Source organism: Cyclopterus lumpus, chromosome 4, assembly GCF_009769545.1.
Source record: "Cyclopterus lumpus isolate fCycLum1 chromosome 4, fCycLum1.pri, whole genome shotgun sequence".
NCBI lineage: Eukaryota > Metazoa > Chordata > Actinopteri > Perciformes > Cyclopteridae > Cyclopterus > Cyclopterus lumpus.
Window position 1 is genome coordinate 22,833,097 of NC_046969.1, and position 66,576 is coordinate 22,899,672.

A 66,576-nucleotide genomic window follows, 5' to 3' on the forward strand; every position below is an offset into this window, starting at 1 on the left:
CCTAACTCTAACCCTACCCTACCCCCCCTATAAACCTAGCCCGAAATCTAACCCTAACCCTAAACTAGCCCTAACCCTACCCTAACTCTAACCCTACCCTACCCCCCCTATAAACCTAGCCCGAAATCTAACCCTAACCCTAAACTAGCCCTAACTCTACCCCTACCCCTAACTCTAACCCTAACCCTACCCTAACCCTAACCTGCCCCTAACCCGCCTCTACCCTAACCCTAACCTGCCCCTAACCCGCCCCTACCCTAACCCTAACCTGCCCCTAACCCGCTCCTACCCTAACCCTAACCTGCCCCTAACCCGCCTCTACCCTAACCCTAACCTGCCCCTAACCCGCCCCTACCCTAACCCTAACCTGCCCCTAACCCGCCTCTACCCTAACCCTAACCTGCCCCTAACCCGCCCCTACCCTAACCCACCCCTAACTCTAACCCTACCCTAATCCTACCCCTACCCCTAATCCTACCCTAACCCGCCCCTACCCCCTGAAGTGTCTGCTGAACTCTCCGTGGAAGAACGCACAGTAAGTGTTTATGAGCGCTGGACTCCGACGTCACGTGTTCATTTCTCTTGCGAGGGGAAATTAAAGCTGAGATTAGATCAGAGATTTAATTATGTCAGGTCCAGGTCAGGATGTTTTCTATTAGCCCGTCAATTGGCCAGACGACACACACACACACACACACGCAGACACACACACAGGAAGTTTGAGAATAGGCTGGTGGCGAAAGGCAGACTTACTGTGGAGTTTTCTGGTATGTTCCAGACGGTAGACTCATTGCTCATGGTCCAGGCCAACTAGAGAGTCCCCCTGAGAGATAACACACACACACACACACACACACACACACACATACACACACAGAGGAAATGACTGTTACCAGAGTCAGAGCTGGTCATCAAAACACAAAGTCAGCCAGCAGAGATACTGCTTTGTAACTGTGCTAATAACAAACACGATGCACATGGAGCCGTAAAACAGCCCTTCTCTGAATCCACGGGAACAACGCACGGCAGATATTGACGTCTGATGTCTCATAACACGCCGTTTGATGCGATAGAAGATGCTTTAGAGAAAGAAAGAAAAAACATCTCACGGACGTGAAAACACTGGAGCAGAAACCAAATGTGTGTGTGGCGTGTGCTTCTGCGCATGTGTCGAAATCCCACGGAAGATGCAAATGCCAGCATCTCGGCTGCAAATCATCACCCGGAATTCCATATCAGCCTGAAGATTCTTTACCTACCTACCTCCCACACACACACACACACACACACACACACACAGAACAGAGAACAGAGAGAAACACCACTAAACGCTGGCTACAGCCACCGCTGTGTTTGCTACACATCATAGCCATTAATACAGCTACTGCTGCACCAAACACACATACCTCCCTCCCCACCACCCCTCTCCACACACACACACCCACACACACACACACCCTGGATATTGCTACTCACCCAGCAGGGTAGGAGCAACATGCCAGCAGCACTCAGTGCTCCTTGCTCTCCTGCTAGTCGCTGCTGCTCTGTCAACTTCAGCACCACAACCTGTAAGCTACTGCCGAGCCTCTAACTCCCTGCGTCTACCGTCCAAGCATGAACAAAAACAAAAACAATAATAATAATAATAATAAAAAAATACAGTTACTGGAAACACATCAGGCTGTGTGTGACCAGCATGCTTCCCTTTGCATCGCTGAACCACATCCTGCTTTCTACCAGCCCCGCGTCTTACCCTGATGGAGGGCAGTGCGCAGCAGCAGCTCTGGGTATGTGTGTGTGTGTGTGTGTGTGTGTGTGTGTGTGTCAGGCTGTGGCTCAGGAGTCTCCTCCTCAGCTCCCTTGCTGCATCCTCATCTATACCTCAGCCCACCCAGCCGACTGAGCCCCTTCAGCTCGGGGCTGGCCCACCGGGCCTCAGTGCTGCGCGGCAGAACTATTTGTGTTAATGATTCAGCCGGGGTGAATAAGTTTGTTGTTACATAAGTGCATAACTGCATTCAACACGTGCACCTTTAAAAAAAACCTTGACAGGCTTCCCCATACAGTCTTGTGTAGTCCATCACAAGGCATGACATCAAACACCAGAGCCTGTTCTTTTCTGCCTCAATATGTATGCATTAAATGCAATAACACTGTTTAATATTTATATATATATATATATATATATATATATATATATATATATATATATATATATATATATATATCATCTGTTGCTAGGCTTTAAGACTCACAAGGAGAAATAATCATATTAGGAGAAAAATAAAGAAGAAGTAAAGCAATGGAAGTCGATGCAGCCTGGTATTTTGTGGAGAACTGCTTACGACCATCGGGGGGTTTCGAACCCCGGAGGATTGCTCTCTTGCCGGCTCGCCGGAGCAGATGGTGAGACGCGGGGGTCCCAAAAGGCACATCCCGTCATGCTTAACACCATTTCCGTCTATCAATGCCAGCTGCATTACTGGTGTATAGGGTACCGGGGTATCGGTTTCGCTTCCGAGTATCGGAACACAATGTGGACGTGATGGTTCATGTCGGACTTCGTAATAACCGGTTATTAAAGTAAACAACTGTTGCACAAAAGAAAAAGAAAAACATTTCGTTTTTTATTGCTTGGCACAGCAATATATCCCCGCCCCCCCTCCTTCCCGAAACAAAAATAATGAGCTTCGTCTCTGGCAGCTGTTTCCTCATGGAGGTTTTTGGCTGATAGATAAAAAAAAAAATCACATTTACGCGGTGAACTTAAAATAATAATAATAATAAAAGCAAAAAAGAAATGGATGAAAAAGCAGCGCGCGCGGCGAGGTTTCATACAATTCGCCCGTCTTGATATGTCACACAGGCGCTCGTGATTTCCATCAGTCCGGTGACACCGACGGAGAAGGTAGAGCTCGCGACTTGAATCGGGCTGCGCGAGGAGCAGGCATGCGGCAAAAAAAGAAGAAGAAAAAATAGAAAATAATGGAAAGAAAGAAGAAGAAAAAAAGGGAGCACTCACCTACTCAACTGGCCGGGTCCATGCAGGTTGGGAGACGGGCAAAGCCAATAAACACGAAACTCCTCTGTGGACACTTTAATGTGGATTTTTGAAAGCCAAAACTATTTATGAATGAAACCCCACTGTTTAAGACACGCCCACCACCCAGTCAGAGGCGCACCACGTGACGCGAGGAGCGAGGTAAAAGCTATGGCGATTGAAGGGTTTCTCCAAATGACGCTCAGGTCCGGTGTTTCGGGTACAGGGGAGGGGGTCGGGGGTGTCGAGGGGGGTGTTTTAGTGAATTCAAACTATGTTTCTTGGTTATTTAAAACGCATTCTAGCACTCTTTTTTGTGGGTGTTGTATTCTTTTATTATAGTTATATGAAGTCACTCGCTCGCACTTGCGGGCGACATGGTGAAGCATTGAGTTCACAAGTCTCTGTATTTGTGTGTGCGTGCGTGTGCGCGTGTGCGTGGGGTATTCAGTGCCATTCGAGCGGCATACAAAAGAGCAAAAAAAACTCCCAAACCAAACGAAGTTGCCTATGCAGCGTTTAACACATCACTTTGTCGCCATCTGCTGGTGAACCACCATAAAAACCGTGTTAACTTTTTTTTTTTTAAAGACTACACTCCCCTGCATGCTTTGCGCCACCGCAAAGCTTTATGGGTAGGATACCAACGTCCTTGTCCTTCCGAGCGCACACCGACTGACTGCCTTCACGCTTTCAGGATCCCTGTCATTCCCTTCAACTTTAAATTTTTTTAAAAAGACAGATTTTCGGACAAGATGGCTGCCAGGTTCCTCCGCCGCTCCCTCCCCGTGCTGAGGCAGGCTCGCTCCTACGCCGAGGCCGTCTCCGGCGCCCCGCAGATGTCCTTCACTTTCGCCTCCCCGACGCAGGTAGCTCGCTAACTTCAACCCGAGGCTTGTCGGGCCTACAGCTAGCTAGACGGCTAACTGTGCTTCTTGTTTAAAAATGTACTCTCTAAAAAAAAAAGTGTGTTTGAGGTGTTGCACTAATACGTGGGGTTCGGAGTCACTGCCACGCGGACGAGTACATTTCGTGCACGCAAGACCGTTCGTGTCCTGGAGGTGTACGATGTAGCTTAGCTTGTTTTTTAAGCTAGCTGTCATTCACTGCCTTTGACCAGAGTTTACTTTTGCGAAACGACATTACTCTTTCCCAGTTCAATAACTGTGTGAATGTGTTTTAAAATGTAAATTGTTGGTTTAATATTAACTCTATTGGGAAGCGGTCAACCTGGCAACCGGGCGGTTAATGCTCTCTAACCTTGAGGTTTCGTGTCTCTTGACTAAATTCAGCTCCACTAGGGCTCCACTTTCACACAGAGCTGCAGGTTCACTTCGCATTCAGGCCTGATGTATTCAAAGTATTATGGTATTCCAGTTAAAAAAAACAAAAAAAAACATTTAAAACGCAAAAAATAATTGCTTTTATTTATTTTTGCATTAAAAAGTCAAGTGACAGGTGACAGTGAGTGGTTCGTATCGTTGATGGCACTCTGTTGTAAACTACAATTTGGTGTCTGTGATCAGTCGCTATTTCTTAAATGTCCACGAGTCAGTGAATGCATCTCTCCATCTCCTGTCTCCACTCCTCCAGGTGTTTTTCAACGCGGCCAGCGTGAAACAGGTAGACGTGCCCACGCTCACTGGCGCGTTCGGTATCCTCCCGGCCCACGTGCCCACCCTGCAGGTGCTCAGGCCCGGTGTCGTGACGGTCTTCGGCGACGACGGCTCCGCTGCCAAATTCTTTGGTGAGATTTTACTCTCCTAAAGAGATTATAGCCCATACTACATTATTACACATTATCAAAGAAAACAAAATGTCAGATCACCACTTATTACATAGTCTTACACTAGTTACTATGTTCAGGTCTTTTCAAGTTTTACATCTGCTCTGACTGGTAATAAAAGATCTTCAGTGATGTCAGTCACATATTTTGCCCCACTTTCTGGCTGGCCCCAACATTTTTTTTATTTGAGTTGTTTATTATTGATCTTTCTGAAAAGCTGAAACATGATGTACTTTTTCATTCCGTTATTCACAGCGTATTTTGCTAAATTAAATAGCTGCGACATCCACGTGATTCGACAATGTGTCTGTGTCTCGGAGTCAAAGAAGCTGATGATGTTATGTAATGCAAACAAAACAAAATCCTAATTTAAATCCTCAATATCTCCCAAAACAAATACACAGTGGAGATGACTGTATATTGGCATGTGTAGTTACTGTGTGTGTGTGTGTGTGTGTACGCAGTGAGCAGTGGGTCAGTAACAGTCAACGCTGATTCTTCGGTGCAACTGCTAGTTGAGGAGGCTGCATCTTTGGACCAGCTGGACATTGCTGTGAGTATAATGTCAACATCACGCCACTCGCATACAAACTAGAGCGGCATCTGCGCTAATGTTGGACAGACTGACCATGAATACCACCAGATAATTAGGATTTGTCTCATCTTTTTTTTTTTGTGTGTGTGTAAACCAACACAGTCAATGTATTTTGTTTTAATGCATATACAGTTTTGCTCTATCAAAATGAAATTAATTTATACAAACATGATATTGTAGAATTCTGCATACTGTTTCGACATTATCCATATCTTTCAACATCATCTGTGTGTTAGCCTATTGTGTGGCCTCCTTTTGCAAACACCCACAAGGAGCTTATAGAGACTGTCATGATAAAAAGTATAAACCTTATTTCCATGAAGTTATATTAAACATGGTGCATTGTTTAAACATGAGGTTAAAGACCTTTCAGCTGGGTTATCCTTTAAGTCTCCACAGTAATGGTTGCCAATGGCACTACTTGTATTTTCTATAGCAGGAGTTGAGGGTGGACACGTTAGATTGAAAACATGACATATAAATAAGATTTTAGTCCTGGAAAGTATCAAATATAACACAAGCTAAAAATGTTTGGGAACCGGAATAAAACTTGTATTCTTAATGTAACATTTTATTATTTAAGCTTGACGCATCTCAACTCTCCAAAATATAAGGGGATTGAAAACGGCAACCGTGTTTTTAGTTGCCGGTGGTCGTCGTCCCCGGCAACCGTGAGCGTTGAGCCTGGAGTCGTCATCGAAGTGGAGCAGCTAAATATAAGTCATGTACGAGAACATCACAATGGAAAAAAAAAAATCAATACAGAAAAGTAGGCGAGAGCACAGAAAAATGAATCAGTTTAAAAAAAATAAAAATAAAATACGCACTTCTCGACAGCATCGACACGAGTTTCACAGAAGCGGTCGTTAATGTTGAGTTAAGTGACTGGATTATGTTGTACAGGTGATATTTACCTTTTAATATGATTTGAACTAATGGTGGTAGCATTGAGGGAGGCCTTCTTTAAAAACCAAGAAAGGTGTCTTGTGCATTTATTTCTACTATTAAAGCAAGTTCACTCTTCATGTCACTTTTAATCCTGCTCTGGGAAACCCAATTTGAACTTCTGATTTCTTTTTTTTTGTTCTATTGCATTTTTCACTGCAAACAAAAAGATGAATTTCTCCTTTTTGATATTCTTATTCTTATTATGATGCTGTGTGTTAAGTTTAAACCTGCACTGTGTGGTCAGTATCTTCCCTTCAAAGAACAAACTTTACCAGGAGAAGATGGTGTTGCCACCCTTGTGTTCCTGGTCAGATTGTTGCGCGTTGTTTTGTAAAAAAAAAAGACTTCTCTGTCACATGTGGAATATATAATTGAAGCCGTCTTTGTGCTTTCACTCGCATATCGCGGGGTTAGAGTCTCGCGTGCGGGTTGGTCAATTCTTTATGGATCTTTTAGTTGAATGACATTTGTGTGATTGGTGTCCATATCCAGTGTGTGGAGCCCCGCAGTAATTGCTCTCATTTTGAATCCTCTCTGCCGATGAGCACCTCCCAGCCGATGATTATCCATCCGATCGGCGTTGCAGTCGGACCTCGACGTCGAGCCCTCGTTTAAATGTCAGTCTTGTTCATGCTCGGCTGCGTTATCGCGCCCTCGCCGCCGAGCTGTCTTGCCTTTTGACCTCGGGGCAGTGACGGCGTCACTGTCAAGTGGACTCTGTGTCAATAAATTAGTTTTTTTTTTTTTTTTACCCCTCCATTGTCCTCCCGCGCCGCGGTGAAAATGCACACGGGGGCCCACGCTGTTAATAAGGAGGGAAAGGTCAGTCACTGTTGAGTTATAGCAGATGTGTCAAATCCCCACTGGGAGACCTTTAACTCCCAGCTATGTTTGGCATTTCTCGTTTTCTAATCACTGCCGTGACAAATGGAGCTTTTCTCTCTGCTCGTCTTAGTCTCCGCTTTTTGACTCGACGTTGCGCCGCTTCGCTTTTCTGTCTTTTCTAAAATCGCAGTTGAAAGAAGTTTTTTTTATTTATTTTTTTTAGGTTGAGCTTTTAAGCGGGCTACGTCTAGACTGCAGGCAAATCCGATTTTTGTTTCTCAAATCGGATCTTTTAAGGCGGACTGTCCGCATTGTTATCTGCAAGTCATCGTATTTGTTTGTTTGTCTCTCTCTCTCTCTCTCTCTCTCTCTCTCTCTCTGCGTGCGGTCGCGATGACGGCGTCGGTTTTCGCAGCTTTTCCAACGAGGAACATTCGCCCCTCGGCGCAATTGCACCGGCGAGTTGCAGAACTCGGCAACGGGACGACATTACACATTGCAGTCAAAAAGCCATTTATTAGTATTTTTTCTCTAAACCTTGACATCCAATATGCACCAAAAAAAAATGCACGTCTTTTTGTTGTTTCTACACTTTCAAAAAAAACGGACGCTGCCAGTCGGAACAAGGGCAACACAACTTAATCCAAATTGTGGGCGTTTATCGTTTTGCTTTCCCGTTCTCATTGTCGCACCTTTTCTGTTTTTTTAGGCTGCCAAGGCCAACCTGGAGAAGGCCCAGTCCGAAATGGCCGGCGCGTCTGACGAGGCGGCGAGGGCGGCAATTCAGATCAGCATAGAGGCCAACGAGGCCCTCGTCAAGGCCCTGGAGTAGTAAACCCGCGGTACGACGACTCGGCTCGCTGAGACCCAACGGCATCATGACGCATGCGCTCACGGTTGTTAATGGAGTTGAAAATGGAAATATTGACAATAAATTATACTTCGTTTTCGTTGTGTTAAGTAGCTCAAACTGAGTCGCTGTGTTTCTTTCCTCCCCCTCCTCCCCCGAACCCCTCCTCTAGGTTATCTTTATTGTTTCTTTGATGGGAAATTAATGGTCCATCTGTGTTTCCAGCTCAGTCACATCAGTGTCCAGAAGATTCCATTCTTGCTTTGTACAGTGGATGAATTACAAAATAAATTTATTTGGAAATACCTGCTGGTTGTTTTTCTTTCAACCTGTCCTCCTTGCTACTTATTGATGTAGTAGTATTATTGATGCACGAAGACAACTGCGTCTAATTGACAATCAGCATGACTGCAGCAGACACACACACACACACACACACACACTCTTCAGGAAGCGCTTCTCATTAAGCAGACTTGGCCACGGAAAGTAAACCCATTATAAGCAACTTCGGTGCCACTTTGTTTGCCGTGCAGTGACTGTTTCTGCCACTTGGGGGCAGCAGATATCCGCTGTATTCTGCTGCCTGAGCGTTTCTATTGTTTCTCGTAAAACAAAAACGGTTTCGGGGAAGGAACTCGCCCTGAATTTGTCATTAAAAACCACAGATTTCCTTACGGGGCAACTCTTTTTTTAATTTTTTTTCAAGAGAGGGATCCTCTTTTTGAGCGCTCTGCTCTGCTTAGTCACTTTTAATGTGGGCCCGCTTGTGGGTCAGTTATTTATGAACTCTCGGTCCTTTCCTTAATTTTAAATGAGCGATGAGTGATGACCTCGGGCTACCAAGCCAGGAAAAGTCCTCCGGTGGAAAAGCAGGGCCTTTTTTCTTCTTCTTCTCTCGTTTCATAACCACAGGTTTCAGCTCAGACTCCAGGAGGCGCTGACCTCATTCACGTGCCGCCTCGAGGCTCTCAGACCTCGGTTGAGTCTGCATGTCAACACTCCTCGACAGGGGGGAGGGGGGGCCTTCAACAAGTGCAGCATCGGTGTTTACACAGGAAAAAGGAGGTCTGACTTTCCCAGTGCAGGAAGCTCATGCGCCTGTACCTGTATAATATCATTTCCCATTGATGGCACGTGCTGTGTAGACTTGCAGGCCGCGACTTGGCTCGGCATCCATTAATAAAGAAAAGAAGAAAAAAAAGAGCTACTTCTCAACACCTCTCGCACATCCTGCTCTCTGTTCTCCTTTCCAGTCTGTCTGTCTCTTTCATCAAACCCTTTCTGGCTCCAGCTGCTCACACACAGACACACACACACACTCATCAGTCAGCCTTCGAGGGGCCCGGAGACGTGAATAACACTTCAGACGTACGAGATGAAACGGGGAGGGGGGGGGCCCCCCCATCAAAAAAACCACCACTTCTTTAATCCAGAGTTATGATACGTGATGTCTCTCTCGCTCCGCTATACAAACGCCACTCACAAAGCGACCGGGTGCGCTCCATTCGCTCAGCTCAAGAGCGGGCGGCCGAAAACGGAGAAGAGGGCAGTGACCTCCGAGAGGAGGAAGTCTTCCCGAGTGTGTGTGTGTGTGTGTGTGTGTGTGTGTGGCACATCCAGATGGAGCTCCTCGGTGGACGCGTTCTCTCACAAGGAAGTGAATCACTATAAATTCATCTTTTTCCTCCCAGCTGTTTCCATCCAGAAGTGCCGGAGCCGCCTCATCACATCCTATAATGAGCCGAAGTGCCGCGTGGTGGCGATGAGTGTCCTACGAGTGGCCCCTCGCTTCGAGAGCCACTCGTTGGTGTTTCAGCTCGTGATGAGTCGCCGTCTATCCGGCGAGGAAGAAGGCCGCGTAGCGTAATTAGAGGCCTGCGCCGTCTGAATAACACATCTATCTTTAAGTGGTACTCTTAACGCCGGGCTGTGTTTACTGAGTCCGCCGGAGCCCGAGTTCAACGCCCGTTAAGGATGACGTCAGTTTTTAAAATGGCGGCCCGAGGAGAGGAACGCGGCCCGCGAGCGTCTCGGGCGAAGTGTCGCGTGGACACAGTTTGTGGGCGTCACAGAATTATGAGATCCAACGCTTTATTGTTAAACAAAACTACATTTGGTTTGACAGCAACTCACTTCATGTAGCAGCGAATACAAATATGTTAGATATACATACAACATATATTTACATATACATAAATATATATACACATATATATATATATATACATATACATATAAACATGGAATTTATACACATATTCAACAATTATCATATTTTATTTATTATTCAAGCTATTTATCATGTCCATATGAATCTATACAATCTGTAGCTTTGTGATTGGTTGTCATAGAAAACTAGTGCAAAATATTTGATGTGCGATTATGTGGCTAATTAGTTAATGTTAGCTAAGCTAAGCTAAGCTAAGCTGGTGAGTGTGGTACACGTTACTTGTGTTGACGTTGCCATTGTGAGCATGTTAAAAGTGTCAAAGTGCGCGCGGCTGTCGGCTCTGATGGCTCCTCGATAAACGATTTATAATCCATTATTGAAATCGTGGGAATCGGAAGGCCTCACCTTCGGGATGTTCGAATTTCACAATTTTCTGACATTTTATAGACTAAATGTTTTTTTTTAAAAAGACTGAAAATGGCCGACCAAAAGGGGCATAAAAAAAAAAGACAAATAAAAAATGGAGCTTCCCCTTTAATGAAGTTTTTATTTATTTATTATTATTATGAGATTGAAAAATCTCCTTTACAAGAGTGACCTGGCCAAGACAGCAAAAGCACATTTAACAAAGTTTCAGACATACAACATAAGACAGTGACAGACAATAACAACTTCAGTAAAACCAAAACTAAGATTCAAGTCACCACATCCCACTTCACACAGGTCCACATACCTCAGTCATAAAAAAACATCTACAACCAGATGAACCTTCCTCCAACTCTTTCAAATCTCTTTGATCGAGGCACAACCATTTTCTTCACACACACACACACACACACACGCACACACACACACGCACACACGCACTGGCTGGGGGGGGTACGGAGCGACTTTAACCTCATCAGACTTGACAAACACGACGAGGGTCTCTCGGCGGCCTCTTTATCTCTTTCCCATCAATTCTCTTGTTCGCCTCGACACACTCCACACACACACACACACACACACACACACACACACCCCCCAGTTGACATTTCACTCCTCGTTGTTTAATGATAATTCATGCAGCTGACGGCGTTCGGGAGACCTGTTAATTCATCAGGCACGATTACGTAAAAACACAACAACAACAACAACTGTGTAATAGGTGAATGATAGGAAACGGGGGCATGACAAGATGACACATTGTGATAGCGATCCGTTTGTTTAACAGGTGCCTGCGAGTCGTCTAATAGACGCAGGTACCGTCGACTGAAAACAAAAAAGGTATGAGATCGCACATCGGAGATTACTCATGTACGGGAAGTGAAGTCCTGTTCCATCAATCGGCAGGAAAAACGACTTCTTGCAGCGCGGCCTGGTCGGTCCTGTTTTTCTCCATCGTCTGTGCGGTTCACCCCCCTTTGCTTCCTCGTGGCAATTTTAAATAATATTTTAAAATTTGCCGTTTAAAAAAAAAATAATTTGCAGAAAATCATTTGCAGAGGAAATGATTCCCCCCCCCCCCCCCCCCCACCGATGTCACAATCGTAATCCTCTGCCTTGGAACCTCCGATGCACCGTGGACGTCACATGGTACAGGACCCATTTCGAGGCTCTTTTTTCCTCGGTTTCGAAAAAACTAAAATGTTTCCACCCCTGCGAGATATATGGTCAAGCACGGCTAAGTGCGCATTGAGGAGGAAGAGAGGAGGAAGAGAGGAGGAAGAGAGAATTGAAGCGCTGACCTTTTTTGGTGGGACTGTGTAAAGAGGGGGGGGGGGGGGGCTGCAGACTCTCAGTCAGCTGTCAGATACCGCATCCAGCCTGGTAGTAGGAGTAGGGCCCTGACACCAGCCTCCCACCACTCTACTCTGCTTGTGTCATCCATCCCTCCATTCTTACAGCCTTCCATTCCACACAAACACCCACCCACCCACCAAACACACACACACACACACACACACACACACACACACGCCGCCTGCAAAAAACATCCACACAAACACAAACATATTTCAGCTGTGTGCCAGCTAGGTAACATTTCTACAAATAGCCGTGTGGGCATTTTGGGAGAAAATCATCGCAAAGCCGCAAACGGCGCCTGCTGTAGGGGTGAGATAATCAGCTTTGTGCTACCCAGCAAATGGCCCCTGAGTGGCAAGCCAGGTAATCATTGCACCGAGTGTTTTATTTATTTATTTATTTATTTGTGGGAGAGCAGAAGAGTGCTTTTTTTCCGTCCTCGTGCGTGTGTGTCTATGCATATTCACACAGAAATGAGCAGCCGATTTAAAGACATGCTGGTGTAAAAACTACCGCCGTTCTCATTAATTACCATGTGCATACATATGGATGGTGTGGTTTGCCGCGGTGCATATCTAACACACCTACACCGGCTCTGCCCAAAACAGTAAGAGAAAAAACAACAACAACCCAAATGAAATATATTTATGCATTTATGCAGCCATAAAACAAAAAGTGGTGACGGACGCCCTAAGAGGTTGCTGACTGTGTGACTGTTTGGCAGTCCGACCAAGAGGTGTCACATGCCGGAGGGTTCAGAGGAGGCCATCACCAGGGTGGGACCTAACCTGTGTGTACGGTTCACCGTGAGCTGTGTGAGGGTGGAAGATGTGATGGGGGCCGGTAGAAATGAGAGATTGGGAGATATCCAAAGAGGAGCGTCGTGGTATAAGGTAAGACAAGGTCAGGCCACACACACACACACACACACACACACACACACACACACACACACACACACACACACACACGTCATACGGGCACTTCAAGGGAAGTGTGATGAGAGCAGCTTGGCCTTTCCTGCCCCTGCTGACAGTGTGCACAGACCCATGTTTAGTCATGAGGCGGTCACGGAGAGGCTTTACATTTCTCGTGCGTCTCTCAGCGGGAGTTCTCTCCTTAAATTAACCCCCAAAACCCCCCAAAATAGCCTTTAAATCACTGATTTACAACACACACACACACACACACACACACACACACACACACACACACGGGTGTGTTTGTCGGGGTTCTTGGAAAGCAGACGGTGACGTTCCCGCTGCAGGAGTAGCTCAATTCATTTGAAAGGATCCAAAAGTATAATTGTGTTCCTTTGTGGAGTCCGACAACAGCTGATTGCTACTTCAAAGAGTGCATGGAAACGAGTTAGCGGGCCATCCGTGAAGTTAAAAGAGTGAAGAGTGAAGTAACAGTGAAACAGTGAGCTAGAAAGAAGGGATAAACAGTTCAAATAATAGAGTAATAGATAGAGTAATAGATAAATAATGTGCGTGGTTAGCTTAAACTCACGGATACATGGTTAAAAGTGTTAGCTTAAAGTAACGTTAACAAAGAAACCATTACACATTTGAGCTTAAAGTTATCTTGTTGTCTTTACGTAACGTTAACAGATAGCAGTTAAAATTGTCAGTTCAAAGTAACGTATTTAAAATTGTTATCTTAAAAATAACGGAGAAAAAACGTCGAAATTGTGAATCTAAAATAACGGACCGGTTAGCTTAAAGTAACGTCGAACTGGACCCCTTGAAGTCATGAATAAATAGGGACGAGTGACTCGCCGTGTCAATAAAACGATATTTGAGCTGCGGGGATTTCAATCGGACAAGAAAAAAGGTTACGAAACACGCGGCTTTACATAATCTGCCAAAGCTCATCGTCACACAGAGAATGATCACCATGGCAGACAGGTGGTCCACTTGTGCAACAGTTCATGATACACCCTGCAACCCTTGCACATGTAAATGGAGGAGGGGGGGGGGGGGGGGGGCACCTGGGCTGACAGCTGTGAACCAAAGCTAACAGTCGCGCCAGCTGAATGACGCTAATCCTGGCGCAGACTCTCGACTCCAAACAAGGGACCGAAAGCGGATCCCTCGGTTCGCGATGATGATGTCTGATTTCTCCGCTGTCCTTTTGCGGTGGTTTAGTCATCTCAAATAATGACACACACGCACACACACACACACACACACACACACACACACACACACACACACACACAAGCACACCTGCCTGTGGACTGTCTTTAGCTGTGTTGCGCTGCTCTGCCCCTGTTTCCAAAACATCCACTGGATCTGCCCGGGCACGTGAGGACGCATGAGAGCACATCGCACATACACCCCTGGTCGGTTAATTATTGACCTTCTTATTGCACGGTAAGCACAGGTCAAGGCCCTGATATATGCCAGTGTGTGTGTGTGTGTGTGTGTGTGTGTGCGTGCTCAACCACAACATGTCAAAAGAGGAATTGAGAAAGACTGTAAATAACACCAGAGGGGCACCTCTGGTTTCCTTTCCTTCCTCTTGGGCCACACGTCAGTGTCACTGTATCCGTTCTGCCACCTGTGCCGTTTTGAAACTTTCCAAAACGGACGCAGATGTTTTTCTTGAAGCGTCGGCGGCGATGTCGCATTCCCCGAAAGCAGATGTCGTCCCTCCGAGGATGTGCCTCTGGCGTAAAAAAAAAAAGATAACGAACCAGACGACCGGCTTGTGGCCTCGCGTAGAGATCTGTTGTGCATGTTGAGTCATGCACACGTTGGATTGAAGGCACTACAGGAAAATATGCCCCCTATAGTTTCCACCCGGGACACCCGGAGCAGGCAGGAATGACTCCCTTAGTAACTAGCACGGGGGCCAGCTCTGACAGACAGGGTGTAGATTCCAGCACCCATGGGTGGGGTAGGGTTCAACAAAAGTGTCGCAACACGCAGTCCGTGCAACAAATAACTTTTTTCAATTGCGTGAGCAGCGCGTGTTTTTCCAACGAGTTCACCTCGGGTCAGAAATCCCCAGAATGCAACTCCCGAGTGGCTCCATGCGTGGAGCCCCCGGGAGGTGGGGGTTGTTCCAGTTCCATGACTCCAAATAGAAAGCTCCGGAAAAGGTCAGATGGATGGATTCCAGTGTCGAAGAAACCCGAAGTACAGCAACTATTCACTATTCGTGATGTTAAAACCAGAATGCCGCTTTCGAAGATCTAGCAAATTCTCAAATGTGTGACATTTTAGCACGGGGGAAAACTAATAGACTGCATGTGGGAATATTGCCATTTTAGGGTAGATACAGTAAATACTGTATGTCAGCTTAGTCTAGCATACAGACTGCAAGCAGCGAGCCTGGCTCTGTCAGAAGATAAGAAAGATAAGTCCAGCCACTGTTATTTATTTAATCTGTACGAAGGGGTGACATGGGAAGTTGTGGTTTTACAGGTTTCAGTGCGGGACTATGCGTTTTTGTGCGTAAATGATGTGGTATGTCCACTTCCCTATCCATTTCTTAAATACTAATCTTTAACAATACCCTGCTACATGCACACACGTACACCACTAATCTGCATTGTTTAAAAAAAAGTTGTGTAACTACTAAATGATCAGATTTAAGAATGAAGAATTGCTTCACCAAAAGGCCCAGAAATGTAAATAACAAGCCAACAATGGCTGAACGCATGCCTTTCAGGGGCTAACCATCCAGTTAATTATTAGTACGCCAACAATTCAGATGTCAAGAATCACACTGATTGTTGTTAACACGGTGGTGAACATTAACAATGGAAGTCAAGGGGAGTTGGAGGGAAGCAAGGCCACTAACATGTGTTTGTGTAGTCCGATGTTGGGAAATGTGAATGATCATAATCATGATCTAATCAAACAAAAAAGGATCATAAAGGTCTGATTGGCTCCATCCTCTGGATTGAGACCGCCCTCGATTTGTAATGACTCTCCCAACTTTGCAGTGGAAAACACTGGAGACATGAGCCGTAACACACGACAGACGTTTCCCCATCCACAAAGGTCAGAGGGTGAATTAACCTGATCTGCCGACGACACCGCTCTATTTCACGATGACGCACCACGCAGCGGCGAGTTACTGCCTCAAATTACCCTTCAAACTGCCCCGCCAAAAGAAATGCGTCGCCGATTTCTGTCAAACATTCTCGCATTTGATTTCTGTCAAACATTCTCGCATTTTCGTGCGACGGAAAAAACGCGAGCGAGCTGTCGATGAACACGACCTCGACGAGCAGTCGACGCGTCAGCTGGTCCGCGGGTGTGAATAGACTCGATTCTGACTCAATTGTTGAGCTTGAACTCGTAGTTGGCGGACGGGACGGGGGCCCGTATCGAGTAACATCGAGCCGAGAGAGAATAGCCGTTACTAAACATAGACAAGTTAGTTAACATCTGGTTTACACTTCAGAGCTCCGGGGCTTGTTGATGGTGGGTGGGGGTGGGGGGTGGGGGGGGGGGGGATGACAGTTAACTGGAGTCAGTTGGATACGAGCTGGTGACTCTGTCAGGTTCAGGCTTAGTCACCGGCTGTTGTGGTGATTATTCTGATTAAACGCCGCTAGCTCCTGACGCACCATCGATTAAAGCAAATAAAGGAGCGGTGAAGATTAGTTGTGCAGGTATTTGTATATTAAACCTGTATTTGGACATTTAAAAATATATAATTCCGTTTGGTTTTGGTTACTTTATTAGTACCCGTAGATAGACTTGGCGCTAACGGTAAAATTAAAAGGATAAAAAAAAAAAAAAGGTATTACAAGTTACATTGAACATGTGCACGTATGTACCTTTTCTATGGCAATAGTTGCACGGGGGGAAAAAGCCCAGAACAGATCCACTCCTTCTGTTCTTACCTTTCACAATAAAAGCCCTCGACATATGCACTGCATATCTTACTCGCTTAGGCTACGCAACAATTTTTCTTTGGATCATAGGATAGTTATCTTGGTAATCTATCCAAACCTTTTATTGAAACCTTGTTCAACTGTCGCAAGTTTTCACTGCTCGTATAAATAGTTTTAATACGAAATATGTGTGAAGAGAACCAAATATTTCACCGCATGTCGCCATGTGGAATGAAGGGTCCATAATTCCCTATAGCGCTGGTATTATTAGCATCGTAAATAATCCCGAGAGACAAGTGGGTGAAAGGGCATCGTTCAAAAATGCTGAAAACATGAATTTAGATGTCTGAATGAGACTCTGTGGGGTTGTCGTATTTTTGGGATCGCTTCCTGGTTTGATATATTAATCATTGCGACAGCTTCGGATCCGGGTTTCGAGAAGAAGAGGATGCCGCCGGCGCGGGCGGCGGAGCTGTCACACGCAGAATGAATGATGCCTGGCTCGCAGGCACGGTATAAACAACTGAAGCCTCTCCTTTGATCACGAGTTATATAGATACAGAGAGGGTCAGCATTGCCTTCCCATGTGTGAGTCACGGTATTCCGCCCATACACAGTAAATATTTAACCACACGCTATTGGTGGCATTCTGTTTTTTTGTCGGTATCCCAACGGCACCCTCTTCTCCGAAATGACTGCGGAGATTCGGGCGCTCCATATTTTTCTTGTTTTGCATGGTCACTGTTGTCATTTTTTCTTAAGAAACCCGGAGTGGAGGTTTCCCGGTTGTAAAATTAGCCCGCTCGCTACAGCAGAAAGTACAATGAACTCTGCTGTTATCGAGAAACACAAACAGTGAGATGGCAAAAGAGGAAGAGAAATGGGGGGGGGGGGGGGGGGGGGGTGGGGGGGGGGGGGGGGGGGGGGGTGGGGGGGGGGGGGGGGGGGGGTTGGGTCAAAGCCTGGAAAGTTGAAAGGAGGGGGGTGGTGGTGGACAAAAAAGAAAAAAAAGAGAGCAAAAGGGTAGAGAGTGGGGAGGAGACGCAGAGAAAGGGTGAGATAGCAAGAGAGGGAAAAGGAGGGGGGCGGGGGGGGGGGGGCGTCAGAGACGGGAATGGAATGACGTCGTCGGTGGGGAACGGACGGCTATTTTAAGAGCGCGATAGGGAGAAGGCCGCCTGCTCGCTCCTCTGGGGAGCCGACGTCACACATGAGATCGACTCGCCGGCCCCTCGATCACGTGACCCGCGATGACCTTTCGCTATCAGTGAGGCAGGCAGCTGCGCCGCGTCGCCGGAGGAGCAAAGATAGAACAGCACTGGAGAAAAAAAAAAAAACGACGGAGAAAGTAAAAGAAACAAAAAAGAAGAAATTCAAATTTTGAATAGGAAGAGAAAAGAATCGAGAGAGCGTAGACGGATTAAAAAAGAAGTGGAGGGGCTGAAAAGCAGATGGAGAGATAGAGGGAGGGTGAAAAAAAACTAATTAAGCGAGAGTGTAAGGACCAAGGGTGGAGAACAGGAAGACAACAGGAGACATATAGGAAACAGAGGAGCACCAGCCAAGATTGAATTAGCCCGCAGCCTCGGCTACCCCTAAGCCTGGGATGGAGGAGGATTAGTGGGCAGGGATTCTGGAGAGTGTGTGTGTGTGTGTGTGCGTGGGTGTGTGTGTGTGTGTGTGTGTGTGTGTGTGTGTAAGTATTCAACCGTGTGGGAGGAGAGCACGGCGATTTGGCAAGTTTGAAAAAAACAAAAACTTGCTTGCACCAACAAAGGAAATGCCTGCATCTGGTATTCATCACTATGTACTGTACGTGCACGTTCTCGGCTATTAACCCCCCCCCCCATATCTCTGTCTCGTGCTGGGAGGACGGGTGCACATGGCAAAAGAAACATCTTGCTCTGAAAAATTGATTTGGTGGTCCCCTCTACAAATCGCTGACCTCAAAAGAACAAAAGAATATACATATATATATTATACTACTGATGCTACTCAGTGAATGGGTGGTGCCATTGCAACAACACAAAAAACACACATCTTTGTTTTACCAGAAGTAATTCGCAAGAAGTCCATTCTGCATTGCCAAAACCACCTACCCAGCCACCCACACTTCCTGCCCTCCGTCTCTCTCTCTCTCTCTCTCACTCCTATTTTCTCCCACCATCTCCACCCTCTCGCACTTGTTCCGCTACGTTCTATTTCACACAACTTGGCGCTGACGCCTAACCTTCAGTCGGACCACCAGTCCCTCTGGCGCGACGCCGCGGGGGCTGCCAAAAACAGACAAACAAACAAGCAGATAGAGCTAAACACCTCCCCGGCTTGGCCGAGTTTTCACAGCTATAAAGGTTCTTATCGTGCCCGGCTTGTGTCTCGTGGTGGATTTCATTAGCTTATTTAGTGAGTCCTATTGTGGGACCTCTTTTTTTTTAGAGTGAGCAGACGCGGCTCTGTAAAAAAAAAAAAGGCAGCAATTATCAGGTCCACTTTGTGGGGGTGTCGAATTTACACCATTTGGATTAGGTCCGTGCAGTAAGTGGTTAACAGGCCTGGATCTGGGGTGGGGGGGTGGTGGTGTTTGTGCGCCGCCGCTACGAGTCGTGCAGCGTCACGCGAGAGCCTGTGAACGGGACAAAAACGGTTTTCGCGAGGGACCGAGACGACGGAACGGAGTGTGAAGGCTCGCGTTACAAACGTGACGGGCTGAGCTTGCGACATCGTATTCTCACAGGGTCCCATGTGGAGGCTCGACTCACAAGCGAGTCTCTGACTCACTGTGCTACTACAAGCCGGCAAGTTGTGATATATTGCATCAAAAGAGAGATAGAGCAGCGGAATAGAAATCGCTCTCTCGTGTCCGTACGCTAAACGTGCAGTTAGCTTAGCTTAGCTAGAAACTGGAAACAAGGGGGAAAGCGCTAGCACTGCGCTGTCCGGAAGATACAAAGAAATGCATCTATAAATACAGAGTCGAGCTCGCTGTTTCCCTTGGCCTCCGCTCGTTATGCTAAGCTAACTGGCTACAGTCAAATAAGCATATTTTCCCCAAAAATGCTCAAACTTTTCCTTCAACCAAACAAAAACAAGTCGGCGTATAAACTCAGAGTGCAGTAAAAAAAATACACGAGTTATACATTTCTATAACCGGTTGTAAAGTCATCAACACGTTGCATGTATCAAAACATCCACATGCCAGGATGTGATAATTGTCTCATCTACATTGACAATGGGGGAATGTGTTGGCGAAGGACGGAGTGACTAACGTGTGCTACGTTGTATAGAAGCAGAACACAAACAGTACATCATGTTACTCATAACTATGCGCACACACGCACACACACACAGAGACACACATTAAAAATAAGTCAACGGTATGATGAATGTGCCGTCTGCAGAGAATGAATACAGCGATCTCGATTGCGAAACGTTTTGGACGGCGTCCAGTGTGCCTCCGGGCGGCGTTCAATCTACAGCGGTGGTTGTGTTTAGTCATCGCTCACTCAAACATAAACTCTACGGCATCTACCCGAGCTGGTGTTCATTTATCAGTCGTGGACCATCACATGTGGAATTTGAAAGAAGAGCAAAAAAAAGTACGCACACGCTTTTCCCGAGAGTTTCAATACACAAACTTTTCTGGCTTAAAAATGGCGGATGTCGTGACTCGCATTGCTGGAAATGTCTGGCTGAGATGTCCCTGTCTCGGATGTCCAGAAGTCACTGTACACTGTGACTGTGACTACATCAGAGTCCGGTGTGACACTTTTTCTTGCCCTCTTGTCACGGCACATTTTTTGCAAATTTTTTTCTCTCTCTCTCTCTCTCCGGGCCGGGGCTCCGACACTCTCTCTGGCACGCCGTCGGCCTTGGTGTGTAACGCCGTAGCGCATCGGAGATATGTCATCAATCATCTGCGCTGTGAGTGAGCTGTGAGCGAGCAGCTCTTCAAACAGGGGGGGGGGGGGGGGGGGGGGGGGGGGGGGGGGGGGGGGGGGCTCCTTCTGCAGGTGTGGAATCAGAGCCCCCCCCCCCCCCCCTCATCTGCACGTAGCCACTCCCCTGCGACCCCTCGCCCCCTCTGCTCTCTGATGACTCGTTTTCAACTCCCACTCCACAGTAGACACTACCGTGACCGGGTTCCTTTGAGCTACGGAGATATGTTTGTGTCTGTAGCACGACGTAGGTATATGAAAAATATATATACTGACAATTTCTTTATTTCTTTTTTTTTTTGTGCATTTTTAGAGCACCAGTTTTAAGATTGCGGTCATTTCTGACTTGTATTTGTGCTTAAATGTTTTAAATTAAAGTCACTGTATTTTGAATGCTCGTCATCGGTGCCACCGAGGCCGTGGAGAACCGGGGGCCGTATTGCTCGGTCCACCGGAGGCAAGGGAGGCAACGGGAGAACCAGAACCAGGACTGATCCGGGCAGACGCTCAGACCCCTACTGCGGTAAAATTATTAATTCTCCACAGGGACCCCCAAAGTCAACACGTAACGAAGGTTCCTTGTCGTATCTTTAAGTCTGTGATTCTAGTCATTTTTTATTCCTAACATTGCACACGTTCACATCCATTTCATACTTCCTGAAGTGCTCATCACACACACACACACACACACACACACACACACGTGATGCGTCAGCAGGATTGCATCATACGTGTGATGTGTAGCGTCGGAGCTTCTGTGTCATTCGGACCAACCGCCACCGTGAGCCGTCTGAGCCGTCGTTGCTGACTGGCAACGACTTTGTGACATTGGCAAATAAAACTGTCGTTTGGAAATACGAAAGACTGCAATCAAAATTAAAAAGAAAGATCGTCAATAAACAGCTGTTGTGAAATAATGAGTTGAGTCATTTCAATCGAGCGGATTATGGATCCCAACTGGACCACGGTTTCATTGTTATATACTTTGTCTGTATTTATTCACAGTTATGTCTTTTATTTATTTTTATTTATTTACACATGCACACGTATATAAAATAACAAATAATGTCAAGCAGTTCGACACAACAATTAATATATAAATGTACAATTTACATAGAATTTCATGTTTATAGCTTGAGATGCACATTACGACATAAATTGTGAAATAAACAACATATTAATATTGAATACATATTTGTCCATTTCAGATGTCTTGTGAATAACGATAATGTAGACGTTGAAGTAATTGAAGTAGGCTCTCCCCAAAGAGATGGTCTTCTGTATTTTGGTCAATATTGATGAAGGAAAGTCACCAATAAGGACGATCAACGTCCTCAGAGTGTCTTGTGTGATATGAGTGAATGTCAGACTTAATAACAGGTTAGTCATAAGTTCACAAAGCTGATCACAAAAAATAATATTTTGGATTAGGAGAATCTTACAGATTTAATTCATATGGAACACTTTTCTCCAGATGTGCAGATCACCCTGCTACAAAAGTGATACACATTCATACTATTTCAGTGTTTCATTTGGTGTGCATTGACGACTATGTCCTCCGTGACCTCGTGTCCTCCGTGACCTCGTGTCCTCCGCATCGCTCACTACCACCAACACGTTCCCCAGGTTTCTGAATCTAGTTTAAAGTCTTTCAGTTTGAAATGGACTCCACCATCACAATTCAATCTCACTGGCCCCGTCTCGCCCCGCGCAGATCATCCAGAAACTTCATCCACTTACAGTAACGGGGCACTTAGGCTGCAGTCAATACCCTCCACGAAGATAACGCGCCAATCGCATCAGAGGACACGTGAACATCTGGAGCCTTGTTTGGTCCAAAAACCAAGAGCGAGGCCCGGGATATGGAGCGGGTCCGGTCGAATGGAGACTTTAAGTGATGCCGCGTGGGCCGTGACACGCCGACTGAACTTGTGCCCGTATCGGCACCTGGTTTTGTATCGGCACGCGAGGTATGCAGGCCCCCGGTATGCGTCAGCTTCCTGCGTGGTGTTGTGAACCCGGCGAGGTGTGTCCGTCCCACTCACGGGGCCACTCAGCGTGAATCAGGGTAGGAAATGGTGGCTGCAGAACAACAGCAGGGCAGGCTGAGTGCGTCGGGGCATGGTTCATTTTTCTCCCGAGGCAGAGGGCGGCCCACTGGTGACTTTGATGGATCGGAATGCTGCTCACCCACACACACACACACACACACACACGCACACACACACACACGCCCACGCAAGTCCCACTGACTCTGTCTCGCACACAGCAACGGGCTCACGCATATACAACCGCGTGTGCGCACACCCACCCACCTACCCACCCACACACACACACACACACACACACACACACACACACACTGCTCTGTCCCACCAGATCTGATATCCAATGAGAAATGTTTACGACCCGCCCACACGGCCTTCCTCCCTTGTCAATAAACTCTTCCCAGAAGTATGCGTGATGCATTATCGTGCAGCTCCATATGGGGTTGGCTCTCGCATCCTCCATCACAGGCTTACCCATGTGCATCTACACGTAGGGGGGGGGGTGAGTGGGTGGGGTGTGGGGGGTATGGCCTACATTTGGCTTGCTGATGATAAATTTGTGCATTAACGCCAGTGTGTTTTTTTTCTCCCTCAATCCGATTGCGATTGACTGCTGGGGGATGAAAACAAATGGCATGTCGAAATGAGGGCCCCACCCAAAATACAAGGAAACACTCACAGGGGGCCCCGAGCGCTCTCTCTCTCTGCGAGAGAGATCTCTCTCCGCGGAACTTTTCCAGGTTATTTGTAGTGACGATCGAGCCAAATATGTTCCTTTCTGATTCACACACACCTTGATGGAGTTTGCTGCGTTTGTTACCTGCCATTAGTTGGGAACGCCACACCTTAGCCGAGAGGTTCTCAACCTTTTTGTAATTTATGGCCCACTGATTCTGAGGACAAGCAGACCAAATAAAAAACATATAGGACACATAAGAGAATAATAAAAGACTCTGTCAGCTGTAACGACCTCAACTAATATTCTGCTCACCCTCATCCAGCATCGGGTTCATATTTATTGCCGCAGGTTGTGTCCCACATTGTTCTTTTGTTATGAAAAATGCGGCGTCGCTTAATTTAAAAAAGCGGAAGCTCGGTGGCAACACAGGCTAAACATGTTTGTCTCTACTACCTGATGATGCGTCGATGGTTGTCGTGGCGATACTCAAACGAAACCGGGCCATTAAAAATGTATTCATTTATTTTTACCGACGTGTATTCTCGAGCACATTTAGGTATATTGAGCTTCGCTGATCACGAGATAAATATTTCTATACTTTAATCGAACCATTCGACAGTACCTCCGCGGCCCACTAGAGGGCCGAACCGATGGGGGCCGGAGCCCATGTTCGTTGAGAATAGCTGCCGTAGCTTCTTTATTAGTAATATTAAGTCTTTAACAGGGTTAATCGCACCCTCTACGACCTCCCGCTGCTAAAGATAAATATGTTGTGTTTTAGTCCATTTAACCGTAACAATGCAAACCATGAACGCACCGTTAGCTAGCGTTTAGCCAGAGTTTTGTTTTGGGCTTTTCGCTGTTCTCCGACTCTCTCGACACGCGACCTTTAACCTTTTTAACCAAAACAAGCTAAATGTAAGCTAAATGTAAACTTCAGCGGCTGAATCAAACATGCTCACCAATGTAACACCATTGTCCTGTCTGTCGGGGAGCTCTGATTTAGAGAACGAGCAACCGGCAATCTCACGACTGAAGTTGCGCGAAGTGTAGAGCGTGCACCTTTGGGGGCTAAACAACACCCAGCTCATCTGCTCAGTTCGAAGGCCTCAACTCGGTCAAACAAGGTCAGAGTGTTCTGCACGACCCGCCCCGTGTTGACAGTCTCACGGCTGCAAGAGGAACGTTACTCTCTCTATCTCGCACGTGTGAGGCCGGAGTGACAAACATCAATGCGCATTAGCTTCCGCTCTGCACTGAAACCTCAAAAACACACACACGCACACACACACACACACACACACACACACACACGCGCACACACACACACACACACACAATGCGCTCCGTGCGTCAAAACGAGCTACACGGAGCAAGATCATTCAAAAGCGCAGAGTTTTGACTCCTAACAAAGGCTTGTGTTGCAATCACAGGAGGGAGTTTAACCAACTCCTTTCAATTTGTTCATCTGAGTCAGCATCTCCCCCAGAGAGAGGGGGAGAGAGAGAGAGAGAGAGAGAGAGAGAGAGAGAGAGAGAGAGATGGAAGCAGATAAAGCTGTTGGTGCTGGGTAAAGACAGGGACCTTTGTCTGCTCTACTCGTGGAGTCTCTGGGAGATGTTTCTTTTGAACACACTCTGCTTTATATCTCACATGCGCGCGCACGCACGCGCATACACGAGGATGCTTCAGTACTCAGACAATGTGATAACACGCTGCAGGGGCACGTTGTGTGTGTGTGTGTGTGTGTGTGTCTCTCTAATCAAGACAGAGAGTCCGTGCCGGTCCCCGAGGCTTGGAGGAAAAGGGCTCCTTCTCGACGCGGTGCGCGCGCAGCAGCGTCCTGCGTTGCGCAACATCTCTCTCGTCTTTGAGGTGAACGTATGGCGATGATTATCTCACATCTGAGCTACGTGGAGGCGACGGTGACCCTTTCTGTGACGCCCGAGTCAGCGACGCATTCAAAGCACGCGAGTAATGCGACGCTGGATAATTATAGTCATGAGCAGCCACAAAAAATCACAATGAGTTACGCCGATAACCATAATGCATGTTATAATTACGTATAGGTCAAGTACCACAACACTTAATGTTTGGCACTCACTAACAATGTGTTTTTGTTGTTGCTGCAAGGATCTCATACTCCCCACAGTTGAGAAATACATCACAACCTTTATTTATGCATTATAAATCACTTGTTAGAATACATTAGAATGTGATCATAGAGTTAAACTGCTTCAAGCAATGGGAACACAATGTGTCACCTGCAATTGTGAGATAATATGATGAAGTCATTATAAAGTGCTTTACAGTGTATTATTGCAATACATCATTATGCATGCTTTTTAAAAAAATGATATTATTAAGCAGATGGCAACACATACAATGTGTTTATAATAATATTATAATATCAGAGTATCAGTAACAATAACCAATGGCCATAACTAGTGTGTTACTTGTACTTAAAGTACATTGAACTGACAATACTTAGTATTATTGTAATGCATATGCTGTCACTGTCGAGTATATTCAATATTAAGGTCCATCTTTACTTTGACTTGAGTGCATCGTGCGGGAGAAGTTTTTGTTTATCGGTCGGACGTGCCCTCGTCTCCATGGAGCCTGTTTACCTGCTCTGTTGCCCGGTGACGCTCTCTGTGTCTTCAACGACAAGGCCACGCCCCCTCGCGTCCGCTTCACCAAACTGCTTTTTAAGGTGGCATAAAACAAGCTGCTTCGTTACTACTTACTTGGATATAGCCCGCGCGCGCACTGACACCCTTTTTTGGGGGGTATTTTTTAGCAAACAATACTCCCCCCCCCACCCACTCCGACCCGACGGTTATGACACCAGAAGGTGGTTATATTTGAGAGACGAGGCGAGGGTCTACCTTAAATCACATGCTGACATAACAAGAACACTAGGCTCCGCCCATATCCGAGAAGACTCGGTTAAAGAGGTGTCTCACCCTCGGGTGCTGAGCTTCTCTCTTATACGGAGACGAGACGCCGGCGCGCTCACAACGCAGAGGACGTAACCGCAGCTCCTTTTTATTGGTCGGGAGGTCTCGTGCGTTGCAGGACACGCAGAAGTGGATATTCAAGTGTTTGGATTTATCTCCGTTTTTTTTACATTTAAAAAAATATATTTTTGTTCAATCACCACTTGGGTTTTGTTTTACATGCCAAAGCTGAGGGAACACACGGGAACACGACGCGCGTTCACGCGAAGCTTTAACGTTCTCGCCACAATAATTGGTAAGTGCATTCTTTGTTTTTTTTTCTTTCTCCCGTCAAATCCCAAACTTTTTTTTTTTTCTTCTGTCATGTGAACATGTTGTCAGTTCTTTTTTTTTGGCGTATTGTGTCGGTGGGTTAAGAAATCGATCCGGAGACAAGCAGTCAATCGACTGGATCGATGGAAAGCGTGCTGTCAAGTGATTGGATGAGCCCCCCCATGTAAATGCCGCGGACATGATTAACTTAATAAGGCCTCGTATCGACGACAGGAGAATGTCGCCGCTACTGTAAATTATAATTAGTATCTGGCAGAAAGTCGTTGCTGCTGTCGGCCTGTTGCACAAAGCGCAATAACGACCTTTTCTTTAATAAACCAGAGTATAATAAGCTTACTCATATGATCGAGCTCAGAGCAACACACAGAATAATTAAAGTCATATTTCTGACGGGTAGAATTACGTTTGCTGTAAAAAAGCCCGAATGGAAATTGTGCACAAAGTAAACTCATTGTCACAGTTCCGCCTTTGGCCACTGGGTGGCGACCGAGTATCTCCTTTGTCGCTTCAAAAGCCCCGACTCTCTCTTTAGATACCCATATGGTAAATAAATATACAGATATGTGTATATATATATATATATATATATATATATATATATATATATATATATATATATATATATACGTGCGTGTGTATATGTTAATTTGCTTATAAACACAGGCGTCTGGCCCTAATGTTTAGCCTGATAACGAGTTCTTCTTCCTGACCGACATGCACTTCCATATTTTGTGCATGTATGAGGAGCTGAGGTCAGCTGGAGATGATAAGGTTTCGATGCAACAACACAACCATCTGATCATTTAGATTAACCAGTGTAGAGATCACTGGGTTGCAGTTGTTTTCACGATTTTAATGCTATGTTTGTTCCAATAAATACGCATTGTTTTGGCTATTGTGAAGCCGTCTAAGCAGTTTGTTCTCATGGATTTACTTTGTGAAAACAACATAATTAATAGCGAGAGAGTTATTAAACAACTTACTCCAGTGAGCAGTGAGTGACCTTAGCTTAGGGCACAGCTCATATATATATATATATATATATATATATATATATATATATATATATATATATATATATATATTTTTTTTTTTTTTTTTAGTCCTATGCTGTAAATTTATTATGAATGGCCTAAACGTCGCCTGCCCTCCACGTGGGTGTGGATCCCTTCTCGCCATTGGGTTAAAGTCAACAAGCGTTCTAAAGGGAGCTCTCATGTGATTGGCCCGGTCGTGGCCTGTGGGCGTATCTTTCTTCTCGTCGACGGTGGAAGTGGGATACTTTGTGGACAATGTTCATTGTCGATATTTCACAGGAGCTGCCGTGGGTACAAGAGCGCAGCGGAGAGCCTCTCTCTCTCTCTCTCTCTCTCTCCCCACTAACCGGACCGAGTGTTTTCTCTTCTAAAGCTCCTAAAAACACCGAGAGGAATTTATATTTTTTTGTAATTCTTTTTTTTTTTATTATTAGACCTCCCTATTTCTTTGGGGTTTTAAAGGTAACCTGCCTGCGTATATGAGCGTCTTTGGCATTGTTTTTCCTTTTTTTTAAAAATATTTGTGTTGTTGCTGACAACACACTGGCGCTTCTATGTAGCATTTAGGAAGACTCTCGCGTGCACGTCGGAGAAGGCAAACAAAGAAAGGAAACGGGGAGAACAAAAAAACAAAAAAAAAGAAGGTCGTTTAGTTGACTTTCCTTGTGGGAATATCAGAGAGGACACGGACCGTTTTTTTTTATTCCGACTCGAAAAGAGAGACCGCTCTCTCGAACACGGGACCGGGCAGCCGAAGCGACGGATCCGCTTCGCCATCCTCCTCCTCCCCCCTCCTAAAAAACACCCCGCTTCATCTCCGTCTCTACTTCGTCTCGTCCTCGTCCTCCCCCCCCCCCCCTTAAAAACCACAGGTTATCGGATGGACCAGCACCCCAGCGCCCGGAGCTGCACCAGTCGCGGGGCTTCGTCCTGTGAGGCCGTCCCGACGGAGCCCTCCATGAATCTGTACATCCACTCCACCACCGGCACACGCTTCGAGCTCTCCCTGCCCCAGGAGGAGACCGTGGACGGACTGAAGAGGAGGCTGTCGCAGCGACTCAAAGTGCCGCGCGAGAGACTCGCGCTGCTGCACAAAGAAACGTGAGTGAACCCAAACTGGCACTTGTTTACTAGAAGAGATGCAGACCTTTTGACTCTATATATGGTAAATAATCGCATAATGGTGCAACTATTCCGCCAGTATATACAAATTTAACGCGCATATAGAGCCGAGTTGAGGTGCGTTCAGGCTCCGGGGGCCTGCAGCGGTCTTCGTTAATCTGTGCGTTCGGATTTATGGGAGGCCGAGATCTCGGGTTTAAGCCTCGGAAAGGCAAACCGCGGCCCTCGATGCATCCGAGGACACCGGCGAGCATGTTGGGATGACGCGCGGCTCACCAGCACCGTGTGTGGGGGGGGGTCTGCGGGTCTTCCGTTAGAAACACTGAGGCTTTGGAATCAAACCTGTGAAACATTAATGAGTAAAGTGGTCTTATTTCCCGTGCACCGGCCCCACATGCATAGTATATCTTGAACTTGTCCCATGTGTGATGGAAGGTGGAGGTGTCCTGCGTGTGGTTGGGTGTTAATGGAAGCGTTGCGTGGCAACAGCCAGAATAACTGCAGGTCAATACATAGTAGTATGCATGCTATACTTAAGTGCAGGTGGTGTTATGCTAAATAAATAAATGAGAGGCGGTGAGAGGGTTTTCAGCGCATGCAAACAATCAGCATTGTCCCCCCCCCCCCCCCCCCCCCCCCAACCCATTGTAATCATCCATTAAATCACATCATCCTTTAAAACCTGAACCCCCACCCCCTATTTGTTAAATCCCCTCCTGCTCCTCAAACATGGAGACCTGCAGCAAGTCGAGGCCGAGGGGGCCTTTGTTCTGCTGCATGGGGTGAGATTTGGGTCAGGCTGTCCTGAAATATCCTTCACACACAGAGAGATGGAGGGGGAGGGGAGGGGGGTGGGGGGGGAGCGAGAGAGTGTCAAGACGCTGCGAGTGGCTTCGGTGCATCGTGACCCGGCAGGAACAGACCACTTCCTCACAGAGGAGGATGAGGAGGAGGAGGAGGAGGAGGAGGAGGAGGAGGAGGAGGGGGGAGGAGGAGGGGGAGGAGGAGGCGGTGGTAGAGACACTCCTGCACCAAACACTGAAGACACACTTCATGTGTGTCAACGGCCTCCAGAGTCTCAAAGGCCCGTTCGCAAGAGACTTGCGATGGTGATTTAAACAGCGAAAAGAAAACACTCACCTCCACTTAGGCGAGCGGCGCCAGATATCCAGTGCGAGCGCTTGTCAAGCTCCACCGTACTCCAAATTGAAATATGACAGCTCAATCAATACTTCTCTTTCATGGAGCTTTTCACCCACGGCTCTTTTCCAAACTAGTTTTGAATTCTGCCTAAACCCCCCCCCCCCCCCCCCCCGGCTGGGGGCTGTTTGTGTGTCTGAAGAGGGAAGATATTGTCAGCACGGTCCAATTATCTCCTTCTCTTTTAACCCTGCAGGCGACTCAGTTCAGGCAAACTCCAGGACCTCGGCATCTCCGATGGGAGCAAGTTAACACTTGTACCGACAGTCGAAGCAGGATTAATGGTAAGATCTCATTCCGCTCGCGGTCCCCGACGACAACAACAACGCGCAAGCTTTCGTTTTCTTGTTTGTGTGCATATTTCTCACCATTTTCAGTTTGTTTTTAAAATTAAAATAAAAATCTTTCCCTTTTTTAAAAAATTCTCCTCGCAGTCTCAAGCATCAAGACCCGAGCAGTCAGTAATGCAAGCCTTGGAGAGTCTCACGGAAACCCAGGTAAGGAGACTGTTGATGCAACACAGATGCAATCTGAATATGTGTGTGTGTGTGTGTGGATGGATGGGGGGTTATGTGAGGTTGTAGAAGGAGATGAGATGAGCCGGCTGCACAAGCCTCTTTGCTTGTCTAATCTCAGCCTTTTAAACAAGCCGAGCCGAGCTCGACATCCAGCGCAGGCTGTTGGGATATAATAAGCAGCAACACCCCTTGTATCCTAGTAACATCTGTGAGTGTGTGTGTGTGTGTGTGTAAGCCGCCGCTGCGGTAAACCAGGAGCAAACACCTAACAAGAAAGGTTTATTTGCGAGCCGAGAGAGGACCAGCAGCACATATAACACTCACTACCACCTTTCTGTTTATACCTCCTATCTGTAATGTCTCTCCACCCCCTCCCCCCCCCCCCCCACACACACACACACACACACACACACACACACACACACACACACACACACACACACACACACACACACACACACACACACACTCTCATGCACAGGCAGGTTTCCAGGAAGTGTGTTGTGACTGCAGTGTCGTCTCACTCACTCATACACATAGTGCCGGATCATCAGATGACAGCCGTCTCGCTCTGCATTAGCATAGTGTTCCTGGAAGCCCGAGCGGGGCCCGGCTCCTTCTTACTTCCAGTGAAACCGCTCTGTGGGTCGGCCCGCGTTTGAGTGGGTGTGACTCAACCCAAAAAATGATCAATAGCGAGAGTAGAGCAGAGAGAGAGAGAGAGAGAGAGAGAGAGAGAGAGAGGCGAAGAGTCCTCAGCGCTGTGAGAGAGGAGAGGCGATAAGGGTGAACACACACACACACACACACACGCGCGCAGCAGTGTGACGTATGAAACACCCTGCAGTTGACTGAGTCAGACCTACTTCCTTTTGTGGCGTTGGGCAACACTGAGACGTGCGTCCGTCGGTGATGCGGCGCCGACTGATGTCCAAAACGGGACAAGATGGCGGCGTGAGTGATGCACGTGTCCGCGCATTAAGTCTTAACATTTGTGGGCTGGTCGGAGATAGAGAGTTGTTTGTTTGGCTTCCCTGATGATCATTTTCTGGTGGAAATTCTCTGTGTGTGTGTGTGTGTGTGTGTGTGTGTGTGTGTGTGTGTGTGTGTGTGTGTGTGTGTGTGTGTGTGTGTGTGTGTGTGTGTGTGTGTGTGTGTGTGTGTGTGTGTGTGTGTGTGTGTGTGTGTGTGTGTGTGTGTGTGTGTGTGTGTGTGTGTGTGTGTGTGTGTGTGTGTGTGTGTGTGTGTGTGTGTGTGTGTGTGTGTGTGTGTGTGTGTGTGTGTGTGTGTGTGTGTGTGTGTGTGTGTGTGTGTGTCCTTGTCCACGGTGTGGTGCGCCTTTTGCCGGGTCGGCCAATGAGCTGATTTCTCACTCTTCGGTTCTCTATACAGCCACACTGATGGTTTCAGAAAGGCTTTAAAAGGTCAGGAAATATTGTGAAATATTTCGCTTATGGTACATTATTACTGTTGTCTTATGATAATAATTGTAATCCTGCAGCGCGGCCGTAGACAGAAGGGGCGTAGGGTACATAGCAGGGTAAAAAGGTTAAAGTAAATGCATTTTTTTAATAAAAAGGCATAAAGCTGCTTTTGTGTGTTTTCTTTTTTTTTTTTTTTATCCCAAGAAATTGATTCCTCTTTATAATTCATGAAGCGGAATGGAATGATATAGATTGCGGAGAGATTAAGCAACTGAGTAAGATTAGAAAAAAATAGGAACACAAAAGCCCCCCCCAAAAAAACTCTGAGGCTATCAAAAATCAATCAATGCACTTTAGCTCTTAAAAGTGTCTGACATGATAACTGATATGCCCATACACCCCAAAATAGCCTCGGGGAGATGTGGGCCGGTTGCTCGCTCTGCCGGCCGTAGGAGAAGCGTGTGTCAACCCCTGGATCTCTCATAACCCCCCCACCCCCACCCCCACCCACACCTGTGTGTTTCGGTCATGTGAGGTCTGGTGTTTTTTACCAGGAAGTGTGTTTGTGTGTGTGTATTCATGGAAGACCGGGGTCCGAGGAGATCGCCTTCCTCCTTCATCAGTAGTCCGGGGGCGTGTCTTCACAGTGAGCTAGCCAACAGCTTCCAGTGTTGTTTCAGACTTGTGGAGCGAGTAAAATAAAAGTCCCGGAAATTATAGAAATGGGATTTCTTTTTTCTTTTCTTTTCCTTCCGTCTTCTCCCTCCCCTTGTTTCTGCCTTAACGGCTCTCCCAGGGCCTCCTCCTCTGGGTTCTTCAGCCAGGGCGGTTCCTCCTCTGGGTTCTTTAGCCAGGGCGGTTCCTCCTCTGGGTTTTTTAGCCAGGGCGGTTCCTCCTCTGGGTTATTCAGCCAGGACGGTTCCTCCTCTGGGTTCTTCAGCCAGGGCGGTTCCTTCTCTGGGTTCTTTAGCCAGGACGGTTCCTCCTCTGGGTTCTTCAGTCAGGGCGTTTCCTCCTCTGGCTTCTTCAGTCAGGACGGTTCCTCCTCTGGGTTCTTCAGCCAGGGCGGTTCCTCCTCTGGGTTCTTTAGCCAGGGCGGTTCCTCCTCTGGCTTCTTCAGCCAGGGCGGTTCCTCCTCTGGGTTCTTTAGCCAGGGCGGTTCCTTCTCTGGGTTCTTCAGTCAGGACGGTTCCTCCTCTGGGTTCTTCAGTCAGGACGGTTCCTCCTCTGGGTTCTTTAGCCAGGGCGGTTCCTCCTCTGGGTTCTTTAGCCAGGACGGTTCCTCCTCTGGCTTCTTCAGCCAGGGCGGTTCCTCCTCTGGGTTCTTTAGCCAGGGCGGTTCCTCCTCTGGGTTCTTTAGCCAGGGCGGTTCCTCCTCTGGCTTCTTTAGCCAGGGCGGTTCGCCTGTGCTACTCTCCTCTCCTGTCTGTTAAATAGAGGTTGTGTGTGTGTTCAGCTCACATAGGCAATCATGCACGGACAAACACACACACACACACACACACACACAGCAGAATTGCAAGGATATATTTAAGAGGATTGAGTTCAGAGAATGAGAAAATGAACGTACACTCGCAAGACAAGTGGAAATGAAAGCAATATTCCTGATTTATTTATTGTTCCGGTGACATCAGCGCTCCATCTATTGATCTGGGTATATTTGACAGAAAGATAAGGATTATGTGTCCCCTCTCAGCACACGGGGACTATTTGCTCATCGATGCACATTGATGTTAGAATAAAAGCCAACCAGCCCCCCCCTCACATTGCCCTTCCCCCAAGCAGCCACCTCTTTGTTCCTGTCTTAAAGCATGAGCACCAAACCTGCCCAGCTGACAAGCCCTCAAACACACAACAATGATTGAGGGTCACTGTTTAAGTTCGCCCCCCCCCCCCCCCCCACACCCCCACCCACCCTCTTTCATCCTCCACACATCCATAGGCGTCAGCTAGACCCAGTCGAGTGCACGCCGGTTTTTCAGAATCAATCTCTGGCTGGAGCGAGGCTCAGCGGGCTGCAGATTGACTAATTCTGCCTTGAACGCTAACACCGATTTTTTTTTTTTAAATTTTGGGGGGGGGGTGGAGGCGGCTCGGGGTTGCTATTCCAATATGTCCCCCTGTGGAATGGCGTTTACATATCTGCTCCACTTTTCGTGCTCCCACCGACGAGCACTTCCTGTCCTCTCCTCCTCCTCCTCCTCCTCCTCCTCCTCCTCCTCCTCCTCTTCGATACGGCACAGCTTTTGTTCGGACGCAAAGCCGCCGGTCACCCTTACGAGGTCCTCCACGTCGCAAGAGTCGGTCTTGTAAGTGGACGTGCAAGTTCTTTTTAGAGAGGTCGGTAAACGGGGGGGGGGAGGGCGAGCTCGAGCTCACCGCGCTTGGGTAATTCGCTGGAGATGAAGCAATACGGGCGAGACTCTCCATGGAGGGAAGGAAACGAAGACAAAAGAGGACAGAAGGGGTGTGTGTGTGTGTGTGTGTGTGTCCGTGACTAAGCGTGTGTGTAAAACAGCTCAATGCCGATGGTCAATATGTTTCCAGTCCTGTAGAACACCTCCTCTCGATGCTAGTTAATCAGCAGGATTGACACCACTGGAAATCATTGGCGAGTAATTGTATCGAGGATTCGGGAGTGTGCGAGGAATTGAAAAATGACTCTAGTCCCGTTTGTTGGTCAATATGAGAGGATCCTCCTCCTCCTTTTTTACATTTTTTTTTTAAATTATAGCTCCCTCTGTCCTTCCCTCTGCCATAAGAAACAGAGGTTCTTGATGCGCGTGCGCTATAAGTGTATCTTAGCTCTTCTTTTAGAATGCTAATTTGTTTTTGTTGCCGCCTAAATGAACCCGCGGCACAAATTAATTTGTGTCGCGGGACGTGTAAATCAAATCGTGCGCGGAACAGAAGACAATGCTGATCTAAAGGCCCATTTAGTTCACGCCAGTTTAAAAAAAAAAAAAAACAACAAAAAACACCCCGGCCTTGAAAATCGCATTAATGAGCTGATCAGGCAGTACTTTTTGCACCTGTGTAATCCCCCATTGTGAGAAAGAGGTGTGGGGGGGGGGGGGGGGGGGGGGGGGTCAAGGTGTGCTGTGGGGCAATCACGGGATAGATGGATTTTTGCAGTGGATTTCATTGTCCTATTGTGTGTGTGTGTGTGTGTGTGTGTGGCAACATCCATTTTAAATGTCCGTTTCTTTGAGTCTCATTTCTCTGCGTTTGAGTCTCGACCGGCGTTTCTTTCCATCCCCCACGGCGATGGGGGGGGGGGGGGCGACGGCCTGGGAATGTCACGTCTGTTGGCCGCCACCGAGACCCAATGAAGTCATATTAGTGAGGAGGAGGAATCCTTTTCCCCCCCACCACTCTGTTTCTTATCAGGCAATATTACAGACGTCGTATCTTTTCTCATGGGGCCTTTTTGAAGAGCCCCCCCCCCCCCACCGTGGCTGCTTTTTGGATTTTTAGGGCATAATGCAAGTCATTGATTTTAATTTCTCGTCTTTTCGAGGGGCTGCTATTGAATCTTTAGCCAGTGTTTGTCTACACGGGGACTATCGAGGTCGATGGAACAGGTTTGTGAAGCGCACTCGTCACCTGGCGGGTTCGACAGGTGACGAGAAGCAGAACGTCTCTCTCTCTCTCTCTCTCTCTCTCTCTCTCTCTCTCTCTCTCTCTCTCCATCTTTGCCCTCCCCTCTCTCCCCGCTCAGCCTCTCTCTTCCTGCCTCGCTCCTTATCTTCCTCCATGAGTTCGCTTAGTGTGCAAAGGAAGAGCGACTGCAAATGAGTTCCTTGAACCACGGGGACCCCAATAAATAAAACTGTCAGCCAGAGATGTCGAAAAGAGGGGAGAAAAAAAAAAAAAAGAGGGAAGGAGCCAGAGGCACGCTCTCACTGAATATTTCATCACCCACCACCACTCTTGACACCCTACCCCCCCCATCGCCATCCTTTCTCCTCATGCCACCCTCCCCCCTCTTTTTCCTCCATCCTTTCTCCACCCCTCCTGCCCCCTTATCATATCCTACGCCCATCACCGCATGGCGGACCAAAGCCGCCTGCTAAACAAAATACAACTAAAAACAAAATGGTTGACGGCGCCGGCTCTGCGGGGTGGGCGTTGTCAGTTGTTAAAGCGGAGCAATTAGGTGGAGCGGCTCTTTATCAACACCTGCACGTCGCCGTGGCGACTCAGCCCCCGTCACGTTTCTAAGGAGTCGCCCCGCACGCGTGTTGTTGTTCAGCACGCCGGGTTCTTCAGGCGTGAGCTGCGTCTTCTCTTTGCATTCCACTGCCGCACCACCAGAAAGGGAACAATGGGAGGACTGGTTTCCCCTCCGTCAGCCTTAAACACAACAAAAGCAGGGGGCCCTCCTCCTCTCCCCCCCCCCCCCCCCCCCCCCCCCCCCCCCCTCCGTCCACCATAACAAACCACCACAGACGGCCTTGGGACAGCTTGCTCCTTTCGCCGGCTAATTTGTAGCCTGCCATGTGGCGTTGGGAGGGGGAGGGGGGGCTCGGTAGGAGGACGTGAACTTCATCTCGGTGGTTTTGAATAATCCACAGTAGTCATTAGGAGGGCGATGAAGCCTCCTCTCGGTTTTCTCCTGCTGTCACTCACTGTCGGCCTTTTCCCCTCTCACTTTCGCTCACGCGTGCTCGCACTGGCACACAAAAAAAAACAAAGAAACCCATCCGAGGGTATCGAATGAAGAGCTCAATTGGTATCGGTCTCCCTTTGAGGGCACTGGCATCATACAAAGTAGCAACAGACAGTAGGTCTATCATATGTATAATCTTTGACAAAAGAACCTGAAGCGCCGTGTCAAGTAGGCCAAACCCGACCGGAATATCTTTTTTTTTTTTTTGTGGCAAATATTTGTCCAAACAACGGCCCGACCCGTTGAATAACCACAGTCTAATGTGGATTCAGGATCGGAGGTCTGAACGGTACCGCAATCAAACAGACACTCGCTTCCCGGGGTTGTTTCTTCCGCCCTCCCTTTAACTAAACACTGTAAGGACCGTCTCCCTCGGGGCCTGTGTGTGTGTGTGTGTGTGTGTGTGTGTGTGAGAGAGAGAGAGAGAGAGAGAGAGAGTGTGAAAACTGTCGACTCATTCTCATGACAGCTGTCACACAAACAGTCAGCGTCTCCTTTTCTCTTTCTTTCTCTCCCCCACCCATTTTTAGGATTCCGCCTCCCTCCACACCCACCACCACCCCGAGGTCACACACACACACACACACACACACACACACACACACACACACACACACACACATGCGCGCGCGCACATCTTGTCGAGCAGGTGACCTTTTTATACGCAGGACTTTCCTCAAGTCCTCTCAGGTAGCACCCTGCCCTGTCCTCCTCCTCACTTCACGCCGCGCCCTGCTGGGTTTATTGTCTAAGCGCGACAGTGTAATCATGGGTGCGGACGGGACTATCAACAGGCCGTGAGGAGCTTTCTGAGAAGTTTCTGTTTATCCAGCAGCGACCTTCCTGCTGATTTCCTGCCGCTTTTTAGCTGTTGATTATTTACGCGATGAAATGCAGCCATCAGATCGTCCCCCCCCCCCCCCTGTCCTTTCACCCTGCCTCTCCTCCCATCCCCTTTTGTCAATACCGACGTGCAAAGGTCACCCTGGCAACAGAGAGGCGGCGGTCGATAGGAGAAATAAATAAGCAGATGAGAAGGAAAAAAAAAGGGATCACACTCCAAAAGGCTGCAGGGTCTTTTCGGGGAGTCTTTTCGGGGAGTGAGGCCTCTGCTCTCGTTTGCCGTCTTTGTATGCATGCCTCCATTACTTGTTTTCTCTGCTTTGTCATTACTCTTTCACTCCTGTCCTCCTTTATGCCCCCCCCCCCACGTGCACATCAATGTAACTCGGGATTCAGAAGCAGAATTGCGAAATCACGCCGCTACTGAGCCGCAGGGAGAGGGGAGAGGGGGGCAAGAGGACTTTAGTTGTTTGGTGTGACTCCTCCGGCCAAGTCGTGACAACTCTGCTGTGTGTGTGTGTGTGTGTGTGTGTGTGTGTGTGTGTGTCCATCCGGGCCACGGGCGGGGGACGGCGAAGGCCTCCCACACTCGGCTCCTATCAGTCGTTGCCAGGGCTCCAAAAAAAGGGCAGCCCTTCCAGATCCGCCAGCGGACAATCGTCCATTCTGTGTTGGGAGGGCGGCGGGCGGGGTGTGTTTCCTGGACGTGGGACTGATTTTTCAGGCTCCGGGCCAGACAGAAGGGTGGCCTCTGTCTCTGAGCTGAATGACACTGCTGACTAAGAGCAGGGGGGGCCGAGGAGGGAGGGAGGGAGGGGGGGGGGGGCGGCAGTGGGAGGCAAAGCGAGAGCGTGGGCGCTTATTTGTGTGCGTTTTTCCCCAATGGGTCTCCTCATCCGCGGCTCCCCAGCAGATGTAAATAGGCCAGTGTTACAGAAGAGCGATTGATTGCACGACGGGCTAATGTGGTGTGTCTGTGTGTCTGTGAGACGAGGGGGGGGGGGGGGGGGGGGGGGGGGGGGGGGGGGGGGGGGGGGGGGGAGCGGGGGGGGGGGGGGGGGGGGGGGGGGGGGGGGGTTCACTTACAAAGGAGGAAGTCTCCTCTCTTTTGAAAGGCTCCGGCATTCTGTACACGATGTGGATGCAGAGTTTCTATTCCTCTGCGCCAATAAATCATGTATGATTTATGCTGGTTTCTTAAATTCTCCGTTCTCTCTCTCTCTCTCCGCCTGCAGGTCAGTGACTTCCTGTCCGGCCGCTCCCCCCTCACCCTGGCGCTGCGCGTCGGGGACCACATGATGTTCGTCCAGCTCCAGTTGGCGGCGCAGCAGTCCCCGGCGGTCCCCAGCTCCAGCACAGACACCTCATCCACCCGGGGCGGCGCGAGACCGCAGCGGGGGCGGTGCCCACGGGGGGCGCAGCCCACTCGCGTTCCCCCACCCCCAACAACCCCTCATCCACACGGCCACCCCGGCACCCACCTCGCACCAGGTCCCTTCCTCCCCTTCTTCCCGAGTCTCCCTTCCTTCACCGCTGCCCTCCACAGCACCACCAGCCGCTGCCCCCGATGTACCACCAGTCGCCCTCCCTCCGCTCACTTGTAGCCCCCCGACAACCGACAGCCCCACTCCCCTCACCCGTCCAGCGTCCCCGGAGGTCTCATTCCGCTCTCCGGCCAGTCAGCACCATCACCACCACCACTACCAACAGCCTTCCTCAAGCCAGCCCGGCCACGACGTCGTTGGCCAGGCCGGCCCCCCGCGGCCCCGGTCCTCTGCTCCGAAGTAAGTCTCAAAGAGATCGTACTTGTACACAACGGATGGTATCGTAGGCACTCGGGCCTCTCATGAATGAACAATGGAGGCAAAGGGGTTTTGACCCCGAACGCAAACTAAATCATCCTCCATTAAAATAAATTGATTAGTGGGATGTCCCGGCAGCGTGAGGGCGATCCCGGGTTTACTCGGCTCTGAAGAAGGCTTGTGTGCTTCCAAAAACCAAGAGCACTTAGTCATCAGTGCAGTGTGCTACATGCAACAAGCCAACACACACACACACACACTAGCCAGGCATCCCGATGACCACGTCTATGCTCGATGGGGGAAAAAGGAGGGGATGGGGTTCAAAGAGAGGCAGGTTTATATGAATCATACTTGTCTGTATTCCACGTGAAGACTGATCATTAACCTCCGGGCTGTCAGCCATTCATCATTAACCGTTTACAACCGTTTACTTAACTTGAGATAACTTCAAAGAACGGCTGGTCTCCTCTCGCTGTTTACACTTTCTCCACTTCCCCGAGCTGTGCCCTATGGGAAGCCGAATGGGAACCAGATGTCGGTGGACGACTACGTGGGGGGAGATGGTTCACAACAAGAATAACAGGAACGACGGGGCCAGTTTGGGAGTGATCGTAAAAAGGGAAACGGCTATTCCTCATTAGGCTTTCGCGTGCGTACGCACGCAAACACAGAGGGCGTTTTGCCGGGGGAGGCGAGGGGAGGGGAGGGTTCCCATTTCTACTTTCAGGTGTCAGTCGAGTGATCCAAGTTAAGCTGAGGTGAAGAAACGGGGGCTGCTAAATCCTGGTCCCTCTCGGGTTTCAGGGAACAGGATGTCCTGGCTGATCTGCAGCTATAGGGTGGCAGCACAAAGCTCAAGTTTTTCCTGCTCGATCTCGTCAAGTATTTACCACACACCCTGACGTAAAGGTCATGTTCCGTGTAGTATGTATGCAGGGGCGGAGCTGCAACACTTAAATGAATCACAATCTCCATATGATGCATCGTGTGAACGTCGTATGTGACTGCGTACTGATGTGTTTCTTTTCACACCGCTTTCACCACAGAAGACTCATTATCCTATTAATGTTTTTCCTCCAGGCTAACTGCAGGCCCAACGGCACCACCAGCCCAGCAGCCTACCAGCACCAGCGGCCCCAGCAGCCCCACCAGCCCTAGCAGCCCCCACTAGCCCCCAGTGGCCCCAGTGGTCCCAGCAGCCCCAGCGGCGCTAGCAGTCCCTCGACGCGCTCCCGCAAACCCGGTGCCATCATTGAGAGCTTCGTCAACCACGCCCCCGGAGTCTTCTCAGGGACCTTTTTCAGGTGAGAGGACACAGAGCTGCATTTTTTAAAAAGCCTCCTTTTATGAGAAAGAAGAAGAAGCAAGAAAAAAACTTAGAACATTCAACACATTCTCCTCTGTCTGGCCTCGGGGTCTGTTGTGGGCATGTGTATGCAGGAATGACCTTCAAGGCGAAGGCTTGCTTGAAAATTCGTAGAAATCTTGTGTAACGCTTTCCCCTCCTTCCCTCCCTCCTCCCCTCCTCCCCTCCTCCCCCTCTCTCAGGCACTTTGCACCCCAACTGCCAGGACAGCAGCGGGCGCCCCAGACGCGACATCGGTACCATCCTGCAGATCCTCAACGACCTCCTGAGCGCCACGCGCCACTACCAGGGCATGCCCCCCTCCCTCACCCAGCTCCGCTACCAGACCCAGTGCGGTTCGCCCGCCTCCCCGTCCCCGTCGCCGCCTCCCTCGCCGCAAGTCGCCGCATGACGGGCCTCTCCGCCAAAGCTACCTCCGTGCCCGCCAGCAGCCCGATCGTCCCGCCGCCGACTCTTCATCCGCTGGTGCAGTGCCAGAGTCAGATCCGCATGTGCAAACCCCCCGGTGAGTGACCCCGCCCCCCGCCCCCACCGCTGTGTGTGTGTGTGTGTGTGTGTGTGTGTGTGGTGTGTGTGTGTGTGTGTGTGTGTGTGTGTGTGTGTGTGTGTGTGTGTGTGTGGTGTGTGGTGTGTGTGTGTGTTGTGTGGTGTGTGTGTGTGTGTGTGTGTGTGTGTTGTGTGTGTGTGTGGTGTGTGTGTGTGGTGTGTGTGTGTGTGTGTGTGTGTGTGTGTGTGTGTGACTGCAATCTAGAACCTGTCATTTTACCGGGGTCGGCTCTTGCGTTGAAACCTACCAAAGGATGAATATCGGTTCTGTCGGGTTTATTTCTGCACCGTTGCCTCGTGCGAGCAGCTATTTTCATCTTTCATCATCTATTTTTTTTTAAATTTATTTTGTCTAAATACTGTCAAAGCGGGAACATAACAGTCAGATTAAAGAACAAAAACAGTCATATGTATCTCTCTCTCTCCTGGGGGTTTGAGGCAGAGCAGGCGAGGAAGAGATTGGGGGGGGGAGGGGGGGGGGGGGGGGGGTGGGGTCTCTTATTACGCAATACAGCTTCTCCAAACCTGTTCAGTCAGGCTTCACTTGTCAGGCAGCGGAGATGGCTTTGTTATTGTGTGCCAGGGATAGGTTTACCCCTTCCAGCCTGGGCCGGGTTATGTTTATTAGATTAGATTAGGCTTTGGTGTATTTAACCTGCCTCCCTTTTAAAGAAGGGCTGCAGCTGGGGGCACCCTCGACACACCCTGATGCCCGAGGTCCCGGGCCGCCGCAGGTGCTCGAGGTCGGATGATATTCCGATTTGGAGTCTGGAGTTTTGGGGCATTTAAAAAAAAAAATAAAAATAAAATAAGTCCTTCCCCTCGCAGAGACGCAGGACGTGGAGTGTCAGACAGATGTCCAGAAGCGATAACATTCAGTCAGCAGTTTAGACCGGCTGGGCTGAGAGAAACGGCATTGTCCTCTGCCGCCTCCTTATCTCCCGTCGAGGAATCGAGTTCGCTGGTAAACGTGCATTGAATGGTCCGGGTGGGGTGGGGAGGGGGGGGGGGCATACGCCTCTGTTAGTCCTACTCTGGCTCCGCCCCTTGCTTTTTGACCTTCAGTGGCAACGGAGTGTTTTTTAGTTTGACAGAACAGGGGGGGGGGTCCAGTGTTCCTCTGCGTCACCCTGGTGCCTTCACAATTGTCCGGTGAACAGTTGGAACAACACAGGCCTATTTTCTTAACTCAGGGAAGACCTAATACCCCCCCCCCCCCCCTTTTCCCCTCTTCGCCTCCCACTCATCTCTCTCTCTTCGTCCCCCTCCCATCTCCCCCATTTGCTGTCCAAAAACAGCCCCGTCTCCAAAGTCCATCTCCCCGTCTTCCCTTTTTCTTTTTCTCTCTTTCCACGTCTGTGTTGTGCATCAATACGTCGCCTGTGTTCATTTGGCCTTTTTAATAGATTTATTCGAAATGCTGCTCTGAAAAGAATTTGCTTTGTGAAGTAGAGTGCAGTAAGAGGGGGGAAGGGTAGGGGGGGATGGTAAAACCACAACACTATGCCTTCATTCATCTGACAGGGTTTACATCCCGTCCATCAGTCGGACCAACTGCCCGCTGATTAACCAACGGCCGAGTCGAAAGGAAAAGAATGGCAACTTCCTGCTCAGCTCGGCTCACGGAGACACGTAGCGGCGCGTTTTAGCCGACTCCGTTCCCCTGTTCCCCTGTTCCCCTGTTTCCCTGTTTCCCTGTTCCCCTGTTCCCCTGTTTCCCTGTTTCCCTGTTTCCCTGTTCCCCTGTTCCCCTGTTCCCCTGTTCCCCTGTTCCCCTGTTCCCCGTGGTGTCCCAAGCAAGCATGAAAGACTTACTGGACTTAACACCGCGGCTTAACTCACAGAAACCTTCATTCAGCTGCAGGGACAACCCGCGCTTCTCATCTCCCTGAACGTGTGTGGTGTGTGTGTGTGTGTGTGTGTGTGTGTGTGTGTGTGTGTGTGTGGTGTGTGTGTGTGTGTGTGTGTGTGTGTGTGTGTGTGTGTGTGGTGTGTGTGTGTGTGTGTGTGTGTGTGTGTGTGTGTGTGTGTGTGTGTGTGTGTGTGTGTTGTGTGTGTGTGTGTGTGTGTGTGGTGTGTGTTGTGTGTGTGTGTGTGTGTGTGTGTGTGTGTGTGTGTGTGTGTGTGTGTGTGTGTGTGTGTGTGTGTGTGTGTGTGTGTGTGTGTGTGTGTGTGTGTGTGTGTGTGTGGTGAAATGGGTTAAAACAGCCTCTTGAAAATGTCACATAGCTGGGCCGTCTCCTGAGATCCTTTTACCCTTTTCAGTTCACGTGCGAGAAGGCAAGCGCAAATAAAGAGTTTGGAAATACTCCCACACACACACACCCACACACCCACACACACACACACGCGCACTTGGCCAGCAAAATGCCTGCTTTAAGTCTTCGACTTGCTGGGTTTCATGGCTTTCGTTGCAACGTTTTTTGCTGAGTACGAGGATTTGTCCGCCCGTGACTCGTTTAGGGGTTTGAACAGGAGATGGAGGGGGGGGGGGGGGGGGGTCAGCGTTGGCCTGGCAGGCTGATTGTTAGCTAAATTCCTTCACTGAGTAGGTTGGCCCCCCCCCCCCCCCCCCCTTCAGCCCCCTGCCCAGCCAAACCCATTGTGCAGGGGCCGGAGACAGGGGCTGCATACAGGGCACCAGGCTGAGCCATTGTGGGGCAAAGGGGGGGGGGGGCACTATTGGATTATAGCGCTGCCTTTTAGACCCACTCCCACTGCAGCTGCCTTAGTTCAACACCGGCCCACAGAGAGGGGGCGAAGCAGGGGCAAAGTTAGCTCTGGAAGCTTCCCCCAAGCAGCTCTTGTGTGTGTCGTCCCCCCCCCACGTCCCCCACGTCCCCTTTCGGTTTGTCAGGTCATGTTAGCTTCGTGCTGGCAGGGACTGGGCAGGGGGAGGGTGGGGGGAGAATGAGAAGAAGAGGGAGACACACGGTGGGGTGGGGTGGGGGGGGGGGGGGGCAAGCTCCTACAGCCTTAACCTCATTGAGTCCTGTGTTTAAGGCTTGACCTGCTTGGTCATTATCCACTGGTCGGCTTTACTCTGCTGTCGACACACACACACACACACGCATAGACATGCACGGGGGGGGGGGGGGGGGGGTTTCGGCACGACACACGTGCACCCGGGAACCTGAGCGAACGCCGCGGCGTCGGAGAGCAGAGCTATCTATCGAAGCCAGCCAAGCACATCAGGTGCCCTTTCACTGTCGACAAGGAGAGAGAGAGCGAGAGAGAGAGAGGGGAGAAAAAGAGAGAGAGAGGGGAGAAAAAGAGAGAGAGTATGCAAATGATGTCTAAAAGTCATTGAAGAGCTCGTGTCCCTGCTGGGCCGTCGGTGCCCTTTCACTGACTGTCGGAGTGCTCATATTAGCTCTGATTTGATTGGCCGTTTCAGTTTGCGTCTGATTGGTTGGTTTAATGTCTTTTTTTTTCCTTTTGCTTCTTCTGCTTTAAACGTAATGGCCGTTTTTTTATTTCCCCCCTCTGGGTCAGGTTTCAGGTTTCCACGTTCACCTGTTGACACCTTTCTGATATCGAGACGCCGCTGCGGTGATTCTGACCCCATGTACCACGAGGGATGGGGGGGGAGTAACACCGGGGGGGGGGGCTTTGATGCTGAGCAAACACAATGTTTTCTCCAAGATCACAAGACCTATCAAGGCAAACAAACAAACAAACAGCGGCACTAAGACAACCGCAACGAAGGCCGATCTTTGTACAATCAATGAAAGGAGAAGCTCCTTTAATCTCCTCGTGCGTCCCGCACACTGCAGCCCTCCTCCCACTTTTGTTTTTTCTTCTTCCTTCTACCTCCCTCCATCCATCTCCTCCCCCTTCTCCCCCACCCCACCCTCCCGTTTGCTCTCTATCTCAGTCCTTGCTTTGTTGCTGGGCTCAAAGGCAAGGAACACTGACGCATCGATTATTCATCTCTCTCTCTCTCTCTCTCTCTCTCTCTCTCTCTCTCTCTGTGTATGTACAGGTTCACTGTCAAAGTCTTCAGTTTGGGGATGAAAAATGTAGTTTTTTTTGGTGGGAGTGGAAGAAGAAAAGATAGGTAGAGGGGGTAAAGGACACAGGCGTTTCCTTCCTTCCTTCCTCACTGTGTCCTCTTTGATATCTTCCACTGCGCGTTTCCGGGAAAAAGATCTGATGTCTTTTCACTGATGTCGTGTCACGCGGGGTTGTTTTTTTTAATCTCTCGCTCTCTCTTTCTTATATTTATATGTATTCCCTATGTCTCTTACCCCTCTCTCTCTGGGTCCTCCAAGGTTATGGTGCTCACATCAAACTGTAGTCTCTGCATCCAGTATGTGTGTGTGTGTGTGTGTGTGTGTGTGTATAGTCTGTCCTTCTTAGTCAGCCCTAATAATAGCCCTTCTGTTATAAACATAGTCTGGAGATCCTTGCGGCCAGCTGTGTCCGGCCCAGCCGCCCAGGGCTCCGGTGGTGACGCTGATGAATGGACACACACACACACACACACACACACACACACACACACACACATTAAGTTTGGTGTAGCTCCACATTCTCGGAGACCTTGCCAAGACAAAGGCCAAGACCCCCACGGCCCTGTGTGTCCGCGTTGGCTCTTAAATACCGCGGAGTTGTCCAAGTAGATCTCACCGTCGAGGAATCGAGGATTGAGTGGACGACCCCGGTGGATCGAACACTGAGACGAGGCACGCCGATCGGTCGTGTCGGCACGCGTCGGCTTTCGTTGCCGCCGTCATTGTGTACGGCTTGTACTTCCAGGGGCGAAGCTCTTGCTTGTACCTCGCAAGAGCTGGGGAGGAGAGAGAGGAGAGGGAACAAAGCCTTGCGGCAGCGTATGTGGATGTCACATGGAGCGGAGGCAGCGGAACAATAGCTCTAATGTAGGAGAACCCCCCCCCCCCTCTCTTTGTACACCCCCAGAGATGACACGCTGCCCTCCCTCACACACACATGCGTTGGTACCGGGGGGCAGAACACGACGGCAGGAAGTGGGGAAAAACCCGATTCTGTCTGTGTGGCTGAATGTGAAGAAGTATTCTTCTTTCTTTCTCCCTTCTCCCCCTTGTTGGCTCGGTGTCACCATTCCTCTTCCTTTCCTGCAGCATCAAGGCTGCCCGGGTGGCAGTCCAGTTCTTAGGCGTGCGGCGGCGGTGAATATTTATAGCCGGAGAGGCTATAATAAAAAAATAAAAATAAAAAAGGAGGTCCGATCCGATGAGCAAATGAGGGGACGGGGTGAATTAAGCCCACACAGGGATTCATTCCGATGGAGCAGAGGAGGGCAACGATCGATCGGGAAAACTGCCAACTACGGCTGATCCTTTACTCTCCGCCCTCTTCCTCTATGCTTTTTTTTTCTTCTCCTATCCCCCCCCCCCGCCCTCGGCCCTGGGGGAGGAATTCCTTAACCCATAACGCCAACCCCCCTCCCCCCTCTCGCCTCGTGCTTCTTCACACTGCCCCACCTAGCTGTCTCTGGGGAGACATGGGGCAAGAGCTGGGGGAGGGAGGGAGGAGCTGCGGTGTGAAAGGGGGGTATTAGAGAGCGAGAGAGAAGGGGGGGGGGGGGGGGGGTCAATGAGCTGAGAGTGGGAAGCTCCAAGCAGAATAAAGAAAAGAAAATAGCGGAAGAAAACGCTCTCTCTCTCTCTCTCTCTCTCTCTCTCTCTCTTCCTCTCTCTCTCTCTTCTCTTCTCTTCTCTTCTCTTCTCTCTCCTCTCCTCTCCTCTCTCTCTCTCTCTCTCTCTCTCTCTCTCTCTCTCTCTGCTTACAATTTCCATTCGCTTGCATTTTCTATTGAAAGCCAATAGCGTTGTCCTGGGCCTCGAGATGGATGGCTGCACTAGAGCTACGGTTTAATCAATAGGTCTTTTTAATTTGCCATCGATCCACGTTAAAAGCTACTGCGGCTGTTGCTGTGTGTGTGTGTGTGTGTGTGTGCGCGAGCGTGTTTGTGTATACACGTGCGCGGGGGTCGCCTACACACGTGTGTGTTTTGTGTGTCGTGATGCACTCGAATGCGGATCTGAGTGCGTGTCTGTTGGGGGGTTCTGGTTGTGCAGCAGAGGCAGAGATGGCTGCTGCTCTTCGGATTATTGACATTCCAGCCCATTATTTAATTATTTAATTCCCAGACAGATACTAATGGAGCTGGCTAATAGATTGCGGTTTCCTTTCCCTTCCTTCCAAGTCCCCCCGAATATACAGCATTAGGCTGTGTGTGCGTGTGTGTGTGTGTGTGTGTGGGGGGAAAAGGCATGCGACGCCGAGCCTCTCCCCCGAGACCGGATGCTCCTATAGGCACATCAACGGCTAGAGACGCACTTAGCGGGCGCGCCCGAGCCACCGAGGCGTGTCGCCTGCAATTACGTGCGCGGTAATCATCCTTCCCCCCCCCCCCCCCCCCCCCCCCCCGCAGTCCGAACGGTGCCGTCTCAAGCTCGTTTTTGTGCTTTTCTCGGCCTCGCTATTGGTTCTTAAGGAGATCCACGTCTACAAAGGTCTCCCCCACCCTCGGCGATAAGGGAATGAAATGGCACCGAGGGGGCTAATGAGGCTCAGTGGGGGGGAGGTTAAGCAGCAAATACCAGTGTGTGTGTGTGTGTGTGTGTGTGTGTGAAACACAAAGACAAGATATATTGACAACCTTCTCGATGCCCGTTTGTTGTTTTTGTTTGGAGTTAATTCTGCCGACACACACTGACCACGCCCCCTCTCCTCTTTCTCTCGTTCGAAACCAGGTGACCGCGTTCGTCAGACGGAGAACCGGGCGACCCGCTGCAAGGTGGAGCGCCTGCAGGTGCTGATGCAGCAGAAGCGCCTGCGCCGAAAGGCCCGGCGGGACCAGCGGGCCCCGTACCAGTGGCTGCCCAACCGGAAGGCCGGACGCAGCAACAGCAACAGCAGCATGTCCAGCGAGGGCTCCATGGACCTGGACTTTGACGACTCGGTGTGGAAGCCCGACGTCAAGACCGACTTGAAGTCTGAGTTCGTCATGGCCTGAAAAGCCGATAGCGTCCGATCCCGCGGGCGTGGCGGCGGCGGCGGCGGCAGGGGGGGGGAGGAGTCAGATTCCGACCGCGCGTCAAAAAAAAAAAGAAGCGTTCGCTCGGGATTCACTTAGAGATTTATTTGGAGGGAGCGGATTGGGCAGGAGGGGGGGGACGCGGGACAGCGCATCGAGGAAATCAAAGTGGCCCTCGTGGCTCCCTCCTGGCAGACTTAACCCCCCCCCCCCCTTCACAGTTGACGGCATCAACTTTCTTTTGACGCTTGGATTTGGGGATCCGACAGTGACTTCTTACAGAGACGATACCTGGCCTTGAGCGGAGCAGGATTCAGTGGGTGGTGGTGGTGGTGGTGGTGGTGGTGGTGGTGGGGGGGGGGCGGTGGTGGTGGTGGTGGTGTTTTCTTTTAAATCGCACTCTGGACAGCAATGAAGAGATCCACACTGGACTTATGAACGGGACCGGATCAGTGGCAGAACTGTCGAACAATGGATTATTATTATTATTCCAACGGGCATTCTTATCGATCTCAAAACTCACCAAACCAGAGTCCGGTTTTTAACCTCCTTACGGGGGGGAGGAGGGGGGGGGGGGGTTGGTTAAACCTTTTTTATTTTTTTTTCTTCATTTTTTTTAAACATATGATTATATTTTATAAAACAAAAACAAACAAGATGTAGCATTGTTCACAAAGCATTCAGGTTTTCATATAAACAGTTCAAAGTAGTTGTTGATTTGCACATCATTTTTTGATTCATAACAGCTGGTCAAAGTGTGCAAGGACGAGGAGGCGGGGCCTAAACATCGAAAAAGGAAAAAAAGTATTGATATCAACCTCAGTGACATAGGGTATCGATAGGAAAGATTAACGAGTAAACAAAAATGAATTCACATTAACAGAAAGTGCTTTAGAGGATTTTAAAAAAATCTTTAAAAAAATGTATATGGTTTAAAAAAAAGAAAGGAAAAAAAAATCTATTTTTTATTTCTCTTATCTGCGGTTTTCAAAAAACAACAAATACTTTCAATCACTCATTCACGAGCTCATGAATTAATACCGTAGTCGTCAACAAATGATACATTAAAAAAAAAGAAGTCACATTTCATCCGGCCCGCCTCGTGTCTGACGGACCTTGAATGGACTTGAGGGTTTGCGTTAGTTTTGTGTACATACATGTGACAATTGGCAAAAAGGTTTATGAGGGTGTGTGTGTGTGTGTGTGTGTTTGACTTCAGTGTAAATTGATTTAGTAAAACCCCCATGTTTGTCTGGAGTTGTCTTCTCCCACACAACCACATAGTCTCTCGGCTGCAGGGGAGTGGACGGCTCACCGCTTAGTGTCCCGACAGGAGAAAAACATCCAATTCGAGTCCTCCATAGTAATGACTATTTTTTTATTGGCAAAAAAGGGGGCGGGGTGGGAGGGGGGGGGGAGAAGAAGTGGGATCCAGCATCATTTATCTAGTGCCTCCACCAGTACATCCGTTGACATATCAGGTTAGGCCTTTCACAGTTTTGCTGCTACACACGAGGACTTGGAAAGAAGAAGATGAATAAAAAAAAAAATGCATGCAGAAGTGATAATTACACTGATCTTTTTTTTCTATTGATGGAGGGGGGGGGAAAGGAAACAACAACAACAACAACAACAACAAAGAACCGGAGCTTTAGGAATGAAGGTCAACAACATGCATGAATTTGTGAAGAAAATAAACAATGCTGCTTTTGTCGGTTAGGTTTTTGTACATTTTTTTAAAAAAAGATTTTTTTTGGGGGGGGGAGAGATTTCCTCAATGTTAGAACAACGGTGACGCAAAAAAAACCAACCTAACCCCAAAAACAGATGAAGTTAAGTGTGGACTCGCGTCTTACTCGGCACTGAACATTCCTGTTGTGTTAAGCCGCCTCCCCCTTCCCCAGCCTCCTCCCCCTCCTCGTGGACATGTACTCCGGCAGGGAACCGGCGGATTTTCGGTTCTCCCCATCAAACGTCCGTCCGTCTGATCCATCGACCACAATTGCACTCCCAGACATTGCAGTGAGAGATTACCTTTTTTTTTTTGGTGAACCTCATCTTTTTTTTTTTTTTTCTTCTTTTTTTTTAAGTGGCCTTACCTTTCACTAAAAAAAAATGAGACATTGGGGACAATGGGGGGCGGGAATGTGTTTTTGTTGGTTTTTAAAAAAAAAAAACTTTCCGTGTGCATCGTTGTCATCAGGGCGCCATTTTTTGTTGTTGTTGTCACCGAGGACACTGGGCATCTGTCGTTTAGTGCTTTTTAGCTGGTGGAGTCTCTATTATGTCAAAGGCTTCTGTGCCTTAAAAATGTTGCCCCTCGCTGTGTCGGTGTCAGATTTAAGCTTGTTTTTCATTGGTCGATACGCAGGACTGCGCTTTTATTCGCAGCCACCAGAGAGTCGTAGGTTTTTTTTGTTTTTTTTAAGGGGTAAAAAAAAAAAGCTTGTTTGAGTGAATTTGAAAATGCGATTCGGAGAGTTTGGTGTTGTTCCTCAAATACTGCCTTTGTCCCATTTCTTCATTGTGCCGCCATGCTTGTTGGTCTCCGTCGTCCGAAAAAAAAACCTCACGTCCCTCGTAACTCAGTCCCTCCCGACCCACGAGCTGCCGGGGGGGAGTTTACACCGCAGTACTTAGACGCCGAGAAAACAGCCCTGAATAAGAAAACGTCCTCTGAGGACTCCAGACTACATGCACTTCCTGTTTCCTTGGATACAAACATTACTAACGGACAATTCATCCCCCTTTGCCCCTCCCCAAATTTTATTTAATTTTGTTTTGTATATGTATGAACTTATACTCTGTGTGTGCCTCCACTTGTGTGAAACTCAACAAAAAAAAAAGATGAAACTAAACAAAAAAGATGACAAAAGCATTACAGAGAGGATAAAAAAAATTTAAAAAAAAGACAAAAAGAAAAGAAAAACGGTATGTTGGTGGAATTCTGATCGCGTCATTTAAGTTGCCTGTTCTTTCTTGTAGCCAACTATTGAAAATAACAGGATTCAAGAATACAATTTACAATGTTCTAGCTCTAGACCGGTGTAGCACATGTGTGACTGTATTAATTTATGAAACCAAAATGGTAACTGTGAATTATGTATTTCTTTGTGCATTTTCTTTTCTTTTTTTTTTTTCAAGCGGGGGAGAAGGACACAGCAGCAGTTGATGCTCGTGGTTTTTTTTTTTTTTTTTTTTTTTTTTTTTGGTGGAATATAACGGGAACAAAACACGTTTCCGATTTAAAAATAAAAAGGAAAAAAGGAGGGGGTGAAAAAAAAAAATCGAAAAAATATATGAATATATTTTTTTTCTTAAGCAATACATTTCAGTGTGACTTGTGATAGAACATTTTCTTTTTTTAGGTAATAAATAAATAAAAAACAAAATGAGTACGTCAGGTTGTCTCCTTGAGTGTTCATTAACGATTCAATACCATTGAAAGCTGCTCTTCAGGCGAATATTTCACGTGAGAATCTATTTCACGAGGGAACACGATACGAGTGGCACATGAACAACGAGAGATGCATGGAATTGCACTGGTGAAATATTGCCCTACTATATCAACAGATAACGTAGTTGATGATTGGACTGAACCATCTTGGGCTGGCTGAGGGGTGGACGGGGCCTACGAATGGATTGTTATGAGCCTACTGGGAAGAGGCCCGGGGGCCTAAAGCCAAAGAGGTACAATATTGAGCCCAATCAATTATATTCTCGTACATTTGCATTCCTACACAGTACATCTGCACAGAATGGGGGGGGGCAGCTCAAGATGAGACAGAATATGGAAGTGGAGTGACAGATTGTAGAAGAGAGAGAGATGTGAAGCCCCCGCTTCCTCACTTTGAGACTTTGAGTTTGATAAGGGGAGCCATGTGAAAGGGGAAGGGGGGGTTGTCTGTCCCTTGTGAGTCAAACCCAAAACTCTGGGGGAAGTTAACGTAAAGTCTGACACTTTGTTATTGAACACCGCTGCTGTGATGTTGGGGCGGCAGCTTCAGGCCACACAGTTGCCACGGTTACTTTTAACCGCTAAAAGCTTCTTCTTTTTTTTTGTTTGTTGTATGGGTGCATTGAGCGACACACAAGCGCCTCCGGAGTGGATTCTCAACACAGATATGGACGAAAATGTGAAGGTCAAGGGAATCGAGAAAAAGAACCAAAACAACTCAAAGAGAACTGTGCTTTGTTTAATTCTCCCACAGAAAAAAAGGACACTTGAACACATCTCAACCAGTGACCAGATGTCGCTAAGTTTATCAATTGTTTTCACACCGTTGCACGTGATGAAAGAACGTTCTGCGGCGTTCTTTACCTGCTCGTGTTTCCCTGGGGTTCACAAAGTGTAACCTTTTTGTTTTTAACACGCTGGTTTGGTAGTCGCCGTCAGCAGATACGCAGGTTCAGGCGGCGCTACAGATATCGGGGAACGTCTCTAGTAAGAATGAGGTTATTTTAGTAACCTAAATAAGGCCTGTAGTTGGGTGTTTTTTATGCCTTTACATAAACGACGTCGCCCGCGAAGGACGACCTATGTGCAAACCTACTGAAGGGTTTTTGAACTTGTTCAGTATTAAACCTTCTATGGATAAGAAACTTATTGAATATCCCCCCCCAAAAAAAGCCTTATCTTTAGAGTATGAATGTTTTTCTTTCAACTTTTGTCCTAATTTTTGAAGATTTGAAAGAAGAGAAAGAAACCCACTTTTAAAAGCTGCTCCTTAGTTTGTCAGTTAGTTGAGACGCAAACAAAACAAACCACAAGTGAGAAAGTTGACATGTATGTACAGTGAACATTGCAGGTGCACCTAACAGACTTTAAAAAAAAAATGTTTTACTGTTTGCTGGAACAGCTTCACATGTTACTGGATACCATATGAGCCAAAAAAAAAGTGCAGCTCATAAATTATCACGGCTTTCCAGTCATACTCCGACTACCCAAGAGCCTCTTCTGAGAAGTCACTGCCTATTTCTGACTGCAGCAGCCTCAGCCTCCACACTTATCTGACGAGTTCCGCAAGCTTGCCTTGTCTGTGGATGTGACTGTTTTTAGAGGGATAGAGAGATAGATAGAGAGAGAGAGAGAGAGAGAGAGGGAGAGGGAGGCTCAGCTGCCACCGCAAACTGAAACCCTGTGGCTCTGGGAATCGAGAGGAGTTCCGCAGAGTTGGGGTTTCACACGTCGTTGTGCGATCTAAGATAAGTCACACTCAGCTGTATCCTTCCTTCACTTAAAAATACACACACACACACACACACACACACACGCGCATAACGAAAAATATTCCAGAATGTCGCGCTGCACGAAAGCGAGTATCGTATAGCCTCTTGTGATTATGAAAGTTCACAGTGCATATGTGTGTGTGTGTGTGTGTGTGTTATGTTCTTGTACTTTCATAGGTTTGTTCAGCACCACAGACAAATAAAGAAGTATATCTCACTTGCAGGGATAAATATGTGATTTTTGTATCCTTTGCTAATCAATTAAACACTTGAGGGTGCTAAAGAAATAGTTTGACGTTTTGGGGAAAATACGCCGAGCGTTTGATGAGAAGATGGACACCGCTCTGATACAGGCGGTTAGCGTAGCTTAGCACAGAGACTGGAAACGGTGGGAAACAGCTAGCCCGTGCTCTGTCCAAAAGTAACAACATCAGCCTCCCCGGATGAGACGATATATATAGGATTTTATTTGGCAGATCCCAAAATGTGGAATATTGTCTCATCATGGTTGAGAAGTGAAATAAATATTGACCTACTCCGAATGCTCTTATCCCCTTTTTACACGAGGACCACAGCCGACCTCTTTGATGAAATCACGCTGAAGATGCATTTTCTTATCTTCTTCATGTCGGGACATAAACATCAGCGCTCGGCCTGGCGGTCTCTTCCTCTGCGAGACCGAGGACAGGGACCTTGTCGTCTTGTGTGTATTGTTTTTGTTTATTCCCGGCACAGTTGGAAGAGAAGAATGGCTCTCTGTTCGCAACATTACCTGATGGATATTTATGCAGCTGCGAGGCTGTGAAGAGGACCTTTGATATCTTATTCTGGCTTCACACACACACACACACACACACACACACACACATTACACCCAAAGGTGCTCCTCGGAGCTTGACCCCCCGTGGGATGGAGGTCACGGTTAGGATAAACCCTGGAAAACTGGGTAAACAGGATGTGTAAACCCACCCACACACACACACACGCACACACACACACGGCGTTCACTAATCAAACACCAGTGAGCTCGACTATCATCGAGCTCCGAGCACACGGTATTATTACTGTAATATATATAAATGGATCAAGCTGCTTAGCAACAAAAAAAAAAAAACAGTTTTCGCTCGTCAAACACGCGGGTCGTTTATTTTAAGAAGAACACTTTTGAGGAGGAATGTGTAAATGTCAAAGCACGAGCGGCGAGGATCGGTTCCCACGTCACCGATCCACAGGAAGCCCCGCAGTGTGCGTTGGGCCTCGTTCATACTGCGAGTCTCCTTCCAGCCCGGCTCGACATGAATACGGTGGCAGCGGTTGCTATAGGAGCGGTCGACCTTTCAGTACGGTGCAAAACGAAACCAAAGAGGACGCCGCGCTGAAGCTGCACCTCTCTCATCAAACACGTCTTATCTGAAGTAAGAGGACTTTAGCTTTCGCTCAAGACGCTGCAGCTCTGGCAGCTTTTTGAGGAGGAAAACGATGTCCATTTAAGTGCTTTAGCAAACTCCATCTGATGAGGACGATCATGCCGTGTGATCAAAAGCTCCTCAACAGCTACTGAAAAGGTATATTTCGTCAATTTTAAGACTGTTTTCTTAATTTTAAATTTTTATAATAATAACCATTTTTATAATTTGGTCTGTAAATAGTCACTACTGTGATAACAAAGGGGTTCCCTTTGTGCTGGCCATCTGCACTTTGAGTGTTGCTGTTTCTGGCAACTGTCATCTGTCAAATGTTCAGCTTTTTTGTTGGTGTTCTCTCTCTCTCTCTCTCCATCTCTCTCTCTCTCTCTCTCTCTTTCCGCTGAGAAGAAGATCAGCTACCTCTCAACAGTTGCTCTCGTGACCTTTAGCAGCTGCGGGGGTGAAATTGTCTAAGCCTCCTTCACCGCGTTCATTGTGGTTCTCTCTCTCTCTCCTCTCTCTCTCTCACACACACTTTCTGCATCTCTCTCACCCCGTCTCACGTACCAATACCCCCCCCCCCCCCCCCCCCCCCTTCCTGATTTGCAGAGCTGCAACATCGCACGACTCTCAATCTTGTGACCGAGGGAATACAGTAAGAAAAGGCCGATATAGTAACATACATGCTGCTACGTTATTTGAGAGAGCCCCGACAACACCAAAGCATCCACCCGGTCCAGCGTATAATTATCCCGTACAGCCGGCTGAGGCAGCACATAGCAACCCCGCAGGGCCGCTAGGGCCCCAACATGAGCAAACCTGGCCTCATCTCTATTAACATGGCACCGCCGGAGGTCTCCAGAGGTCCGCATACCCAGGCTCGTTGCCTCATTAGGTGCCTGAGTTAATTGTGAGAGGGGTGGTGTTGCCGCTCAGGTGCTGACCGAGCTTTCTCGGACTCCTCGAGGTAAGACGCACACCGGCGGTTCGGATGCCCTCCGACAGGTAGGATGGGGCGGTCGGGGCAGCACGGAGACGCGCTCCTCCTCCTCCTCCATCCCCCTCTTTCTTGTTGAGCACAAGGAAACACCCGTTGTATGCGTGGGCTCGACATACTTTCCAGCGAGAAAAAAAAAAGAAGGTGAATTTCTAACTTCTAGTTCAAAAGAGAGATTAACTCCACCGCAAGAGAGGGACCGTGAAAAGAAGGAGAGAACAAAAAGAGTCTCTCTGATGGTTGTTTGTTGAACGCTGGCTTGTTAGCAGCTCGCTCTCGTGCTGTAGTGCGTGCGGTGTGTAAAAAAAAGCCGCGGCGCAATTAACACTGAGATCAAATGACAGACTCACAACCTATAACCTGTTTCACGCTCTATTCCTTTTGTTGCACAAATCCCGCGTCGAGCAGCATCCACGTCCACATTCCATTTAACTGTAAGAGGAGATGATTGTGTGGAAAAGGGTGAAGTTACGAACGCCTGATAGGAGCGTGGCCCATGGCCCTGTGTGTGTGCGTGCGTGTGTGTGTGTGAGTGTGTGTGTGCGCGTGTGTGTGTGCAGAGGTTTGTGCATGTGTACTAATTATACTGTTAATGGTGTTTGTTTGACTTTTGGGGGAAGCCCTGAGCCCATTGTTCATACCCCCCCCCCCCTCCATATATGGCAATGTAAACACACACACACACACACACACACACAAAAAATGAATGAACACAGGAAGACCCACTCTGGCAGAAAGTGGCTGCTGCTGCCATGGTAACGAACTGAAACCCGAAGCAACGTAGGGAGCGAGAGACTCTCTCTCTCTCTCTCTCTCTCTTTCTCTCTCTCTCTCTCTTTCGCTCTCTCTCTCTCCGCCTTGACGTCATTTCTGGTACGCAGGGGCTAAAGAGGCAGCAGCTGCAGAGCAAACAAAGATACAGGGAAGTTTCCAAGTGCTCGCAGGAAGAAAAAATAAAGATACGTATTTTGTCCAGTTGTTGTCCTTCCAAGTTCACCGCCATCAAGGAAGGACAGCTTTAACAATAACAATAGCATATTATGCAAAACGTGCCCCCGGTGCTAACGACAAATTAAACAACATGGCCGCCACGCGTTGTCAAACTCGAGCGGCGCCGCTCCCACAGCTCGGTGTGCGAAAACCAGTGCACTTATTTATATAGTACACAGCCACCGGTTTAGTAAAAATAATAGTAAATAGTAAAAAAAAAAAAAGGATGCAAACCAGTGTGATTTTTTTATTTCCCCCACAATGATAGCGGGAATATTGGAGCGATCGATGGAGAACAAAGCAGTTATCACCACCAGCTGGAAAGGGCCCGCTGGAGATGGCGCAAACAAACTGGGAAATGGACGAGGGCCGCGCACGCAGGCATTAGGGACGGAGCGGAGGAAGAAGAAGAAGAAGAAGAAGAAGAAGAAGAAGAAGAAGAAAAAGCCAGGAGCGTGCATCTCGTGCTGTCAAATCTTTTAGGTCATGGCTCATGTCATAGCCTTCAGAGCTAAAGCAGTTTACTTATTCCTTAAACCATCTCTGCGGGGAAAAAAACCTTTTCCAAATTATTTATAGTATTAGAAAGTGGCTGAATATGTGTGACCCACATACGGTCCTCGTTGTCATATAAATATATGAAACATCCCAGAATTCAGCGTGTACATCGGGGGGACCCCCCCCCCCCCCCCCCCCCGCGAGCCGGCGATTTGTTGTCAATCACAGAGCAAAGTGTCCCGGGCCAAGAAAAGGAACTCCCCCGTGGGCGTCCCCCCCCCTCGCCGCCTAATTAAAAAACCCTGCATCCTTACAGATTCATGCCGCGCCCGTCTCTCCACCACAGGCCCCTCCCTCATTAGCCTCATCCTTTGCAATTAGCTGCTGTTGCTTAGCGCCGCCGCTGTAAACCGGAATGGAGGTTTTAAGGAAAGGGGGTCAGATTTCGTTTGGCCCCTCAAGGCTAAATCCATAGACAGCAAACCTCTTTGGAATGGGGGGAGGGGGGGTACAAGTGTGCGTCTACACGGAGGGGTTGTTGGTGAGGGGGGTGCTCATAGGGAATGAGGCATGTGCAAGGGGATCGGGGGGGGGGGGGGGCTTAAGAGGAGGTGAGTATGCAGATGGGGAAGGCTGAGCCCACCACCCGCTCTGACCCTGTGTGGTTTGTGCACACACACACACACACACACACACACACACACACACCTATGGACAAACATCAGATTTTTTTTTGGCCCTATAATCATCCAGACAGACCCCCCCCCATCCCTCCCCCCACACCCCCCAACATCCGTCTCTTCCTTCAACACTCTGAAAGCCGAGGGACAGGTGCTGGTGCCTCATGGGTTTTAAGCTCCTCAGAAATGGTCTTCCACTCATTAGCCCCCCTCCCCTCTCACACACACACACACACACACACTGATGGGAAATGCAAGATTGTTATTCCATGTCCGTCCGTGGTTATGATTTATGAGCGCGAATCTCTCAGAAGAGCCATACGTTGAAACATCTGTGTCTGTGTGGGGCGTCAGCAAGTTGCGTTGACAAATTGCACTTTTGTTGGATCCATTTCATCTCAATTTGTTAGGCCAGTGGACGGCAGAAGACAGCGCACGGTTGCACGTGCACGTGCACATAAAACCAGACAGAAGCGAGAGACAGCCACACTGAGGTCATTGTCCTCCGTAGGGTTTCTGGGAATTGTGGGGGATTTTAACAACAACTTCCTGTTTAACCAGTACATGCGATTTACATGTGGTGTTATTTTTTAGTTTTTTCATTACAATGTTTGTGTTCAATACAAAATCGAGAGCATTTCTTTCTGCCTCAACATGGAGACGACTAACAGTGTTTTTCCCGAGGGGGGGGGGGGGGGGGGGGATATCTTTACCGAGCTAATAGGCGTCGGCTGCTTTTATTAATGCTGTAAATATTAATAGAGAGAACATATAAACGTGACTGTTTGTCGGCAGAGCGTGTTAACTGAAACTGTAAAATGAATGGATTTCATTCTCCACCAGAGTTAAACCTCCTGGAACTGTGATTAATTCCTTGAAATGTCATCTCTCCGGAGACGGAGAGCTGAGCAGTTACATAAATACAAGAAAAGAGCACATTCGCAAAACATCTTCCTCAGAAGACCGGAGTTTGGACATGAAGCACCACGAGACATTTTAAACACGAGTCACGCTGTCGGTATTCAACGGTCCAATTCAGTGTATCAGCCGCCATGTCGCCAACAAAATATGATTATGCACTGCGTATTTCCTTGGACTAAATATGCTTCTATATGCATGTTTTTTTTCTTTCATTTCAACAATAAATAGTTAAGTCTCTGGTTTTAGTCTTCATTGTCTGACCTTGACCTTGACCTTTCCCTAACCTTAACCAAAGCTCTGTATATATATATATATATATATATATATATAATATATATATATATATATAGTTAATAATGTAGTTTATGTGTCAGGGCCGTCCAAGTAGCAAGGGTGAGTGTGAGTGACACATCTCCAGCCCTCCAGTAGATACCACTGAGTGTGATCCAATTGTCCACGGTGGGATCAGTGCATCATCCGGGACCCCCCCCCCCCCCCCTGCTAGGCTGCCCTCCCTCCCGCCCTGCCCCCAAAACAGTGAGGGGCCTCTGGTACAACAGGGGGGGGGGGGGGGGGGTGATCAATAGGGATTGTGTGTGTTTGATTATCTGTGTGTATATGTGTGTGTGTGTGTGTGTGTGTGTGTGTGTGCCGCTTGCCAGTCTATATGTGTGTGTGTTTAAGTGAGGTGAGGGGGGAGGGGGCCGAGGTGTCTTTTAGTTCAGTGCTATGGTTGTGACTGATAGGGTGGCGGGGGGGGGGGGGGGGGGGGGGGGGTGGGGAGGAGGGGGGGGCTCTGTATTGGCGGACTCTGTGGAGAGGCTCTCTGTTCCCCCATCGATCCCAACATGTCAATTAGACGCGGGGGCCCGCGTGCCGAGCCTCCCCCGTGTAAGCGACACCGGCACGCCGGCCCCCGTGTCACCGGAGCCGCGGCGCTACCGAAAAGGGCCTTCTGGGTTTCCTGCCGCACAGATTGTTATTTTTTCGCCTTGAACCCCGTGACCTTTTTTTTTTTGTTGACAATGTGTGTGTGAACATGAAGAGCGAAAAAGCACAAAAAAAAATAAATAAAGAAAAAAGAAGATCATTTGCCGAACAACGCGTAGAAGCCGTGATTCGTTGCACCTGTGAAAATCAGTCACGATAACGCCTCTGCTGCAGCCATTACAGAAAAATATCTATTTATTAGAACAGTTTTATCTTGCCTGATTAACAACAGAGAAGAGTTCAAATATATATATATATATATATATATATATATATAATATATATATAAATATGTATATGTATAGAGGCTCGAGAGTAAGGGATGCCAAGTTGCCATTGGCAACAATTTAGAGAAATGGACAAACCATTACTTTTTTTTTGTCATCAACGGCGACTACTCTTCAACATATGGAAAACAGAGACACAAAATAAATATTCTGTGAGAGTTGTTGCAATAAGCGATATTTAATAAAATGGGAACCATGACGACGCTGCACGGTGAGAAGTCAACGTCAACTGGTAAACCAATACGATACCTCCAGCTCTTCCCCTTCACTCCATCACCCCTCTCCCTCAGCCCCTCTAAAACCCAGACCTCCCTCCCCCTGAGCGCCCCCCCCCCCCCCCCCTCCATCCGCACTGATCAGCCGGATTTACTGTGCGCCCGTCCACCGCTCTCAGCCGGTCACACACGCCCTCTGGGTCGATCCAGGTCGAATTCAATTTGTAAGATATTATGTATTGATCTGCCCCCCCCCCCCCCCCCCACACCCCCACCCTCCGTGCAGCCCTGGGCGGGCACTCATTGACCCAGATGCACGATTCCTTGGATCATCATCATCATCATCATCGTCTGAGCCATGCATTAGGGTCGGCGGCCTCGGGCCTCCAGCGGCGCCCCTCAGTTACATCTGGTCCTTCTGCACCGCGGCCACGACGCGGCGGTGTGGAGGAAGAGCGAGGAGGGAGGAGGGAGGAGGGAGGAGGGAGGAGGGAGGAGGGAGGAAGGAGGAAGGAATGTGTTACGACAGCTCCGTCGACGCTCAAGAGGCCTCTTTTATAAACATTTGTCAGCGTGAAATGTTGGGTTGAATTGGTTCGGTCTTCTTGGCCTTCGGGTAAAAGTACATTTTGAGAAATGGCTTTAAACTGAAAACAGATGGATTCAGCCTCCTTATATAACTCTCCTTTGGATATATTTACAGAGAAGAGATAACCAGCCCCCCCCCCCTCCCCCAGAACACTTCCGCTAACCATCACGCGCTGCCATTTAGCTTAGCCAACAGGCTCTAAATCGTTCAGATCAATAGTTGCTCCCCAGTCTCTCCATCATAGCCACGAGTAAATAATTTAAATGAGATAGTTAAGCCCTTTGGAATATAAATTGTGCAAGAATTTTTTTTATTTTTAAATGCGATTTACTGGCACAACGTTCACTGTGGTGGGCTGGGGAGGGTCGGGGGAGGGGGTGGGGGTGCAAACAGGAAGGGGCCCATCTATAAATTTGCAGGTTAAATCAATGACTTTGACTGGATGAATTGAGATCTGAAAAGCTTTTATGTCTTTCCTATTACATTAACATCAAATATTCAGGAGGCTCCGGATCACTATACCATTAGGCCTCACACTGTTGTCAAAACAAAGCTGCAACTACACACACACACACACACACACACACACACACAACCACACACACACACGCACACACAGCCTCAGACCCAGATTCTCGGCATATTTCGGCGCGGCACAAGTGACTGACACGCGAACAGACGAGCGGAGGTCCTGCATGGCTGCCGCAGATAAGAGAAATAAGGTCACATGCTAACAGGGGAGAAAGCGCCGCGCCAAGGTGAGCAATGGCTGTGACATTTCACAAACTGGGCTAATTCCTCTGAAAATTCAGAAAGGGCACGTCGCCCGTTATTGCATCGCCGTGGCGATCGTGTTCAAAAAAGGCCTCTCGGAGTCGCTCTTTTTCTCCCTCTTTGCAGCTCTTTTTTTATATGTACGAGGGACCCTGTGCATGCAGATGTGGACTGAAGTGGGGAGCAATGCATCCATGTGTGTGTGTGTGTGCGTGTGTGTGTGTGTGTCCCTGTGTGTGGGTGGGGGGGGGGAGACGGCGCACTGTGGAGTTTCCTCGTCAGCGTGTGGGATTCCCTCTGTTTACCCCTCCACTTCCTGTACCAGCGAGGAAGCATGAAACGCTCTCTCCGACTCCCCCGGCAGGAAACACGAGCCCGCTCTGCTTTGTGACTCACATCGTGACCTTGAGCCAAACCCCTCTTCACATGACAGCTTTAGAGGCGCCAGGGGGTGCGTGCTGACGTTTGTACACCCCCCCGTCGGCGCGGAGATAGTGTCATCTGCCAAGGCCCTTTAACAGTGACACTCAGGCTTAGATTTCAGCCTAATCTCACGTAGACATTTGTTTATTTCAAAAGACGGAAAAAATATAGTCAGCAAATGTGGGTCCGATACACGTATCACGACTCAAATACTGCATTTATGACACATAATACTGTCACTCAGTGGTGAAAGAAGTATTACGATATTCTACTTAGAATATGGACTCAAATACCCGGATCAGATATCGGGGGCAATAGGGGGGGGTAAAATAGGGGGGGGGTAAAATGTTTTTACACTAACTCGTGGCTATAAATGTAGTGGATTAAAAAAACATATAAACAAAGCATATAAGGAAAATACTTCAATTGGGCCTAAAGTCTAAATTCAGAGCATATTTAGTACCTCCGTAGAAAAGAAGCTAACAGCACTAACCAGTGCAAACAACAGTGATGACAGAGCAGAGGTGGGTTGCTCCGCCTCCGCCTCATCAACTTGTTTTGTTACACTTCTTGTAATATCACGTTTCCCTATTGCTTAATTCTAACTTAGCCTTCGTTTAAAAACTGGGATAATTCAGTCTGCTGTCCGATCGATGCTCTTCATCGTGTTGATTAAATCAAAGCAGCACACGTTGTTGTTTTTGTTTGCGATCCCTGAAGGTATCCAGCATTCCAGCACTGACAAACTACCAGCAAAATAGCATCAACATGCTATGGCAATGCTAACATGCTAACGTGCTCTTAGTTCAGCATGCTAGCATGCAAACGTTTGCTAATTTGCACTAAACGCAGAGTGTTGAAACCGATGGGAACTAGTTTTTTTGCAGTAATATTGTAGTCCAGAGGGGTCGCCAACGTTATCCCCCCACCCCCATCCAAAAGGAACCAAAGTCGTTGGGATTCATCCTCAGGGCACCACGACGCGGCCGAAGTGAATTCATGTTGTAGATGTTGGGCGATTTAAAGTGAAATAATTGGTACTAAAAGAAAATTAATGTAGAGTTAAACCCATCTGAGTTATCAGGAGGTTCCAGTCTGGATCAGAACCGATCGTCACTTTAGACAAAGGTTTTCCTTGAACTGAAGGCTTCATTTCTATTTTTCTGGGAAATGGCGAAGCCGACAAATCTGTTATTCTGCTTTCCTCCTTTCCACTCAAAACTCTCAAAACTACCTTGAACTGCGCCGCGGTGTGTAAGCTCTGAGTGAGTGATGGCTGGCTGTTGTTTTCCTTTCTGGGCTGTCAGTCTTGGAAGTGCGCTTCCTTTCTTCCTTCCTGCCCTCCAGATTTTTTTTCTGTCTCGAGTTCGGTGTCACGGGCCGTGAGCCGGCGAGCGCCTGGACTGCATCAAACACACCGGGCCGGAAGACGGGCAGGAACCGCGAAGCTCTGTCTCCCATCAAAAAGCTAGAGGGGGGGGGGGGGGGGGGGGGGGGCAACATCCAGTCTGGCTTTACTGTCAGTGTGTTCTTCTGCTCAGCCGTGTCTGCCACTTTGTGTTCAGGGGGGGGGGGGATGGGGGGGGGGGGGGCGGAGGGGGGGGGGGGGTATCAGAGCTGATGTCAAGTGGCAACTGTATCCTCTTTCCACCTTTTTTTTTTCTTCGTTCGAGGCAAATTACAAAAAAAAGGCAGCTTGTGCCAATTTTCTTCGGAGGGGGGAAAAAAAAAAATAAAGAGCCTATTTTCAGTGGCCTGAGATAGACTTTCCACTTGACCTGCGTGTAATCAAAAACCAGAACAACGAAACCAGGTTCTCTCTGTGGTTCCACCCGCCCCCCCCCCCCCCCCCCCCCCTGCAGCTTTTTTGACATTTAGCAAGAGCCGTCTTTTGACTTAATGACTCGTGAATGAAGAGGAGAGGCGACGCCTGCGATTCATCGGCTCCTCGCAGCCGTCTCTCATGTTTGAAGCACACACACACCGTGTGGAATAAATTAAAGTTTTTTTTTTTTTGGGGTCCAAAAAAATCAGGGAAAGAAAAGACAAAAAGAAGGATGTGTCTGCGTGCCTTCCAAAAGTCAGGACTTTAAAACAATGTCTTGATTGATTAATTGGAAACTGCATTTGTTCACAAAACTGCAGTTTAATCCTAACATGTCGGACCTAAACAAGACCAGGCGGCACTGAAGCCCAACCGAGCTAAACCAAGCCAGACTGGACCGGATCAGAGCCGTAACCGACGTCACCTCAGCCGGTCTGGAGATTATTGATCTCTCCCGATTGATCCAAGGCTCTGTCCATCTGCCTGATCCAGAGTACACAGGACGAGGAGGGCGGAGACGGATCGGCACGATAAACAGATAAGAACAAAGATAGGATGGTGCACCAGGAGCTGTGGGCAGCGTGGGAGGATGAGGAGCGTGGGGGGAGGGGTGCGGTGTGTGTGTGTGTGTGTGTGTGGGGGGGGGCTGTCTAGTCTGGACAGCTGGTGTTGATAACCAATCTGCCCATCGCTGACGCTTTTCTTTTTTGTGTGTCAAAACACGAAACCCATGCAACCTGATAGCATGAATTAATAAATGAACAATTTCTCCTGCGACGGGGGCCCCCTGTGCTCCATGAGGTGGGTGGGGGGGGGGGGGGCTTCTTTACACGGGACACAATAGGTGCTTAGAGGGGCCCACAGGGGTGTTCATCCCCTCAAGTGCTAACTACACAGGCCGCTGCATGACTGAGAACCACTTGATCAAGTAATGACACAGGGAGCTGATATCCTCGCCCGTGTCGCCCTCGGAGCATTAAGCAGTGTGTGTGGATCTGTGAATAGCGTTCGAGGAGGTGGGGAGGAGGAGGGGGGGTGGGGGTGGGGGGGGAATACGACCGCCGCTTCTTCTGTTTCTTTATTTTCTCTCTCGGTTATTTAGAGCGGGGCCTAATAAGCAGTGTGGGTGGTGAATGAGGAACCATTAGCTCAATAGCTCGAATGAAGCGCAGCTCGGCCTCCTCTGTGCTTCTTTGCTTTTCACTCACCACGGCAACGGGAACACCTGCACCGCAGCGACGGGGGGAGGGGGGGGGACGACAGCGTTGTGGTTAAGAGTCTGGAAGACGATAGTCTCTAGAATTACAAGATTATAAAGCTGCAGCTGGTTAGCGTAGTTTTGCATAAAAGGCTGGTGAAAAAAAGGACAACAATATCGGAAGATCGCTTATGAATCCAGTATATTTTCTTTAGTTTGAGTTAGAGCCACATGGCTAGCTGTCAAATTCCTGACAAAATGTCAAATGCATCACTTCCCGGGAAAAGAAACACTCACAACCAGACGTCTGTTCGGGCCATTGACAGCTGCAATTGATGAAACCGATGACGAAAGGTGAAAAGAATGAGGACCGAGGCATTGTGGGTGCTGAGTGAGCCTGTCAGAAGGCTGATGTATGGCAGGGCAGATGCAGCGAGGGTGCCTGGTGGGTGGGTGGTGGGGGGGGGGGGGGGGGGGGGGGGGGTTACGGGCTTGGCTGAGGTAAGCTGGCAGGCGGAGCAGCGGAGGCGAGAGAGAGAGAAAGAACAGAGAGAGAGAGAGAGAGAGAGAGAGAGAGAGGAGCAGGCATGCAAGCTATGTGATGATTATCAGAGAACACAGGGGCCGTCTGTTCTCCACCCTGCCCGGGCCGGGAGGCGCAGGGCCGGGTCCCTGAGCAGGTGTGCAGGGGCCGGGGAACACGGGGGGGGAGGGGGTTGGGAGACAGCCGAGGGGAGATGGAAACCAAAGTAGGAGTGAGAAGGAAAAATTGGCGAAAGAGAGAAGTGAGTATTGATAAAATAGATAAAAAAATTCAAGGCCTGAAAGGCAAGACGTGAGGCCTCGATGACGTCGCGGCCGCGAGCGGTCGCACGCCGGAGATGAGAACAGAGGTCGGGACAGGTCGAGGAGAAGAGCTATCCCGCTCATTAGCGCCTCTCGCGCAGCTCAATAAAAAAAAGAACAAAATGAAATAAATAATCACGGAGAGCTCAGACGCTCGAGGCCCGTGTGCCTTCCAGCATTCGCCTGCGCGGTTAGACGTCGATACATAGAAACGGCGGCGCATCTGAGGGATCGGATCAATGAGGAGGAAAAGGTGAACGTAACCGGATCGCTGTGACCCTCAGCTGACCTCTCATCACCAGGACACACACACAGTGTCACACAACTGCCCCTACA

At 48.6% G+C, this 66,576-nt stretch overlaps 3 protein-coding genes across 7 annotated transcripts in view; 2 read left to right on the forward strand and 1 right to left on the reverse strand.

The window, feature by feature from the left end:
• The window catches only part of cbarpb (CACN subunit beta associated regulatory protein b), a 17,070-nt gene extending 13,922 nt beyond the window's left edge, over positions 1–3,148 (reverse strand). Inside the window, exons 1-2 of one of the 3 annotated variants that reach the window (XM_034530755.1) lie at positions 3,027–3,148; positions 754–823 (exon numbers count right to left, since the gene is read on the reverse strand). In XM_034530755.1, coding sequence (XP_034386646.1) covers positions 754–798 — 45 coding nt within the window. In that variant the 5' untranslated portion in view covers positions 799–823; positions 3,027–3,148. Of the gene's footprint in view, positions 1–753; positions 824–1,476; positions 1,764–3,022 lie in introns of those variants that run through there. The other 2 variants (XM_034530756.1, XM_034530754.1) reach the window with 2 other exon arrangements.
• Positions 3,149–3,662: 514 nt separating this feature from the next.
• On the forward strand, positions 3,663–8,350 carry atp5f1d (ATP synthase F1 subunit delta). 3 transcript variants are annotated; one of them, XR_004609410.1, is made up of 5 exons: positions 3,663–3,909; positions 4,634–4,787; positions 5,291–5,379; positions 7,904–8,090; positions 8,217–8,350. XR_004609410.1 is itself a non-coding variant. In XM_034531518.1 (5 exons), exons 1-4 carry the CDS (start codon positions 3,796–3,798, stop codon positions 8,024–8,026), a joined length of 480 nt encoding a protein of 159 aa, XP_034387409.1. In that variant the 5' UTR covers positions 3,663–3,795; the 3' UTR covers positions 8,027–8,036; positions 8,217–8,350. The 3 variants fall into 3 exon arrangements, 2 of the variants coding, with proteins under 2 accessions (XP_034387409.1, XP_034387407.1); XM_034531518.1 differs by having other exon boundaries at positions 7,904–8,036; XM_034531516.1 differs by having other exon boundaries at positions 3,664–3,909; positions 7,904–8,347.
• Positions 8,351–26,457: 18,107 nt separating this feature from the next.
• midn (midnolin) lies at positions 26,458–48,721 on the forward strand. The gene is given in 14 exon segments (XM_034531487.1): positions 26,458–26,777; positions 28,725–28,953; positions 30,371–30,458; positions 30,609–30,671; positions 38,867–38,965; positions 38,968–39,045; positions 39,047–39,114; positions 39,116–39,176; positions 39,178–39,219; positions 39,222–39,371; positions 40,574–40,732; positions 40,978–41,182; positions 41,185–41,304; positions 48,089–48,721. Coding segments are annotated over 14 exon segments (1,701 nt in total). The 5' UTR covers positions 26,458–26,701; the 3' UTR covers positions 48,352–48,721.
• The last annotated feature ends 17,855 nt before the right edge of the window (positions 48,722–66,576 follow it).

Excerpts from the sequence above, each read along its gene's own strand:
- atp5f1d (XM_034531518.1), top strand. The coding sequence starts at position 3,796 with ATGGCTGCCAGGTTCCTCCGCCGCTCCCTCCCCGTGCTGAGGCAGGCT. Across the intron at positions 3,910-4,633 it reads CTTTCGCCTCCCCGACGCAG|GTGTTTTTCAACGCGGCCAG; the intron begins GTAGCTCGCTAA and ends CCACTCCTCCAG. Across the intron at positions 4,788-5,290 it reads CTCCGCTGCCAAATTCTTTG|TGAGCAGTGGGTCAGTAACA; the intron begins GTGAGATTTTAC and ends GTGTGTACGCAG.